General features: G+C 43.5%; 5 protein-coding genes and 1 non-coding gene across 14 annotated transcripts in view; all 6 read right to left on the bottom strand.

The window, feature by feature from the left end:
* dlc (deltaC) overlaps positions 1-4,537 on the bottom strand; it is a 6,022-nt gene extending 1,485 nt beyond the window's left edge. Inside the window, exons 1-8 of the mRNA XM_014214088.2 lie at positions 4,229-4,537; positions 3,893-4,132; positions 3,260-3,320; positions 2,762-3,019; positions 1,996-2,357; positions 1,671-1,887; positions 376-1,078; positions 24-141 (exon numbers count right to left, since the gene is read on the bottom strand). Of these exons, the coding sequence (XP_014069563.2) occupies positions 24-141; positions 376-1,078; positions 1,671-1,887; positions 1,996-2,357; positions 2,762-3,019; positions 3,260-3,320; positions 3,893-4,132; positions 4,229-4,279 (2,010 nt within the window). The 5' untranslated portion in view covers positions 4,280-4,537. The remainder of the gene's footprint in view (positions 1-23; positions 142-375; positions 1,079-1,670; positions 1,888-1,995; positions 2,358-2,761; positions 3,020-3,259; positions 3,321-3,892; positions 4,133-4,228) is intronic.
* A 10,498-nt stretch (positions 4,538-15,035) lies between these two features.
* Positions 15,036-41,564, bottom strand: LOC106612684 (mitochondrial import inner membrane translocase subunit TIM50). 2 transcript variants are annotated; one of them, XM_014214089.2, is made up of 11 exons: positions 41,278-41,564; positions 40,058-40,217; positions 39,689-39,720; positions 31,718-31,739; positions 26,797-26,855; positions 25,664-25,783; positions 24,662-24,766; positions 23,399-23,497; positions 16,375-16,531; positions 16,191-16,297; positions 15,036-15,957 (listed from the first exon to the last, which is right to left on the bottom strand). In XM_014214089.2, the coding sequence occupies exons 1-11, from the start codon at positions 41,512-41,514 to the stop codon at positions 15,859-15,861; spliced, it is 1,197 nt and encodes a 398-aa protein (XP_014069564.1). In that variant the 5' UTR covers positions 41,515-41,564; the 3' UTR covers positions 15,036-15,858. The 2 variants fall into 2 exon arrangements, with proteins under 2 accessions (XP_014069564.1, XP_045580352.1); XM_045724396.1 differs by lacking the exon at positions 31,718-31,739.
* Positions 41,565-42,197: 633 nt separating this feature from the next.
* Positions 42,198-44,683, bottom strand: LOC106612530 (ras-related protein Rab-1A-like). Its single transcript, XM_045724399.1, has 6 exons — positions 44,597-44,683; positions 44,069-44,141; positions 43,694-43,789; positions 43,483-43,578; positions 43,236-43,367; positions 42,198-43,049 (listed from the first exon to the last, which is right to left on the bottom strand). Exons 1-6 carry the CDS (start codon positions 44,608-44,610, stop codon positions 42,825-42,827), a joined length of 636 nt encoding a protein of 211 aa, XP_045580355.1. The 5' UTR covers positions 44,611-44,683; the 3' UTR covers positions 42,198-42,824.
* A 204-nt stretch (positions 44,684-44,887) lies between these two features.
* Positions 44,888-48,552, bottom strand: LOC100194580 (zgc:113149-like). Of its 7 annotated transcripts, XM_045723241.1 has the most exons (6): positions 48,416-48,501; positions 47,970-48,098; positions 47,263-47,476; positions 46,585-47,079; positions 46,410-46,463; positions 44,888-46,318 (listed from the first exon to the last, which is right to left on the bottom strand). In XM_045723241.1, exons 3-6 carry the CDS (start codon positions 47,399-47,401, stop codon positions 45,843-45,845), a joined length of 1,164 nt encoding a protein of 387 aa, XP_045579197.1. In that variant the 5' UTR covers positions 47,402-47,476; positions 47,970-48,098; positions 48,416-48,501; the 3' UTR covers positions 44,888-45,842.
* Positions 48,553-48,915: 363 nt separating this feature from the next.
* trnar-ucg (transfer RNA arginine (anticodon UCG)) lies at positions 48,916-48,988 on the bottom strand. Its single transcript has one exon. It is a non-coding gene; the product is annotated as a tRNA-Arg (tRNA).
* A 65-nt stretch (positions 48,989-49,053) lies between these two features.
* Positions 49,054-59,628, bottom strand: LOC123723669 (synaptosomal-associated protein 25). Of its 2 annotated transcripts, XM_045724398.1 has the most exons (9): positions 59,399-59,561; positions 56,310-56,384; positions 55,346-55,525; positions 54,469-54,510; positions 54,181-54,229; positions 51,629-51,740; positions 51,193-51,330; positions 50,104-50,248; positions 49,054-50,008 (listed from the first exon to the last, which is right to left on the bottom strand). In XM_045724398.1, exons 3-9 carry the CDS (start codon positions 55,427-55,429, stop codon positions 49,943-49,945), a joined length of 636 nt encoding a protein of 211 aa, XP_045580354.1. In that variant the 5' UTR covers positions 55,430-55,525; positions 56,310-56,384; positions 59,399-59,561; the 3' UTR covers positions 49,054-49,942. The 2 variants fall into 2 exon arrangements, with proteins under 2 accessions (XP_045580354.1, XP_045580353.1); XM_045724397.1 differs by lacking the exon at positions 56,310-56,384 and having other exon boundaries at positions 59,399-59,628.
* Positions 59,629-70,477: the final 10,849 nt, after the last annotated feature.

Below are 70,477 nucleotides of genomic sequence, written 5' to 3'. Positions count from 1 at the left end.
TTTGAATGGGAGGAGCTGCTTACCTCAGTAGCAAAGACACACTGTTCAGCTTGCTGTTCAGTCTGGATGATGAAGACTGGGTGGTACAAGCCTTCTTTAGGGAAGCTCATTGGTGGAACCATTATGCTGCCTTCTGATTTCCTGTTGAAAGAGATAGAGGGAGGGAAAGGAGGTCAGGTTTGGTTCCATAGGCGCCATGGAATCATACATGAGGGTTTCAAAAATCTGATAAAGCCTGAGCGTCACATAGTGAGAGATCAAGTTGTAACATGTTGCTGGGTTCAATACAAGCACTCCAAACTCTAGGGCACTGGTGATCACGTACTCTCTGCTTCATTGGCACAATGCCGTTTGAGTTTGACGAGGCATACTTACTGGTCAAATTTGTTCTTGGCATGACGGTCCTCCTCCTTGGCCAAGTTGTAGTCAACCATCTTCTGCTTGTAGGCCGCCTTGTCTCCGTTTTTGTCTGCGGGGCCCGAAGTCAGCGCTGCGTCCTTATTGGACACCTTGTAATGGCCGCCGGGGATGAGGAAGGCTTCCTTCTCTCGGAGGCTGGACAAGGGGTTGGAACCACCTATGGGCCGGTTGTTGACCGTCTCCAGGTCGTTACGGACGGAAGACGCCATGGCCTTCCGCCCGCGCCTTATCTGGCTTAGGACCACGATGGCAGCACACACCACAAGGGTGAGGGTGACCAGGCCCAGGGCGAAGGAGACAACCAGGACTGCGGGCAAGCCGTCTGCCTTGGGCTTGGCGGTGGGTTTGAGGCTAAACTCGCATCGGGAGCCCATGAAGCTGGCCGGGCACTGGCACACCGGTCCGGTGAAGTGGGTGTAGCAGGTGCCTCCATTCTGGCAGGCGAAGACGGAGCATGCATCGGCGCGGACGCTGCAGTCCTTCCTGGTGAAGCCCAGGGTGCAGGTGCAGGTAAAGTCGTTGACGCCGTCCACGCAGGTCCCAGCGTTGTGGCAGGGGTTGCGGGCGCAGTCATCGATGTTGGTCTCGCAGCGCGGCCCAGTGAAGCCAGGACGACAACGACACATCAGGCTGTGGCCCAGATCCAGGCACTGGCCACCTATCACAGAGACAGACAGACAGACAGGGGGGGGGTTCTAATCACTGCACACTCAACATGTTTATCAAAACTTGAAGTGCAGGTATGAGTGGCAAAGCTTCTTATGGAAGGCAAATATATACTGTGCATATTTGCTTCCTACACCAACAGGAATTTAGCCAATTACAGATAAGCTTGTGCTCATTCCCACATGAAGTACAGTACAGTGTAGCTAATGAGGACCTAGAGGGGACAAAACAGCCCACAACATTCTAAGACTAGTTTTTTCCACCTCATAATGACAGCTTTATCTCACCCCTTATATCAGTCTGAGCCAAGAGCCAAGTGTCTTTGGTATCATGCCTATGCTGCATTTTTTACATTTTAGGCTCGGACTGGATGCATGTCAAAACAAAACTGAGTTTACGTGCAAAAAAGAAAACATTTCTAAAAACCCATGATGGTAACTGCCAAAGAATGTGTCACGGCACAGGTTGAGTTTTGTCGTCAGGCGTACAGATAAGAGTTTGTGAGCAGTTCCAACATAACAATCAGAAGTCCTGGTAGGTTTCCCTCACCAAGACAGTGGTTGTGCTGTTAGGGGGATGCTTACCGTTAGCACAGGGGTTGTTGCTGCAGCGGTCAATCTTCTTCTCGCAGTTGGAGCCCATGTAGCCGGCAGGACAGCGGCAGGAGTAACCACCGGTCACCTGCTCCATGCAGGTGCCACCGTTGAAGCAGGGCCCGTCGGCACAGGTCATCGCACTGATCTCACAGTTCTTCCCGTAGAAGCCTTGGGGGCAGGTACAGGTGTAGTCATTCTCCCGATCCTGGTAATATAAAAAGGGATAGGTTTGCGTTTCATAGTGGACAATTAAAGACTTGGACTGTGAGTAGGCGCTTTTAATCCTGAGAGATAAATGCAACACAGAACTTACATTGCAGCTGCCTCCGTTCTTGCAGGGGTTGCTGTCACACTCGTTGGTTTCGATCTCACAATTGTTGCCACTGAAGCCCGGCCTGCAGGTACAGGTGTAGCTGCCCTGGCCTGTGTTGGTGCAGGGAGCATCGTTCATGCAGGGCTTGTGGTTGGTGCAGTAATTGAGGTCCTGGTTGCAGAACAGTCCTCCCCAGCCCTCTTTACAGTCGCACTGCCACGGCTGGCCGCAGGTGCCATGCAAGCAGCCTGGATAGCGGACGCACTCGTCACAGAGGGGTCCCTGCCACCCAAGGCGGCACTTGCACTCGCCAGGGGCCTCACAATAACCGTGCTTCTCACTACAGCCAGACCAGCAGATGGCTTTAGAGATAGGGGGAAATTTTTTTGAATGAGTGTTTCCCTTTCTAATCACAAAACAACCACCCCTTCACTGAGCTCAGACACATCAAGTATTTGTTAAGTACTAAACTAAGCAGCTGGTACGCACACAAAAGGAACACATGCCATATTTGTTCAAGCAAGGGAGCGCACATTAAGTTCCAACGCGTGTCGCTGTTAAACCATACACTCAGCTTCCATGGTTGGCCCGAACAAAAGATGCAAACTCTATATTTGAATAGACAGAAGCATATTTTTTTTTTTTACCAGAATATGTCGTTGAAATGTCTGAATTAACTATTTCAAGAATTCTGAACAACCTTAAAAAAAATTCAAAGACTTGGCTTTATCGTTTAAAAAACTTTGTAGTCCTTCTGTACACTTACGTTCTGAACAATATTCTCCTTTCCAACCCGACAGGCACATTCTGGTGCCCGCGGCATCACAAGTATAGTGTCCGAATGGGTCGTCACGGGGACGGCAGTAGTCTGAGCAGCTGTCACCGTGGTAGTTTTCATCGCAGACAACGTGGTAAGAATAACGAAGTTCACTTTGCTCTTCAAAATGTACATCCTGTGACCAATCCTCGCCAATGTCTAGTCTTCTACGGGTGGCCAAGCGGCTGATCAAGTTATTCTGGTTTTCTATTAAAGAGAGAGACATTGAGCAGACGAAAAAGAAAATACATTCCTAAAATACAATCTTGTGAGTTAATAGCTTTAAAAAAAATCTATATATATTGTCTAATCAAATATGACCGTATTTTTGCAAATACGTAAAACGTGTTTATACTCAAACGCTTGTGCTGGGATTGACTGTTAGAGGAATATCAAAGCCACTTTCACTCCGTCCTCTAGAGGGAGTGTGCACTGAAGGCTACCTACCTGTGGACTGGCCGTCCGAGGACTCTGCGTTCCAGGCTTCAACAATGAGCGAGAATGTACCCTACAATCCACACAGGAAAAATATATACTTTGTCAAAAAGCTGTAAAAGGCGAGATTATTTAAAGTGTAAACTCATCATGAAAAGCTTCATGCCATTACCCAATCTATGAAATGTACCACAGACATTAACCATTAAAGGCACAGTGCTGTAAAAAAACGTGATTTCCCTTTGTTTTAAATATATTTCCATAATACAGTAACATTGTGAAAATGATGATAATGCCATTTTAGTGTAAGAGGTGTTTGTAAAGACTGCCTGAAATTTCAGCCTGTTTTGATGAGATGGAGTTTTGGCCTGCCGGATGACATCACCCGGTGGTACATTAGTTAATAGACAAATAAGAGAATTCCCCACTCCCAGTCAGTCCTAGCAAAATTCTCACATGCGAAATTGCTCTTTACTAAGAAGACATTTTTGTTTCTTCTTTACCATTTATTTGAAAACAATCACAGTAAGGCACTTAATTGTTACCCAGAAAGGATTTGATATTGAGATAAAAACTGCTGCATTGGACCTTTAATTTCCCATCAGCTCTATGGTATATTGAGTATGTGTACAGTAGGCTACTCACCGGCCACTTGAAATGGAAAGGCACTCTGATGGGTACGCTACTGGAGATGGAGCTCGGGTCGGCACTGAAGATTTCGGTCAGTCCCATGCCATAGGTGCAGGGGGGCTCAGGTGAGATCACATCTTGGGAATGTTTAAGGCAGACTCGGAAGAATATCTGGCAGTCCCTAGACCGTTTACAGACACTACGGGTACTACTGAAGGAGTGTACTTTCAACTCAAACACACCGGACGACTCGACCTACAGGAAAGAATAAGTACATATCAGTGCGTAAAAGGCGCGACTGCACAGGTTACCAACTCATAACATAACTATCAATCTTGTACGGGTACTCACCAGTTGCGTTGATATCAACGCCAAAAAACACGTTAATAACAAATGAGCCATTCTGGGAAGTGTTTCTTCGTCTGCTATGAAAGTTTAGCAGACAGCGCCAGATATCCAATATAGAGGGGAAATGTATTGTATCCCAAAACAAGAAAAAAAATATCACGTGCGAAATGTAACAATAGAGCGCACTTCTTGTCAGATTTTTTTAGTCTTCAGACAATTCTTAATAGAAATGGAGCTCACAACGAAAATAAAATCCCTTTGCTCTGCGGAGCAGTTGCACTCTGGACTTCTACCTTTAGTTACGTGAAGTGGAACGTGCACCAGGGATTTTATACCTCCTTCCAGCATGAGGGGGGAGGAAGTGGGCGCGAATGAAGGGGTGTGTGTCAAAGGCTGTGCAGACTTGGATGCAATTTGGGGACTGTTTACGATGTGCTTTGATTCTGTGTCACCAAATTGGATAGGGTAATATAACGAAATGCAAACCCATTTAAGTTTAAGGCTCTATGGACACTTCAGCCACATACCTGAACGGAAATGTGAAGAAATAGGCTATATATATATATATATATACGTTGAAAGAACTGCGAAGAGACCTAACCTAAACTCGTGTGATTTAAAAAACAAACATATTTTGATCTATGATTAGACATTCATTTCAAGACGTAGTAAATTAAAGGACTGGATACATGCAATGTTGAATACACTTTGTCGATGGGGAAATGTAGGTTTGCTGTGTAAGCGTGATAGGGTCATAATGTGATTGGCCATGAAAAAATCCCCAGTGACTTTACTTCTATTAAGCTGTGGTTAGTTTTCTCCTCTTTTTGTTTTCTTCGGCGTGCCGCGTGCCACCCTATTCTTCATGGATGTTTTCGTCCTTTTCTCCTGGGAGGGAGGACAATGGCCGTGTACGTTGGAGGAGGAGGGGGCTTCGCGCACACCACTTTAATTCAGCCCCAGAATTGTAATTGTTCTGACGCGTGTGAGGCCTCAAACCGGCAGACATCGGAGCGAGATGTTTTATTGTGTCGTCGAAAGATTCGGAGGGGTAGCACTGGAAATGTCAGATAATTGCTTTTGTATGAAGGGGGGGGGGGGTCATGACTACAGCTGTATGATAATCAACGGCACCTGACTATGCAACCCACCTTCTCCTTCCATAGGCTGGGCTACACAACATCTTCGCTGCGTAATAAGCACCCAATGTCAGAGAAGGGAAAAGTGAATCATTTCCATGGGTAAATAGCATTGTTTTTGACTGGACAGATTAGGGGGTAGCCTATCCTACACCACAGCATAGCTAATGATGTAGGATAGGCTACCATATCTCATGCTGCTCGGGTCCAGGCAGAGTAAGTAGCACGCAATCCATTCCACTTTTGTATAATTAAAATGTAGGCCCATAAAGATCGCTACAATTAGGTCTACGCGCGAGCGTGCAGGCAGGAGATGAGCATGACATCAGTCAATATGAATAAATCCAGACCCTCATTAGGTCAGTACAGGTGCATCAAAGCTGGGACCGAGAGACTGAAAAACAGCGTCTATCTCAAGGCCATCAGAGAGTTAAATAGACGACACTAGCCGGCCCCTGCCCAGTACCCTGTCTTGAACTTTAGTCACTGTCACTAGACGACTACCACCCGGCACCGTTGAGGCTGCCGGGTGGATATATTCTATCCATATTGTCTATATATACACAGTATCAGTCAAAAGTTTGGACACACCTACTCATTCAAGGGTTTTTCTTTATTTTTACTATTTTCTACGTTGTAGAATAATAGTGAAGACATCGAAACAATGAAATAACACCTATGGAATCATGTAGTAATCAAAAAAGTGTTAAACAAATCAAAATATATTTTATATTTTTCAAACTAGTCACCCTTTGCCGTGATGGCACCTTTGCACACTTTTGGAAAGAATTCAGACCCTTTGACTTTTTCCACATTTTGTTACTTTACAGCCTTATTCTAAAATTGATTAAAAACAATCTACACACAATACCCCATAATGACAAAGCAAAAACGTTTTTTTCAAAATGTTTGCACATTAAAAATAAAACACTTAAATTTCACATTTACATAATTATTCAGACCCTTTACTCAGTACTTTGTTGAAGCACCTTTGACAGCGATTACAGCCTCATGGATATGACACTACAAGCTTGGCACACCTGTATTTGTGGAGTTTCTCCCATTCCCCTCTGCAGATCCTCTCAATCTCTGTCAGGTTGGATGGGGAGCATTGCTGCAGAGCTATTTTCTCCAGAGATGTTGGATCAGGTTCAAGTCCGGGCTCTGGCTGGGCCACTCAAGGACATTCAGAGACTTTTCCCAAAGCCACTTCTGCATTGCCTTGGCTGTGTGCTTAGGGTCATTGTCCTGTTGGAAGTTGAACCTTCACCCCAGTCTTATGTCCTGAGTGCTATGGAGCAGGTTTTCATCAACGGTCTCTATGTACTTGCTCCGTTTATCCTTCCCTCAATCCTGATTAGTCTCCCAGTCCCTGCCGCTGAAAAACATCCCCACAGCTTGCTGCCACCACCATGCTTCACCGTAGGGATGGTGCTATGTTTCCTCCAGACGTGACGCTTGGCATTCAGGCCAAAGAGTTCAATCTTGATTTCATCAGACCAGAGACTCTTGTTTCTCATGGTCTGAGAGTCCTTTAGGTGCCTTTTGGCAAACTCATTCTGGAAGGTTCTCCCTTCTCCACAGAGGAACTCTGGAGCTCTGTCAGAGTGACCATTGGGTTCTTGGTCACCTCCCTGACCAAGTCCCTTCAGTTTGGCTGGGCAGCCAGCTCTAGGAAGAGTCTTGGTGGTTCCAGACTTCTTCCATTTAAGAATGATGGAGGCCACTGTCTTCTTGGCGACCTTCAGTGCTGCAGATATTTTTTGGTGCCCTTCCCCAGATCTGTGCCTTGACACAATTCTGTCTAGGAGCGCTACGGACAATTCCTTCGACCTCATGCCTTGGTTTTTGCTCTGACATGCACTGTCAACTGTGGGACCTTATATAGACAGGTGTGTGCCTTTCCAAATCATGTCCAATCAATTGAATTTACCACAGGTGGACTCCAATCAAGTTGTAAAACATCTCAAGGATGATGAATGTAAACAGGATGCACCTGAGCTCAATTTAGAGTATCATAGCAAAATTTAGATTATCTCCAAAATACTTATGTGGATAAGGTATTTCTGTTTTTTATTTTGACTAAATTTGCAAACATTCCTAAAAATAAAGGTGTCCAAACTTTTGACTGGTACTGTATACACTGTATATACACCGGTCTACTGTCCATTGCTCTTGTTTCCTGGCCCAAGCAAGTCTCTTCTTATTATTGGTGTCCTTTAGTAGTGGTTTCTTTGCCGCAATTCAACCATTAAGGCCTGATTCACACAGTCTCCTCTGAACAGTTGATGTTGAGATGTGTCTGTTACTTGAACTCTGTAGCATTTATTTGGGCTGCAATCTAAGGTGCAGTTAACTCTAATTAACTTATCCTCTACAGCAGAGGTTTCCTGTGGTGGTCTTCATGAGAGCCAGTTTCATCATAGCGCTTGATGGTTTTTGCGATTGCACTTGAAGAAACTTTCCAAGTTCTTGACATTTTCTGGATTGACTGACCTTCATGTCTTAAAGTAATGATGGACTGTCATTTCTCTTTGCTTATTTGAGCTGTTCTTGCCGTAATATGGACCTGGTCTTTTACCAAATAGGGCTATCTTCTGTATACCACCCTTACCTTGTCACAACACAACTGATTGGCTCAAACACATTAAGGAAAGAAATTCCACAAAATTACCTTTTAACAAGGCACACCTGTTAATTTAAATTAATTTCAGGTGACTACCTCATGAAGCTGGTTGACAGAATGCCAAGAGTGTGCAAAGCTTTCATCAAGGTAAAGGGTGACTATTTTGAAGAATCTCAAATCTCAAATATATTTTTTATTTGTTTAACACTTTTTTGGTTACTACATGATTCCATGTGTGTAATTTCATAGTTTTGATGTCTTCACTATTATTCTACAATGTAGAAAATTGTAAAAAATAAAGAAAAACCCTTGAATGAGTATGGGGGCCAAACTTTTGACTGGTACTGTATATATTGTATTTGACCAATAAAATGTGATTATTTGATTGTAACTGTTCCAGCTTCAACTACACATAGCAGGTAGGCATATAGAATCTGTGATATACCGTTTTGGGTACGGCTATCTGTTTATGTATCTCTGTAATGGTGCCGATGGCCCTCGAGTGGCTTCCAGTCAAGTGGATTGTGTCCGCCTATTCTCTCTGTGAAAACATGAACAGTTGCCCGGTCGTTCGTTCTATCCAAACCTCTGAAGGAAGGCTATTGCAATGGAATAACTACTAAATAATCAGATGAAGGGAGTGTAGTCTAATAGCTTCAGCCTAGAACATTTCCTTGTTGACGCTGTACTGCCTAGTTAAATAAAGGTTAAATAAAGAAATAAAAAATGACAATGAACATTTAAAGGCGTAATTAAAAACGTAAAGGAATAACAAAAAGAACCATAAATCTGAAGTCCACACGACAGCGACATTATCTGCAGCCTACAATCTAATGTGTGTCAGTAGACTGCGTGTGCTTGCTGTTGCGGGGATCTACAGAGACAATGGGCAGCTTTGCAAACTGTTGCTCATCTTCGGCGCTCGTCTATTGTAATGCTAATGAGGGCCGCGCGTGCCTCGGCTGGCCCTGACTACCCCAGGCACGCTTCGGCTGAACCGCGTCACAAAAAAATTATAAAAAAAGAGGGTACAGATGAACCTCTATTGTGATTATTTTGTTGGATAATTATCCAGATTGGGTGCTTTCGCGGCTTGAGTTCCAACTCGGGACAAAAGACCGGATAAATAAATATGAACTGTTCTCTGTAAACAATAAAAGTTGCCATCATGCGTGTCCACAACCGGACGTTCCGTCCGCATCCTTTGTATGAGATTGCTTTAACCAAAACAACAATGTAAGTTGTGTGGTTTTAATACGACAGCATGTTGTGTTATGACACTTTTGATAGGATATGAATGTCAACAATGACCTTTTTATTAGGTCCATGGCACTAAGCCTTCTATCCAATACACATTTGAGTCAGTGAAAGCAGATAATTGCCTGAAACAATGACAGCATACGTAACATCCAATGCACATTTTGTTTTGCGTATTTACGCTCTCATGGGAGCTATAGTCAAATGCTTCAAACACTATAGTCGGAAAAATTGCGCCCAATTCTTGACACTCGTTGATTTTGTTACAGAGAAGGCGGTGTGCGTGCGTAGAAGCATGGTATTATGCAGTGCTTGACTTGGGCGGAAGCTGTCCGGAACGCCGTACCGGCACTTCCATTTTTGGTGGAATTGCGTACTGGCTCTTCTATAAAAACAAAGTAGCCTATTTCTGGCAGATTCACACACCGAGGCAAAAAAGGTTGATCAATGCAGAATGAAGGCGGGATCTTCATTGAATAGCAATGAAGGATGGATATTCATTTCCTGATTCCGCTTTGTTTCAAGTTTATTTGCCGCTAGTCTGTGCATGTGTGAGTGACTGAGTATAGGCTATTCAAGATTGCGCAGATTGAAAATGTGCCAGCATGAATGGCATGATGCGCTGTTACAAATTGACAACTGAGGGTTTGTAAGGTCATGAAAAGTCATGGAAATTAGTTTTATAATTGTCATTAATGTAATTCATAAAAGCACACTTTTAAATATGATCAATCAAATAAAAAAATAATAAAATCAAAACATAACTTGTAGCAGTTCTCGGTAGTTAACTATAGCTAATTAAAGTGTTCATTTTGTTGTTACCTTTCCACCAGCACTGTTGAGCCTAAATACATCTGCACCGTTGAAAAGCTGGGATTCCCAAGATGAAACAGTAGCCATGCAATTGCGGAAACGTTAAACATATTCTAAGAATAGCCTAATGGACAAATAACTTGCTGTGCATAGATCTCCTCTGCAACATGAGTATTTGAGCCTTATACATAAACATGTCTAGATAGATACCTTGATTCCCAATAGCCTACATTAATGTTGAAAAATCCTGCACACCCAGGAGCTCTCCAGATGGCGGGTTGACCACAGGTTAACAACATGTGCAGTTCTATGTGGGGGACTAAGTGCCTTGATCAAGGACACAACGGCAGGAGGTGATAGGTCTACATGGGATCAGACACAGCAGCTTTCCAGTGTCAAAAATGCTTACTTTTTCATGTAGGCTATAATAATAGTCATGGAAATTTGGTTGAAAGCCATGGAGGTCATGGAACATGTGTATAAACCGTTAACAGTGAATAATTTGTAAGTCGCTCTGGATAAGAGCGTCTGCTAAATGACTAAAATGTAAATGTAAATAATCAGAGGATTCTATACCATAATGTCGTTAGTGAATTTCGGTGAACAAATGGACCGACTTGGAAAAAGACAGCTCCTGCACTTCTTCCATCCCAAGTCAAGCACTAGTATTATGCAAATGAATATCAGATACAATTGTTAGGGAAAGGCCTACGCAGGTGTCGCGCGTGACTTGTCATGAGAGGAATTCGACGAAGGGAGAAAGAATGGTAAAATAAGTCGATGGCCAGATGGCACGATCGAATATGTGCATAATTGTAATTTGCCTATGTTTGCAGAGGCAGATATTCGACAGGACATGACAGCACGCATTTAACAAGTATTTAGCATGCATAATGTCCATGGAACGAGCTTGTCAGAAATGTTAATGTTATGAAATAAAAATATTTGGTCGATTTGCATCTAAATGTTGTGCTATTTCTTCAACCATATAGGAACAGCTTTTGGGCAAATGTTCTAGCACTTGCCACTCAACTCGCCACACGTGCCCAAAGTCCAAATGGTGTAGGACTCGTCGCTTTTGCCATAGTGTGGCGTGTGTCTGACCTGTGGTGCTAAAACTGGGAGGAGTAAAAGAGGGAACAACCTGGAGGAGCGGAAAGACGCACTGCGAGAACATTTGGAGAGGTGTTACTCGGTGGCAGAAGGCATAGGGCGCCTATAAATGTGAATTTGCTCATTCTGTAGAGGTGTCAAGTGTAACACCACAGGCCGATTCCCAGGCTTTCTGCCGCGTGCATGTTCATTAAATAGCAGTTTAAGGTGGCACTTTATGTTCGTAGAGTTTGGTCGCACCTTTCCACGAGCAGATTTTGCTTGGTCTAAATGAAATGGCACATTTCCCTTTGCATGCCACATGGACAGGCCTATTCATTTCTTACCCCCAACTTATCCCAGCCTACTCAAATAAGGTCAAACTCTGCTGGTAATAAAAAGTACCTCACTAAAGCAGACAGAAAAAAAACGACTTTTGTCCAGATCTATGTAAATGACATCCCTAGTGCATTACGTAATTGTCACTTCAAATGAAAATGTATTTGTCACATGCTTAGTAAACAACAAAACAATATGTCACTATAGTCATTTGATTGGTAGTACTAGTTCTTTATTACTTGAACTATAACGCATGGGAAAGTGTAATTCAATTTAAAATGTGACACATTCAATCGAATTTCGTTATCTTCCAACCCAGTAGCCTACTTCTGATAATTCTAATTATTAAGATATTATTCTATTAAAATATGCACACTAAATCAATATTTCGTTAAGTATATAAGTAAATAACCATGAAATTAAAATAAAGATTAACTCTCACTCATTTTCACAAGAAAGCCTGTGCCCATTTGTATTTTGGCACGTGTTCGTCTGTCTAGGGGGGAACCAAAAAGCCCCGACACCTCACAATTTGCAGGCATTTGTGAATTGAGCCATCACATGCTGCTCCCTTCACACCTTACTCTCAAACGGTGGCATTATCATCTAGCTGTATTCCAATTGGCGTCACACAAAGTCATGTGTTTCTGTAAAGTCTATTCAAACGAATTTTTTTCCCTCTTGATGAATGTTCTATTAAATTGCCCACACTATGGGCAATGCTATGTTACAGCAACAGGTTACAGCAAATATGTTTTGATAATACAATAAAACAATACATTTTGTCAAACGAACACATTTTCTCCTAGTTTGTGCATAATCCAAGAACAGGGACTTCAGGCTTAGTGATTTCACAAATGACGTCCAATCCCTAAAACAAATATATTTTAAATCCTCGCTAAAATAAGTATTATTCTCAAATAGAGAAATAAAGAAGGATTTTAGACACCTTAAAACCCAACATAAATATCCACCAGAGGACGAGGCGCATTGATCGGCCCTAATCTAGTATTGCAAATATTTGTGCCGAGATCAGCTGCGCTTAAACTGCAAATACCCTAGTGCCAAATACTGAAGAGGCTCATAGTGTTTGTCAGGAGTTAATCGTCACAATACTCAATTACGACCTTATTTGTCATTTACTAAAGTACTACTTGAGATGCTCTGGCACATGGCCATTGACTACCTCCAGCCCATTGTCTGACCCACAACTGTAAATAGGAGTTGGTAGAGGCACACTCACTCAATCCGGCCTATGGTTGAAAAACGTTCGATGTTGTGGAGTTTTCTTCCAATTTACCAGAGCCATATACAGTACCAGTGAAACGTTTGGACACACCTACTCATTCAAGGGTTTTTCTTTATTTTAATATTTTCTACACTGTAGAATAATAGTTAAGACATAACTATGAAATAACACATATGGAATCGTGTAGTAACCAAAAAAAAGTGTTAAATCAAAATATATTTTATTTTTCAGATTCTTCAAAGTAGCCACCCTTTGCACCCTCTTGGCATTCTCTCAACCAGCTCCAAGAGGTAGTTACCTGGAATGCTCTTCCAACAGTCTTGAAGGACTTCCCACATATGCTTAGCACTTGTTGGCTGCTTTATCTTCACTCTGCAGTCAAACTCATCCCAAACCATCTCAACTGTGTTGAGGTTGGGTGATTGTGGAGGCCAGGTTATCTGATGCAGCACTCCATCACTCTCCTTTTTGGTCAAAATGCCATTACACAGCCTGGAGGTGTGCTTTGGGTCATTTTTGCGACTGCACTTGAAGTTCTTGAAATTTTCCAGATTGACTGACCTACATGTTTTAAAGTAATGATGGACTGTCATTTGTCTTTGCTTAATTGAGCAGTTCTTGCCATAATATGGACTTGGTCTTTTACCAAATAGGGCCATCTTCTGGATACCAACAGTACCTTGTCACAACACAACGGATAGGCTCCAACGCATTAAGGAAAGAAATTCCACAAATTAACAAGGCACACCTTTTAATTGAAATGCATTCCAGGTGACTACCTCATGAAGTTGGATGAGAGAATGCCAAGAGTGTGCAAAGCTGCCATCTTGGCAAAGGGTGGCTACTTTGAATCTCAAATATATTTCTATTTGTTTAACCCTTTTTTGGTTACTACATGATTCCATATGTGTTATTTCATAGTTTTGATGTCTTCACTATTTTTCTACAATGTAGAAAATAGTAAAAATAAAAACCCTGGAATGAGGTGTGTCCAAACTTTTGACTGGTACTGCAGCTATATCGGGCTCCCGAGTGGCGCAGCGGTCTAAGGCACTGCATCTCAGTGCTAAAGGTGTCACTACAGACCCTGGTTCGCTCCCGGGTTGTATCACAATTGGCTATGATCGGGAGTCCCATAGGGCGGCACACAATTGGCCCAGTGTCATCCGGGTTTGGCCATCATTGTAAAAAAAAAATATTTGTTCTTAACTGACTTGCCTAGTTAAAGGTTAAAAAAAATATTGAAATGTGGTTTAAACATTTCCATGACCTCTTCCACAAACAAGAGTGAGATTGGAAATGTCTTCTACCAGTTGTAAATGCATTAAATATCTCAGATTTTATTTGGCTTATATCATCCAATGTAAGTGTGCTGCTAACAGTTTAGCTTCCTCCACTGTCCAACTGCCCCATACTGGGCTCAAACCAGTGATCCTCTGGTTCGAAAGACACTCGACTGCCCTCCTTGACAACATACAAACCGATTGGGCCATACAAAAAGGTACATTATGGATGGCTCCATCAGTGACATTTCAAGCTAGCTTTGGAGTGTGTCTATGGTAATGTTCTTTATACTGAACAAAAATATAAATGTAACAATTTCAAAGATTTTACTGAGTTACAGTTCATAGGAGGCTTTATTACAGACAGAAATCCTCCTCAGCACCCCCCATCCCCCTCCTCGGACAAACCTGCAGGTGAAAAAGCCGAATGGGGAGGTCCTGGGCCGGCGTGGTTACACATGGCCTGCATTTGGTTGGACGTACTGCCAAATTCTCAATGTTGGAGGCGGCTTATAACAGAGAAATTACCATTCAATTATCTGGCGACAGTTTTGTTGGACATTGCTGCAGTCAGCATGCTATTTTAACGCTCCCTCAAAACATGAGACATCTGCGGCATTGTGTTTTGTGACAAAACATTTGTGTCCTTTTATTGTCCCCAGCACAAGGTGCACCTATGTAATGATCATGCCGTTTAATCAGCTTCTTGATATGCCACACCTGTCACGTGGATGGATTATCTTGGCAAAGGATAAATGCTCACCAACAGGGATGTAAACAAATTTGTGCACAAAATTTGAGAGAAAAGCTTTTTGTGCGTACGGAACATTTATTGGATCTTTTATTTCAGCTCATGAAACATGGGACCAACACTTTACATGTTGCGTTTATATTTTTGTTCAGTATAGATTCCAGGGTATTTAGAGGAGATTCAACATATTGCCATGAAAACACCTGACTGACGTAGTTCACATGACATGTTTGTTTGTGCCAAATCACACAAGATGCTAGATTTCATATTTTTTTCTTTATTTGGGACGTTGTGAATGGTTCACAAAATGAATCTAATAGAACATTCAACAAGCATATATTCAGACATGTCGATCCATTTTCACTTAGTATGAGTGGCATCAGCCCAATTTCACATGGCTTGATTTGCTGAAAATGTCTCTCCCACTCATTCCTACAGCGCAAGCTCCAGCCTCTGTTGCACAAAGTCCCGTTGGCATCGGCAGTACCTGTCCAAGGCATGACTTCTCATTGGTGGAGATAAGCTTAGAGCGTCTCAGAGTGCAACATGTTTAATATTAATATCCTTTACCCTGACCAGCTCACTCTTAGATATGCACTAAGCAAAACAAATAATTCACTGTTGTTCAAAGCTGATCAAACTCCATTCCAGAGCACCAAATCCAAGTGCATGGGAGTTGCAGATAAGAGCACTGTTCTCTGGTCAGTTCCCTGTATGACCGGCTGGTGGGTAGAAGTGGATGAACTAATGTGGACTGAAACGGTTCAATCAGTAATGTCTAACCACTCAGCACCATTTTGTATACGTCAGTGCCAACACCAGAGCATCTGACATCCAGGAAGTGATGATGTCGCTGGCGACAGAGGTACGAGAATGTTATTTTGGAGCCTTGCTCCTTTCCAGCTCATCCCCCCCAAAGACATGCTTGCGACAGTCAAAAGTCCAGCTGACTGGATGGTCTCTCCTCCCCCACTCCAGAGACACCCGCCGCCCACCCTGCCGAGTGACTGTGGCCTGCCATCCTTTTGGCCTGACACTGTTGGAGGGGTGGGCTGCGATTGGTGGGTGCGAGTGAGAGGGCCACTCACTCTTGTTTGGAACGCCAGAACCTTCCGGCGATTGAGCCCAAGGACATGCCCTGCTTCTTCTGCTTGGTCAGCTCTGCCAACCTCTGTTCTTCTTCCTGTCCCCACACAAACAAAATCTACAGTTAGATCAGTACAATGGACTATTGCTCCAAAGCTCTCGCAAAACAGAAAGGGCATCAAGCTATCAACAGTGAAAAGGTTTTTCCCTACAGAAAATGTCATGTTTGAGGATGAGGACACTCCTCTTATGTTAATAATATTGGTAATGTTAGTGTATTTGTTAGTTGTCATCCATTGCTCCTATACATTGGGTTTGTTTAGACTGTACCTGTGCTAACTGCGCTTGTCTGCGTTTGAAGGCCTCTACGGGGTCATCTTCCAGTGCATAGTTCTCCAGGACGGAGCGGACGTCATCCACTCCACTGAGAGCAATGGCTGCCAAAGAGAAACACGAATGAATAGCGTGTCTGGGATGGAACAGGTTGGTCAACACACACTGACCATACACTTACTCTTGAGAAAATGAGCTAGGTCATAGAGTGTTCGGTCCTCTGAGTTGCCGTCCCATTTCGTCAGAGCCATGCCATTGAAAGGCTGCAGGCTGAAGGCTTCCCTCTTACAGTCTACCACTATCACCTTGGAAGTGTCCCGGTTCAGACACGACACGTCCTACAGGGGGTGGAAGAGTTGAGTTACAAGACACTCTCTGAAGGAATTTATCTAAAGTTTCGATTAAAAAAAAAATCTATGGTAATTGTGACAATTGGAAGAAATACACAAATGGCTTGCAATCATCTTTTTTCATCAATAAATGTAATGTTTGCATATACAAACATTACATTCATTGATGAAAAAAGGTGATTGCAAGCCATTTGGAAAGTATTCAGGCGCCTTGAGTTTATCCCCCCCCAAAATCTGTGTTACGTTACAGCCTTATTCTAAAATTTACTAAAACATTTTTCCCCCTATCAATCTATCTACACACAATAACGACAAAGCGAAACAGGTTTAGACATATTTGCAAATATATTAAAAATAAACAAATACCTTATTTACATAAGCATTCAGACCCTTGATACTCGAAATTGAGCTCAGGTGCATCCTGTTTGCATTGATCGTCTCGAAATGTTTCTACAAATTGGTGTCCACTGGTGATAAATTCAATTGATTGGACAGGATTTGGAAAGGCCGACACACCTGTGTATATAAAAAAAAAGGTCCCACAGTTGACAGTGCATGTCAGAGCAAAAACCAAGCCACGAGGTCGAAGGAACTGTTCGTAGAGCTCCGAGACAGGATTGTCTCGAGGCACAGATCTGGGAAAGCGTACCAAAAACATTTCTGCAACATTGAAGGTCCCCAAGAACACAGAGGCCTCCATTCTAAAATGGAAGAAGTTTGGAACCACCAAGACTTCCTAGAACTGGCTGCCCGGCCAAACTGAGCAATCAGGGGTAGAAGGGCCTTGGTCAGGGAGGTGACCAAGAACCTGATGGTCACTCTGACAGAGCTCCTCTGTGGAGATGGGAGAACCTTCCAGAAGGACAACCATCTTTCAATACTCTACCAAATCAGACAGAAACCACTCCTCAGTAAAAGTCATGACAGCCCGTTAGAGTTTGCCAAAAGGCAGCTAAAGGACTGACCATAAACAAGATTCTCTTGTCTGATGAAACCAAGATTTAACTCTTTGGCCTGAATGCCAAGCATCACGTCTGGAGGAAACCTGGCACTATCCCTACGATGAAGCATGGTGGTGGCAGCATTTGCTGTGGGGATGTTATTTAGCAGCAGGGACTGGGAGACTAGTCAGGATCGAGGGAAAGATGAACGGAGCAAAGTACAGAGAGATCCTTGATGAAGAGCGTTCAGGACCTCGGATTTGGGCGAAGGCTCAACTTCCAACAGCACAACGACCATAAGTACACAGCCAAGACAATGCAGCAGTGGCTTCGCGACAAGTCTCCGAAAGTCCATGAGTCACCCAGCCAAAGCTCGGACTTGAACATCTCTGGAGAACTGAAAATAACTGTGCAGCAACGCTTCTCATTCAAACTGACAGAGATTGAGAGGATCTGCAGAGAAGAATGGGATAAACTCCCCAAATAGACTCGAGGCTGTAATCGGGGGTGCTTCAACAAAGCACTGAGTAAAGGATCTGAATACTTATGTAAATGTCAGTTTTTATACTTTTGCAAAAATTTCTAAAAACCTGTTTTCGCTTTGTCATTATGGGGGTAGTGTGTGTAGTCTGATGAGGGAAATAAACAATTTAATCCATTTTAGAATGAGGCTGTAACAACAAAAATGTGGAATAAGTCAAGGGGTCTGAATACTTTCCGAATGCACTGTACACACATTTGTAGAGGGGAGAACAAACCCACTTCCACTGGCCTGCCCTGTGCAGTCAGTTTCAGTGGTAGACCTGGGGAGCAGATGGAGAGGGACGCTCTCCACCTCACTGAGGTTATCTGGATCCCCCGGAGGTGCCCGCAGTGTGTGTGTGTGTGTGTGTGTGTGTGTCTAGAGGTATAGGAAAGAACCAGCACTCTCAATAAATAATCGGCATCTGCCTTCCTTCTGAAACAGGGCCTAATCCCCAAGAGAATGTGTGTGGATGTGTGTATATTGACTTGTGTGCGTTTCTACATTAGCCCTTGTGTGAGGTGCAGTAACAAGTTTGTGAGTGATGTATTGATGTCTGTGCTTACAGTTGGTCAACCTTTATGATAACTTACTATTTCAGTCAGATAAATATAGTGTGTGTTTGGCACATGTGTAGTTGAGAGTTGGGCTGGTGGGCCGTGTGATGCATACAGTGCTTCAGAAAGTATTCATAACCCTTGACTTATTCCACGTGAGTTACAGCCTAAATTCAAAATGTGTATTTCTCACCCATCAACACAAAATTCCCCATAATGATAAAGTGAAAACATGTTTAGACATTTTTGCAAATGTATTGAAAATGAAATCCAGAAACCCCTTTGCTATGACACTCCAAATTGAGCTCAGGTGTATCCAATTTCCTTTGATCACACTTGATATGTAGCTAACATTTGGGAGTCCACCTGTGGCCAATTCAATTGTTTGGACATGATTTAGAATGAAACACACCTGTCTATATAAGGTCCCACAGTTGACAATGTTAGAGCAGAAACTAGACCATGAAGTCTGAGGAACTGTATGTGGATCTCAGAGAAAGAATGATGACGAGGCATATATTTGGGGAAGGGTAAAAATAAAAGAGACAACAAAAAAAAAAAATCTAGAGTGTTGAAAGTTTCCAAGAGCGCAGTGTTCTCCATCATTGGGAAATAAAAAATAAATAAAATGGAACTACCCAGACTCTGCCTAGAGCTGGCCGTCTGACTAAATTGAGCAACTGGGCAAGAATGACCTTGGTCAGGGAGGTGACCAAGAACCAATGACCACTCTGACAGAACTACAGAGTTCCTTGGCTGAGATGAGAGAACCTGCCAGAAGGACAAATCTCTACAGCACTTCATCTGGGAGAGTGACCAGATGGAAGTCACTCCTGAGAAAAAGGCACGACAACACACCTGGAGTTTGCAAAAAGGAACGTGAAAGACAGATCACAAGCCAAAAGAGTGTGATCTGAGGACACAAAAAATGGTCTGAATGCAAAGCGCTATGTCTGGAGAAAACCAGACACAGCTCATCTTCCCTACCGTGAAGCATGGTTGTGGCATCATCATGCTATGGGGATGCTTTTCAGCGGCAGGTACGGGGCGACTGATAAGGATAGAGGGAACAATAGATGGAGACAAATACAGGAAAATCCTTGATGAGGACCAGCTTCGGATTGCAAACGACCATAGACTGGGGCAAAGATTTATGTTCCAACAGGACAATGACCCCAAGCATACAGCCAAAGTAACACTGGAATGGCTTCAGAACAAGAATGTGATTGTTTAGGCCAGGTCATCTGATGCATCACTCCATCTTTCTCCTTGGTCAAATAGCCCTTACACAGCCTGGAGGATTGTTGGGTCATTGTCCTGTTGAAAAACAAATGAAAGTCCCACTAAGCCCAAACCAGATGGGACGGCGTATCGCTGCAGAATGCTGTGGTAGCCATGCTGGTTAAGTGTGCCTTGAATTCGAAATAAATCAGACAGTGTGGGGGCACTTTGCTGCTCACACTATAACACCACCACCTCCATGCTTTACGGTGGGAAATGCACATGCGCAGATCATCCGTTCACCCACACCACATCTGACAAAGACACAGCGGTTGGAACCAAAAATCTCAAATTTGGACCAGACCAAAGGACAAATTTCCACCCGTCTAATGTCCAAGGCTCATGTTTCTTGGCCCAAGCAAGTCTCTTCTTATTGGTGTCCTTTAGTAGTGGTTTCTTTGCAGCAATTCGACCACGAAGGCCTGATTCACAAAGTCTCCTCTGAACAGTTGATGTTGAGATGTGTCTGTTACTTGAACTCTGTGAAGCATTTCTGAGGCTGGTAACTGTAATGAACTTATACTCTGCAGCAGAGGTAACTGGGTCTTGCATTCCTGTGACAGTCCTCATGAGAGCCAGTTTCATCATAGCGCTTGGTTTTTGTGACTGCACTTGAAGAAACTTTCAAAGTTCTTGAAATGTTCCATATTGACTGACCTTCATGTCTTAAAGTAATGATTGACTGTTTTTTCTCTTTGCTTATTTGAGCTGTTCTTGCCATAATTTGGACTTGGTCTTTTACCAAATAGGGCTAATTTCTGTATACCCCCCTACCTTGTCACAACACAACTGATAGGCTGAAACACAACTTCTTCGGGATCATTGTCCCCTCCACGGGACGGTTGAGCTAACGTAGGCTAATGTGATTAGCATGAGGTTGTAAGTAACAAGAACATTTCCCAGGACATAGATATGTCTGATATTGGCAGAAAGCTTAAATTCTTGTTAATCTAACTGCACTGTCCAATTTAGTGTAGCTATTACAGTGAAAGAATACCATGCTATTGCTTGAGGAGAGTGCACAATTTTGAACATGAAAAGTTATTAATAAACAAATTAGGCACATTTGGGCAGTCTTGACAATTTTTTTAACAGAAATGCAATGGTTCATTGGATCAGTCTAAAACTTTGCACATACACTGATGCCATCTAGTGGCCAAAAAAATACATTATGGCCTCTCTTGCATTTCAAAGATGGTACAAAAATGTTTACAAAAGAACGGTTGTTTTTTTCCTTGAAATGCATTCCAGGTGAGTACCTCATAACGCTGGTTGAGAGAATGCCAAGCTGTCGTCAAGGAAAAGAGTGGCTATTTGAAGAATGTCAAAAAATATTTGTTACTACATGATTCCATATGTGTTTTTATAGTTTTGATGTCTACACTATTATTCTACAATGTAGAAAATAGTAAAAATAAAATAAAAACCCTTGAATGAGTAGATGGACCAAAACTTTTGACCGGTAATATACATTTCTGTATTCCATTTTTCAATAAATAAAAAAAAACATGTTTGTTTTCACTTTATCCCCATAATGACAGTGTGTGTAAATGAGTGCTCTTTTTTAAAATTGAAACCATTTTGAATTCAGGCTGTAAAACATTTGGAATAAGTCAAGGGGTATGAATACTTTCTAAAGGCATTGTAGGGCTCCAGTTTCACAGCCAGCCGTGCTCTGTGATCCCCTAACAAAGCAACAGGCTGTAAGCCAGAGTAGGCATGTGTCCTACCCCCACACTCTCTCACAGGGTGACACACCCCTACCCACATGTTTGGTGTGCAGATAAACACACTGCACTAGTATGACAACTTAAATCTGACTCTCCCGTGGAGAACAGAATGACAATTTGAACTAAAATAAAAAAATAAAAACTGAAACGCTAATTTGGTGTGGCAGTCGAGCACTCAGTCTTTCAACTCCATCCAGTTGGTCCACCTGTGACAGAAGGTCGTGCCCTCCACTAACTGCCCTCTGTCTTCAAGGGTTCCCTCAAAGTTGGACTTGTCATCAACATCAATGGCTGATTCTACCACAGCCTGGTTCTATCACAGTTAATTAGACAGACCGGCCGATAATGTGAGTCGTCAGATAGGCCCGCTGATTTTATTGGCACCTTGCATCTGTGACTCCACATTGTTTGAAAACTTTTTTGGGGAAAAAAAAAATAAAACACCATCGAAATTCACCATTGGACAGACGCCTGGGGCCTCGGGGGACTCGGCTCTCTATTCAGACCTCCCTTTCTCTCGCTCCCTCACTCTCTTTCTGCCTCCCTGTTGCGCTTCAGAGGGCCAGATGGAAGGCGAAGAAGGGGAGAGGAAGGGGGAGGAGAGAGGGGGTGAAGAGAGACAGATATGGGCAGAAGGTCACCAAAGGAAGGGGATGAGGACAGGACACACGTGAATTCAGGTGAGTACACAGGAGGAGATCCTCTATGTAACGTTAGAATCAGGATGACTAAAATCACCAAATAAATACATTCAAGTTCTGTATAGCAGGGGGTAGCAGGTTACCCTCATCAACTCATGTTTCCCGATGAATACGAGTTTTAGTAGTGAGTGATTAACATGGAAAGAACTGACCCCGATGAATAACCCATATCCATGCATCATCACATAGAAAAGGTATACCTATAAAACCTACCCACCACGTCAGCCATACACATCACAACAGCTAGGCCAACGTAGGGACCATAACCACTTTCACTACCAGGCCAAGTTTCCCCATGCATTACAAAAGCACTCCACTGAAACATGGTGATGTAGGCTATCCATGTTACGGTCTGATACAGCCAGTAATATACAAGAATTTAATAGATGCTGGATAGGAGTAAAGCAACAGCAGCCATCTTAGAAAGCATTGCGTTAGAAGTTCCCTCAGATGACAAATTAGGTTAACTTAGTTTAGCAAAGTCATTAACACTGCTGTACTTCAGCCATGCATGGAGACAGACTCTGGCTGTTGGAGAGAGGCAGGCATAAGGTTAATGAGGCCCAGAAGGGGGGGTGGGGGGGGGGAGAGAACCCCCCCTATTGTCAGGGGGCGAGAACGAGAGAAAGAAAGAGGGATGGAGTCGGAGCATAGGAGAATCAATGCTGGAGCAGAAGGCGGCTATGCAGTGGAGACACGGGGGGGTATGGCGCCATTGTGTCGACTGGGTCACAGTGGAAAGGGGAGCACCGGGGGATCTGGGCTGGGGGCTTGGCCCAAGAGGAGCGGGGTTGAAAAGGAGCACACCAACGTCTCAGAGTCTTAAACTCAACGAAAAGTCTTAGATAACAAAGAAACGGAGACAGTGAAAGAGTGAGAGAAAGCGCATACACTGGTCTAGCCAAACTAAAGCAAATCAAACAAACAGGGCATTTGTCTGAACAATGATGGATTTTATACACTAACATGACATTTCTGTTTTAAATTCAGAAATATGGAAAACATTAAATTCACAGAATGCTGTGTTATTGGAGGCTTATGCAGTGTACATTAAACTGTGTGTACACACACACACACACACACGGTGGCCATGGTGGAATGTCAGCCTGATGATTTGTTTACCTTGACGTGATGTCCCTCCACGTAACGCGTGGCGTCCCTGAAGAGGCGGTACATGACAAAGCCCTGGGGATCGATGCTGTCAATCAGAGGGTACGCCGTCTGGTGAGAGAGAAACCGCATCACATCACAACCTCACAGCATTGACATGCTAGATGCTTCTGCATATGCATGATGGCCATCGGTTACATGGCTAGAGTTGGGCTGAGGATTGGGTCAGACCTTTGATTGTTTTGCATGGGGTCTAGCTTCCTGGTTACGACTCATAAAAGCCCACTTAAAATCTCTTCGCATTAGAAAATCTGAAGTAACAGCTTCTCATAGTACTATATGGTTTAGTCAGCACTAATGCAGTGGGTAGGTGGAGAATACGTGTGCCAATGTGAAGCACAGGAAACTTTGATGGGTTAATGATCTGCAGCGTTACAGACAGACTTCAGTTTGACTTGGCAGTCACTGCTGCAGGTCAACACAACACTGACCTTCACCGAGAGAAAACAAAACAGTCCACATCTAAACAAGGGGCCAATTAGACCTTGAGCGGAGCATGGCTCATTTGCATATACATGTCGGCATGAATAAAAGGGGCCTTTGGAGCCCAAAAGGAAACCCATTCTGAATTCGCCTGTCGGCCAAGACGTAGGTTATTAGGACAAACAATAGGGGCGAGGCGTATTGGTGCCAAAACAACAAAAAGTCAAAACGCAACAACACTAGGGATGTTGTTTGAGATCAAGAATCAGTGAGAGTTTGGAGTGGCATAACACATTCAAACGTCATGGATTTGTTTTGAGGTGACCATTAGAACAAATGTCTACAGGGGAATCGAGGTGGTGACAGGTGCAGTCACAACAAACGCTCTAAGCTACACCCAGCGGTAAGAGCGGCCCTGATTGGCTGTGGTGGAGGGAGGCTGTGGCAGGTGGCTGTTAGGTGAGGCAGGCAGGTCTACGCCTTAACCAATCCAAAATGCTTCTTCACTGAAATGTGACATATGGTAGCAGTTAATGATTTGTCCGTTGCGACACCTATAGAATTGCAGTGTTGATTGGCACGAGACAAGTTCAGAAAAAGGTACAAAAGGGTGAGTTGGGGATTTAAGGGAAATTCTGTCTCAAAGAAGACTATGCGTCAACATAGGACTTGCAAAGTTTTACTTGAAACAATGACGGTACAATAACACTGTGACAAGATCTTGTAAAAGTCGTCATTGGCCCGTGCCAGAACAGCGTTCAAACCCTCGTGTTGCAGAGTGATGTCACTCACCATGCCTGTTTCTGCAGTAAAGATCACTATCTCGTAGAGAGGAGCTAGCTGCTGGAACAGGTAGTCGATGCCTGGCCTCTTCTTGAAGCGCCAGCCTGTAGCCAGCTGTGGGGAGAACAAACCAGTCCACTTCACATGCTTAAAGATATACTAACTACTCCCAACTACAATGGGATACGTGTATTATGGCTGGAATACTCACTGAAAGCTATCCACAAAAATAGTCAGTGAATAATCCATTTAAAAATCAGTTTATTATGTTATAGAGCATCTTTTGACAGCCACTATCCAATCCACAAATACCCAGTGAATGATTGACTCAGTTTGTCGTCACGTTATCAAGTGGTATATTCACAGGTACACATTTTTTGCTTTTTCCACGGCCTAAACGGAGCAGCTTATGGCAGATAAGCGTTTGGATGACCTCCTGGGCCACTTGTAGTCTTTTCTTCAGAAATCAAAGCCTGTGCAGGGCCGCCAGGTGGCTGACTGCTGAGGGCTGGTGTCGGGTTACGTCCACACCTCACCTGTCTATGCACGCGCCACTCGTGGGGGGAGTCATAGGGGGAGGGAGCATGATACCACTCAGGTAAGGACGAGTAGGTAGTGTCTCAGGTAGGAGGGTCTCAGCTAGGAGGGGCAGGTGGTGTTAGAGTAGGGGTTGGGACAGGCTTTGAGGGGGCCAGGTGGAAGCCACAGGTAATGGGATGGTCTTTACAGATAGTGGAGGTAAACAGGTGGTGGGCCCCCAGCAACCCACAGGCCAGATGGCCGCCCGCCACACACAGAGGGACGGGGGAGGCCGAGGTAAAATCCTAAGTAAACAAATAAAAAAAACGATTCTATTTATGAATGATTAATGTACAATCAAACCCAAGGAATGAGACGATACATGTTTTATCTTGTTGTGTTCTTGGCTATACTGAGAGAAGGCATCCAGGTCACCCAGCCAGTCACTGGTAGCAGGAGGCCAGGGTGAGGTGCTCGGTGAGAGGTACGTACCGACCACTCGGGGTGCAGCAGGACGTCTGTGAGCTCCAGGACCAGAGTGTAGGGAGGCTGGTAGTAGGGCTCCCTCAGGGGGTCAGGAAGCAGCTTGGGGCTTGTGGGCTCAATGATCATCTGGGAACGCACAGATATGACGTCGTCACACAACTATACAAAAACACGATTCTGCAGTGGGAGGAACAAGTGGCACATCAGAACTATGTGGGTCAATTGACAACAGCCAAGCTCCAATAAAAAAAATAAGTATGCAATTTGTATTTTGTGGTGAACGAGGCCTATCCCTTTAATACTTGAGGTCCTTCATAAGGGTGTTTTTCCTAAGAGTTGAAGTCTAGTCTAATGTCAACATGGTCACAAGCAAGTTGCAGTAAAACACACGGAGGCCATCACTCCCGGCTCGCAGGAGGAGTAAAATTGGAGGGGATTGTATTTGGCTGCTTATGTGGGAATGCAGGCGCGTTAAAAGATGGTCTACTTCCTTATTTAGTTTGTTGGCTCTTAGCTGGCCTCATCACTGCAAACCCCAGAAAACCAGAATCCTATAAGAACCAGCTGCAAGAGGGAGATGGGACGCGTGGAAGAGAGAACTGACATGTTCAAGAGACCAGGGAGGAGAGGGTGTGTGTGTTGTCAATATGCAGGGTGGAAAAAGGGTGGGCGTTCGTGTGTACACACACACACACACGGAGACAGGGGGCTGTTCACGCTCCATTGAAGAGATCAAAGCGCTACGAGGGAGATGGATTTTGGTGGGTGGGTGTGTGGGTGTGTGTGTGTGTGTGTGGGGGGGGGTTTAACTGAACGGCAGCTGCAGGCCCATGCAGAGAGGCCTTCCTGCTCTAAGCAGTCTGGCTGCACCTGCCTCTGCTTCAGTAAAGACAGACAAGCAGCCTAACATGGCTCCCAGTGTAAATATCCCAATCCAGCGGTTAACCCAGGGGTTTAGTGGACAAGGACCTTCTATTCTACCACCCTGAACCAGCCACAGGAGGAAAAGGCTGACTAGATCAGCCACATAGCACATACTACCAACTGTAGAGTGGAGCAATCCACTGATCAGGTTACATTGAACAGCGGGAGTGGCAAAGACCGTTTTAACCGTCTTGTGTTCGTTTATCATCACCCACCTGTCTGTAGTCTTGGAAATACTTCAACGTCCTTCTCAACTGCTGGATAACCGGTGCGTCTGTAAGAGAGATCAGCTATAAACAGTGTGGAGTGAGCATCGTTTCTCAACACGCTATACTCAAGACTGAACACTGAGCCTAAGGGGAGTTGTGGTGCATGCATGTATAGGACATAGGAGTTATTGAGCATCTCAAGCCAACTCCGGTGTTGGTAGACTGTACATAGCTGTAGTCCTAATGAATTACATTTTTAAAAAGGGGGCAATCAGCAGTTTCTACATACACGGAACCAAAATATAAAATATGTAAAGTGTTGGTCCCATGTACTGACATTTTTTTTTTTAATCAAAGAAATGTTCCATACACACAAAAAGCTTATTTCTCTGAAATTTGGTGCACAAATTTGTTTACATCCCTGTTAGTGAGCATTTCTCCTTTGCCAAGATAATCCACCCAACTGACAGATGTGGCATATCAAGAAGCTGACTAGACAGCATGATCATTACACAAGTGCACCTTGAACTGGGGACAATAAAAGGCCACTAAAATGTGCATTTGTCACACAACACAATGCCACAGATGTCTCAAGTTGAGGGAGCGTGCAGTTGGCATGCTGATTGCAGGAATGTCCACCAGAGCTGTTTCTAGAGAATTGAAAGTTAATTTCTCTGCCATAAGCCACCTCCAACTTCGTTTTAGAGAATTTGGCAGTATGTCCAACCGGCCTCACAACTGCAGACCACATGTGGACGAGCGGTTTGCTGATGTCAATGTTGTGAACAGAGTGTCCCATGATGGCAAGTGGGGTTATGGTATTGGCATGCATAAGCTATGGACAAGAACACAATAGCATTTGATCAATGGCAATTTGAATGCACAAAAATACAGTGACGAGATCCTGGGGCCCATTTCTTTAAAGTATCTGTTACCAACAGATGTTTATTTATTTATTTAACTAGGCAAGTCAGTTAAGAACAAATTCTTATTTACAATGACGACCTACACTGGCCAAACCCAGACAACGCTGGGCCAGTTCTGCGCCACCCTATGGGACTTCCAATCACAGCCGGTTGTGATACAGCCTGGATTCGAACCAGGGTGTCTGTAGTGACGCGTCTAGCATGGAGATGCAGTGCCTTAGACCGCTGCACCACTCGGGAGCCCAGGGGGTGTTACCCAGTCATGTGAAATCCAAACATTAGGGCATAATGAATTTATTTAAAATTGACTGATTTCCTCATATGAACTGAAACTCAGTAAAAGTCTGAAATCGTTGCGTTTATATTTGTTCAGTATACATTTAGACAAATTAATATATACCCATTGATTATTGAAGAATATAACAAATACGTCATGAGCTTAGTTCAGTCATTTCCCATCAGCATCTAAAATAAGCTTGTTTTACTCCAATGTTTGTAAACAAAATCTAAAACATGGTTAAAACTATGTTTTGAGGCTATCATTTTAATATCATGGATGGTTAGTCCTCGCATCCATAGCTGAATTTGAGAGTGGTTCAATTTCTCCAGCTTTTTAAACGAACCAGGGAGACCGCTTTATTGTTTCTACAGCTGATTGCCGCTTTAAGAAAGGCATCTCTGTAGGGGACCACAGCATTGGTCCCAACAGATAACATCTCAGCAATTTGATGGCAGATGCTCCTAGGCTAGTTCTCCACTCAGCTAAAGCATGCAGCCAGGGGCCTCTGGGATGTGTAGTCCTTTGGGACAGAGACGGAGTGAGAGAGATGGAGTGGCTCTCTATGGGCCTATAGCATCCGGACAGTGTGTATAACCAGGCAGGCCCCTCTGGGTCCCCCAGCCGAGTAATAGCAGGCCTGGGAGTGGGTGAGCTGGTGAAACACCCCCTACCCCTCCGGCCTGCCTGCGTATGTGTGTTTTATAAGGCCTGGGCGGAACATACTCTTCCAGAGAGCGTGGGACTGTGACCGGCCCTGTTGACAAACCTCTCCCCTGGGAAAGCAGAGCCAAGCCAGGCTGGGGGTGGGTGGTGATCGTTACAACCCCCTGGAGAGGGACGGGGGTTGCCGAGGAGTGTGTATGCATGCGAGTATGTGTGCACAAAATGTGTAATACGTTCGTGTCTGTGCGCGTGCCCCTGTGTTTGTGCCTCAGAGTCACTGTGAGGATAGGACGGATCAAGGCACGCTTTTATGGTAATAAAAGGGGCTGGGGGTTGGTAGTGGTGGGATGAGATTGAAAGGAGGATGACAGGTAAAGGATGGTGACGAGATTAATGTGTCAGCCAGGCCACAGTGGGTCCTCCAATGATGTGAGAGGTGGGGAAGCTACCTCTAAGGGGCAAAGGATCTAGCCATATAGTCAGGGACATAGGCATTCCATTTTCTCCATTGGTAACTGTTGGATGTCACTATGACTGTGATCACATTAACTCCCATTATGGCAAAAACAGTTGGGACTGACATCGACTCTGAAAGGAAGACCGTTACAAACTAAAAAAACAAAGGCTCCCAGAAAAGAAGGCTTTGACAAGCAGCACTCTGGTCAGGCAGCCTCTTGTCCTAACCTTGTTTGCCAGTGTAAGAGAGGGAGGCCATTGCGGCCAGTGGAAAGGCTACGTTGCTCTCGGAAGGGATGTCCATTTAAACAGGCAAGAAGTAGGGAGGGAACAAGGGAGGAAAGGAGGAAGGGCGAGAAAGATCGATGGCCGTGCCTCCGGACACAACAAAGGCCTCCTTTAATCCACGACCGGGGGGGCATATGCTCCGCTAGTTTGCTTAAGGCCATTATTACTCAATTGCCTTTCTTCTCCCTGTTCTGTTTTATTTTTTGGGGGGGGGGGGCTCTTGCTTTTCTTTTATGGCCCGCGCTGTCAATCGCTTCTTTCTTGGGCCGTGACAAACAGTCGGCCGACCTCGCTCTTTGCGGTGGGGCTCTATTAGAGTATCTGTTCAGGGACATAGGCTATTGGTTGGGCCGGTAGGTGTAGGAGGCAGGCTGGATTGGTTAGTTTGTTTGTTTCTCTTTGCGGTGGGGCTCTATTAGAGTATCTGTTCAGGGACATAGGCTATTGGTTGGGCGTCGGATTGTTTTCTTGTGGGGCTCTATTAGAGTATCTGTTCAGGGACATAGGCTATTGGTTGGGCCGGTAGGTGTTTGTTTGGAGCACTGGTGGTCTCTATCCTCCTAGGGGCTGTAAGTCTGTCAGAGTGAGCAAACATGGAGGTCGTACAGAACGGCCCCTCATCAACTCAAAGCCAAATACCGGCTCTGAGGATCCTAGCTGCAGGATACTAACTGGGACACATGGGACGATGAATGATGTGATAAAATGGACCGAAAGAGATGTCTTCCAAATCTTGATACGCCTCCAAAAATTACAAGTCAGTTATTTAAGCCTAATAATAGTGCTTGAAGAGAAATGCATTTTCTCTCCCTCTAAAACATCTGGTGTGTGTGTACTGATTGATTCCATACTGCATCAAGACCGTTTAATAGACCCACAGTACACACTAGAAAGCAACAACTTCCAACCTCAGTGAGTACTTTAAAAGCAGTCCTGCACTTGTTACACCCCAGTGTGACCTCAACAGCATGGTCTTTGGGGAGGTCATCACCACCACAGCGTCCAACGCTCCTCCTCAGCATAACGCCCCTGGCTCTGAATACCATCACTTGGCATGGCGACACAGATCTGGCGAGCACGCCTGACCTCGTCGCCCCAGGTCCCTGAGGACCCATCCAGCAGAGGCGTCCAGGCTGCCCCCCACCCCAATCCCCTCCACTAGCCTTCTGCCACTTGGGGTGGAGGGGCGCGTGGGCAGGGGGCTCAAATGCTCCCTCTACGCTCCCCCGTGGGCCCCTTAGACCATCAATGGCCTTCATTAGGGGTATTGAACACTGTGGGTGCATCAGGGCTGGCCAATAACAGCAGCAGCCGAAGCAGCACTCTGGACACTGACGGAAATAAAGGGATGGAGCAGCAGTGCCAGATAGAGACAGGACTTTGGGGAGCGTGACAGCGTGAAGAATTAATGAAGCAATTATTGGTATAACAGGGTGATTGTTATGCGTTTATAAAATCAACACTTCTGGAAAGGGCCACAGCTGTCCCCGGCATTAGCATAGCTTTGAAGCAGGGAGGGGAGGCACCTCGCGACTCAGTCCCCCTGCTCTGTCATTTCAACAGCAGAGCCAGTCCTAGGAGAACACTACACATTCCCTCTGAGCTCCACACTGGCCAAACGTGCACTCAGAGGGGAGAGAGAGGATGTCAATCAAAATACCAATGAAACACACACAGCTAGGACTACAAATCTATTGGGGAAACCAATGGGTTTTAATACTATTAAATTAAAAATGGAGAGAAACAATCAAATGGCCAATTTCCTGTGTCGGTCTGATCATGAGGCCCTTTTCACCAGGTTGTCAGCCTGGCAGTTTATAGGGATGACTGAGAGGCATATGGGGCTGACGGCAGAACAGGCAAGCCGGGGCTCATCTGGACCACTGTCAGTGAATGGGTGGTCAAGTTGTAAAAGTGGTATGGATATGTTAGGTATTAGAATGCTAGAGGTCTGCCTGAGGGTGCAAACAAACAGCACCTCAACATCACTCCTTTTTATTGAGAAATCTAAGGTGAACCTAAATGAGGCGAAGACTTCACAAGTTAACCACCAACAGCTGTCTGAACCTTGTTATTCCATGTTTACGTAGCCTTTGCATCAGCTATAAAAGATTACATCAGTTATGTGAATCGAGATCCATTTACAGCCCAGGACCAGATTTATGGGAAGGCAGAGGTGTGCCAAAAGCCTCGGAGACCAAGGGGGCATTAATAAAACACTTCTCTAAGCTAACTCAACTTTGAGAAAAGAAAACCTCTCCAAAATACCATAGGGACTCAGTCGTTGAGGAAACAAAAAAGGAAAACAACTCACCGTTATCAAACTCATCTGGAATCTGTAAAAGACAGAAGGAAGGTGAGAAATAGTCCACTTCACAGGCTTGTGTATGCCAGGTCAGTGTCAGATGGTACTGTTGACAGAACTTGACATGAATTACACTATGGCCTAATGCACAAGGTAAATAACGTGACATTTTGTGGTTGTGTTGACGTTCAAATGTCAGTGTCAGCCAATTCAGCTGTTGGTGTTTAGGTCCAAATAGCCACGATACCTCTCAAATACTACAGAATATTCCTTTATTGAAGTCGATAGCCTTCCAGGTTAGTTAGCATTTCATCTCTCTATGCATCAACACCAGGGCTAGGCAAATAGATTCAGACGCAGGTTGATTTCTCAGCGCAAATGGTCGAGGGAGCCACTCACGTTCTACTCTCCACACAGATGCTGGGCTGTCCAGGCATTGTGCACTGTGTCGTAGTGTCCAGTATATATTTTTTTATTTAACTAGGCAAGTCCGTTAAGAACAAATTCTTATTTACAATGGACGGCCTAACCCGGACGACGCTGGGCCAACTGTGTGCCGCCCGATCATGGCCGGTTGTGATACAGCCTGGAATCAAACCAGGGTCTGTAGTGACACCTCTAGCACTGAGATTCAGTGCCTTAGACCGCTGCCCCACTCAGGAACCCTGTTGCTTGTCTCTGTGCATTACGTGCTGTCATGCCTACGTGTTAGACCTGGCCCCTCCCTCGCGGTGACACTCTCACCAGCCCACCAATTCATCTCTCAGCTGATGAATATTCAGCTGCATCTGCCAGCAGGTCCCTGGCCCGGCCCACCTGGGGGTCTGCCTGCCCAAGACAGGCAGGAAGGCAGACAGAGAGAGCCAGCCGGGGGCCGAGTGGGACACCACATGCTGCACGCTTGGGCCACTACATGGGAACCGAGGGGGTAGGCTGGAGCTGTTTCATCCCCCTCAACACCCCTCCCTCCCTATCAAGGCTGTCCTGAGTGTGTTGCAGTGGTTGAAGAGACACTGCTCAACTACGCTCTCTGCTGCCTGTGCATGGTTATGAACTTTCCTTATATAACGTAGATCATTTGATCAGTGACAGTTCACTGTGATGGTCATTACTGCGTTGGGGTAGGCCGACACATCTAGCACAGATTCAGTGCTAGAGCTGTCACTACAGACCCTGGTTCGATTCCAGTCTATCACAACTGGCCGTGATCGGGCTGCGCACAATTGGCCCAGCGTCATCTGGGTTAGGGTTTGGCCTGGCTAGGACCCCATGTCCCTTAATGTTGATGTGGTTGATACTGACAAGAAGCACATGGCTGAGCTCTTTAAATCAGCACTTTATTAAGTCAGGATTCCTATTGGTCTCAGCCATGCCTCCTTGCCCATCCAACATTTCCTCATCTCCCACCCCTTCTAATGCGACTATCCCCGATGCTTCTCCCTCTTTTCCCCTGCCCCGCTACAAAGTTCCTCCTTGCAGGAAGTCACTGAGTCTGAGGTGCTAAAGGAGCTCCTTAAACTTGACCCCAAAAAAACATCTGGGTCAGATGGTTTAGACCCTTTCTTTAAGGTTGCTGCCCCTACCATCGCCAAGCCCCTCTCCTTTCTGGGGAGGTTCCCATTGCTTGGAAGGCAGCCACAGTTCGTCCTTTATTTAAAGGGGAGATCAAGCCTATCCTAACTGTTATAGGCCAATTTCTATTCTGCCCCGTTTATCAAAAGTGTTGGAAAAACATGTCAATAATCATCTGACTGGCTTTCTTATGTCTATAGTAATCTCTGGTATGCAATCTGGTTTCCTCTCAGGTTATGGACGCTTCACTGCAACCTTAAAGGTCCTCAATGATGTCACCATTGCCCTTGATTCTAAGCAATGTCGTGCTGCTATTTGTATTGACTTGGCAAAGCTTTTGATACGGTAGACTATTCCATTCTTGTGGGCCGGCTAAGGAGTATTGGTGTCTGAGGGGTCTTCGCCCTGGTTTGCTAACTACACCTCAGAGTGCAGTGTATAAAGTCAGAAAATCTGCCGTCTCAGCCACAGCCTGTCACCAAGGGAGTATCCCAAGGCTCAATCCTAGGCCCCCCGATCTTCTCAATTTACATCACCAACATAGCTTAGGCAGTAGGAATTTCTCTCATCCATTTATATGCAGATGATACAGTCTTATACTCAGCTGGCCCCTCCCAGGATTTTGTGTTAAATGCTCTACAACAAGGCTTTCTAAGTGTCGAACAAGCTTTCTCTGCCCTTTACCTTGTTTTGAACACCTCCAAAACAAAGGTCATGTGGTTTTGTAAGAAGAATGCCCCTCTCCCACAGGTGTCATTACTACCTCTGAGGGTTTAGACCTTGAGGACCTCATAGAAGTACTTGGGAGTATGGCTAGACGGTGCACTGTCCTCTCAGCACATATCAAAGCTGCAGAATAAAGTTAAATCTAGACTTGGTTTCCTCTATCGTAATCGCTCCTCTTTCACCCCAGCTGCCAAACTAACCCTGATTCAGATGACCATCCTACCCATGCTAGATTACGGAGAAGTAATTTATAGATCGGCAGGTAAGGGTGCTCTCGAGCGGCTAGATGTTCTTTACCATTCGGCCATCAGATTTGCCACCAACGCTCCTTATAGGACACATCACAGCGCTCTATTCTCCTCTGTAAACTGGTATCTCTTTATTCCCGTTGCAAGACCCACTGGTTGATACTTGTTTAGAAAACCCTCTTAGACCTCACTCCCCCTTATCTGAGATATCTACTACAACCCTCATCTACTGCAGCCCTCATCCTCCACATACAACATCCGTTCTGCCAGTCACATTCTGTTAAATGTCCCCAAAGCACACACATCCCTGGGTCGCTCTTCTCAGTTCGCTGCAGCTAGCGACTGGAACGAGCTGCAACAAAAACACTCAAACTGGACAGTTTCTCTCTTCTTCCAAAGACTCAATCACAGACAGACAGTTGTGGCTGCTTTGTGTGATGTATTGTTGTCTCTACCTTCTTGACCTTTGTGCTGTTGACTGTGCCCAATAATGTTTGTACCATGTTGTTGTGTTGTGACCAAGCTGTGTTGTCATGTGTTGCTGCCTTGCTATGTTGTCTTAGGTCTCGTGTGTTGTGTTGTCTCTCTTGTTGTGATGTGTTTTGTCCTATATTTATATTGTATTTAGTTATTTATTTTAATCCCAGGCCCCCGTCCTCGCAGGAGGCCTTTTGGTAAATAAGAATGTGTTCTTAAGTGACTCGCCTAGTTAAATAAAGGTTAAATTAACAAAAGATAACAGCTGATAAAGCACACTGCCTATCAGATTAGTTTCATAATGTGCCAGATAAACCTGTATATTAGGGCAAAGGTAAGGGGATGGGCCAGTGTGGCTCTTTAAGGAGAATGAAATAGGCCTAGAGTTGTTTTAAGAGGCTCGCCCCCAGATTCCAAGGTTGGCTGCTGACAGAATTTTTGGAATGCGACGGAAACGGATCTCCTTCAGCGCCGTTTGCGTAGACTATGTAGAGCCCTTAAGATGTACTTTGCTGGCAGACAACCTTGGAATCGGGTGCTATCCTCTTAGAAAACACTAGACATCTCAGTCGGAGATAAGCTTATCCTTAGAAAAGGCAGGCAGGTAAATGACTGAGTCGTATCAACCCCTATGTCGGTATTGTCTAGTACAGTGTCCAGCATCTCCGGTCTCCTTTCCTAAACCAATAGTGTCACGTAAGCTAGTCAGGGTTCAGGAAATGTGTTGAAATTGATGAAAAAAATAATGAATTAATTGATCTTATTTCAGTGCCCTGTCTCATATAATTTTCCTAATTAATTTAATTGCATGATAGTCATGGTTAATCTCAAAAAGCTAAATATGGAACTATAAAACACAATCTTGCTAGAACAGATTGGTTTAATGGGCAAAACATCGCTCTCAAGAACCACTTCTTATAACACAGAGCAGTGAATTAACTTATAACAAGACTTGGGTCTTCCAAATTGGACTTTCAGAGGAAGTTGACAGGGTACGAGGTGTGCGAATGCTCATTTAGGGGTAATTCACACCTCGACACAACAATGGGGCAGAGGCCCGGGAGATCAGGGGCAGGCCCTGTTCCCAAACCAGCTACAGGATGGCCATGGGAACTCTCACCAAACAGAGGTGGCCACTCATTGCTCTGAGAGATGAAAATAGTTCCCACACTGATAGCCGTGTACAATATGGATGCATGAGAACATAGACCCTCACAGCAACACACTGGTGAGGGGCAAATCCCATTATAAGAGATGTTGCTCTAGCTAGTGAAATGAATGAGAATTGGTTGTCACTACCAAGTTCCAAAATGCACTCATCTGTTATGGAAATGCAGCACAACCTAGTCCAACCTCTAGAGCTGTGGTCACCAAGTCATGATCACTTTTGCAATCAAAAAGCAAGCAGAGATCTACTGCTCAGAATTATATATATATATATATATTTTTTTTTTTTTAAACATGACTTAACATGAACCTAATAAAAACAGTTCTGTAGGCATGAGATTTGTGCAGTAGGCCTAATACATTGCAGCATAGTGGCTATATGCCTGGCCTACCAATATTGTTCATTTTAGACCATATTATATTTCAAAACTCAAGCTTTGATAAAGTAGATTAGTTGGTGTAGCACTTGCGAGGCACAGCTGAGGATAAATTGAAATCAGCAAATAATTTGCTGGACTGATGGTACCTGCAGCTGATGGTCATGGTGCTTTCAAGACAACTGGGAACTCTTAAAAATAAAAAAATCCTAGGTCAAATCAGGACGTCTGTGATCTTCAGGTCGGAAAGTCAGAGCTCTAGAAAGACGTGAGTTTCAAACTTGAAATTCCAAGGTTGATGACCGTTCCAAAAGATTTTCCCCCAGTCGGATCTTGTTTTTTCCCCGGAGTACCCAGTTGTCTTGAATGCACTGAAGTGGGAGATTTGCGACTTCCCAGTTGTTTTGAACATGGCATTAGTCTAAGCAGAGGTAGACTGACCAGAGAGAGGGGACACCGTCTTCCACCTGATGGCGAAACTCGAATCGCACCACATCAGCCTCATGCACAAATTCACGTTCCTATGACCGGAGAAAGTGAAATATTCCTCGATATTAAAAGACACGACGAGCTACCCTTGTAGTAGGGTCAAACACTTTTATGTTTTGTAATAGTGTTGAACAAAAACAGTGTTGACAGTGCTGAATAAAAACTTAGACATGAACTCGCTCATTAAAACAGCAGCTCTTTGCTGTATTTGACACTCTGGTCATTGGCCTCGACTAACAGGGATCCTAATCATTTTTACTTATTTATTTTATACAAGGAATGCCTTGAAGAACGTGAATGACCGGTTGGTGACCACTGCCCTGGAATGACAAAATTGTTCTCATATTCCAGGATAATAGTTTAATCTAATTTGAACAGGGGAAAAAGGGAGCCAAACAGAACCCAATCGAAATTCTACTTGACCGACGAGAAGGCTTTAGAGATACTGATGTCACTCAGTGCAAAAATGAGTACCTCCTTATTTTATCCCCCCAGAAACTCAGTGTAGATGACTAGTCATGCTTTTACTAGCATGTTCAGCCTTAGAACCTTGAGGCAACTGCATTAATTGAAAGACAAAAATATGCTGTTGTACAAGTCTGGCCTTGAAATGTAGCTGCATTAATCTAGCCTTTGCACTCTAACATCGGACAGGTGTTCCAGACATTAGGCTCCTCTGGTACCTGACAGGAAGCCATAGAGATGAGAACAGGATCTAGCTCCTTTTCTCACAGTGACACCCAAACACCTCAAATGAACACAGCTTCTCCAGTCTGAGGGGAACAAGTGTGGGATCCAGCACGCAGAGGCCTGGCACACTCCACTCACAGCAGCCTAACAAGTGTGCCCACAAGTGCCCTTTGAAGTGGGTGATGGGTGAGAAGTGTACTCTTTTAAGTGCCCACCTACCCAAAGTTCCAAACCCAGAGCTCTAACCACTGGCAGAGGGCCACAACTCACAGCAGCCTAACAAGTGTGCCTTTTAAGTGGGAACAAGCTTCAACTGTAAAGTGAACAGCAGGGCATCAGAAGTGAAATAAGTGTGCTCTTTGAAGTGCCCTATTCCCACTGACACAGACCACAATCTCCTGAGAAGTGTGCCCTTTGGTGACTTAGTCTCACTTAAGGCAGGACATGATGGGCAACACTTCATGAGGAAGTGTGCCAGAGCTGTAGAACCAAAGACCAGGATATCATCTGGCCAAACAGGACCAAATCCAAAGCGACCACAACCTAAGACTTGGCTGTAGAGCTACTGATGTCACACAGGCAGAATGAACACCCCATTTCCTCCCCACAGAAACTCAAGGGTAGATGACTAGTCAAGTTCACTACCATGATCAGCCTTAGAACCTACTGATGAATGCAACGCCCAAATATGCTGATGTACAAGATTGCCTTGGTATGCAACTGTCTTAATCTACCTTAGGACTATTCCATTGGACAGGTAGGCCAGACGTTCACGTTAGGCTCTTCTGGTTCCTGAGAGGAAGCCATAGAGATGAGAACAGGGTCCAGCTCCTTTTCTCACAGTGACACCCAAAGACCGCCAACTGACACAGCTCCTCCAGTCTGAGGGGAACAAGTGTGGGATCCAGCACGCAGAGGCCTGGCACACTCCACTCACAGCAGCCTGACAAGTGTGCCCTTTGAAGTAAGATAAGTGTGCTTTTTCAAGTGCACACCTTCCCAAACCCTCACCTCTAACCTGTGGCAGAAGGCCACACATCACGTAAGGCCTACATCCCTCAAATCACAGCAGCCTGAGAAATGTGCCCTTTGATGTGGCCACAGGTATTTAACTATGAAAGACCAAACTAGGGTCTTGGTGATGTAGTGAGCCAAAAGAAGTGTCCATGTTCCCAAACCCACAGCTCTAACCCCTTGCAAATATCACAGTTACCTGAGACATGTGCCCTTCGGAGGACGTTGCCCCCAATCCTGTTCTCATTCCACACAACCTGGCTAAACAAATGCCACTGAAAAATACACAGTGACCACAAGAATCATCTCAGCCAACTACAGCATGTTCACCTTGCGACAGGCTCCTTTGGTGGCTTTTGGATTATATTTTACCCTCTTATTATGGGTGTAACTTATAGTAAAATTGTGATACATTGCTGTAAGCACAAAAAAACCTTAATATTAGGTAAGTAGCCAGTCATCTCATGTACTATAATAAGGTTTTCATTCAAAAAGTGTTGAGTAAATGGACATCATTCACTCAGAGATCGACAATTCACATCATGAAGGCTGAGCCTTGGAAAGGTGTTCCAGACATTAGGCTCCTCTGGTACCTGACAGGAAGCCATTGAGATGAGAACAGGATCTAGCTCCTTTTCTCACAGTGACAACCAATCACCTCAAATGAACACAGCTTCTCCAGTCTGAGGGGAACAAGTGTGGGATCCAGCACGCAGAGGCCTGGCACACTCCACTCACAGCAGCCTAACAAGTGTGCCCTTTGAAGTGAGAGAAGTGTGCTTTTTCAAATGCCCACCTTCCCAACCCCATACCTTCAACCCATGGCAGTTAGCAGACTATTTACAGTAAGCTGACAAGTGTGCCCTTTGAAGTGGACAACAGGACCACACCTGAAAGTTTAAAGAAGTGTGCTCTTTGAAGCAGCCACCTTCCCAGACTCACACCTCTCGTCCCTGATGTGCCTTGTGGGAAACAATTCACACCGCAAGCACTAGCTTGAACCAATTAACGAGCTACATGGGATCTACCAGAGAAGTGTGATGAGTGTCACTTGAAGTAACCACCTTTCATTTTGCACACTTTAAAACCCACTGGCACAAGCCAGTCTGCTTAGAAGTTTTACAGAAATTCATCTGGCAATCTTTCACCTCTACTTTCAATAATTGGTCCTACAAGGCAATAAACCACAAGCACCGAAACATGTTTTCATTAAAACATACCGTGTTTCCTTGTTCATCCACTGAATTGCTACCTGTAGACAGGGAGAAAAACATTACTTATGATAATATTACACATCTATTTTCTTTGAAAAAACATGCACATTTATTGCATTACATGCATCAGATGCCATGCATTCACAATTCAAATGACTTCTGAAAAGCATATGGCACCGCAGTGTCAAGCGTTTCAGAAAAGAGAGACTCGTGAAACATTCAACCATTCCTTTTGACAAATATTCCACCGAGCAAGGAGAGGGGGTCCCAAATCACTCCACTATCTTCAGCATGACCTTCACTATGGCTGCTGGTTCAGTGTCAGCCCTTGACACGCTGCTGCTCTGACAGAGTGGAGGGAACAGGCGGACTCACCAAATACGTACACCATGCCGACCGCACCACCTATCCCCATCAGGCCTGCTAACCGCATCACCATCTTCTTGGCATAGGCTGTGTTCTCCTTCTGTTTCTTGTCCTCTCCCTGGTCCCGCTTCTGCTCCGAGTCCCCATCCCCTTCTGGAGGGGGCTGGCCCTGTCAAAGCAAATAGCCAGATCTGATTCCTTTTTACTTCCTCACACAAGTCAGCTTGACATTATATTGGGAATACATAGCTATAATACAGAATAGCTTGGAAAATAAGGAATTTAAGTATTTTAAAGGGAAATGAGATCAGGTGCACACACACACAGATAGGTAGTGCCAAATCAATAAAAAACTAACTCAGTGATGTAAGACAGGGGTCATAGATTCAAAAGATTGGGATTCAATTTAAAGTAAAATATCCTGCACTGTTATTAAACTGTGACAATAAGATTAATGAGCGTCTGCAGGAAATGCATTGGGGGCGGAGGGTCTACCTGACCTTCAAAAATCTCGAAAAACCTTGACAGATAATGTTACCATATATATAATGTAATGTTAGCCTTGACGTGTAAATAAATAAATAAGACGGTGGGAGTATAAGTGCTAGCTAGCTGGATATCTAGGTAAAGCTAGTTATCTACTTGGCTAGGGGATGAATCCACTACCTCCTTGGTAGCTGGCTGGCTAGTACATCTCCTGGAATATGCCTCGGTGTGTGACATGTGAAAGTAAGCTAACAAGTTACGTAACACTAACTCACTGGCAATTGATAAAAGATATGCAGCTAGCTAACTAGCGAATTATTCCGGCGAGTAGCAAAGACACTAGGCTAGCTAGCTGACTGACTGACAGGGTCCGTGCTATCTGGGATCCTCCAGACGTCACTACCCAATTGAAGGTGAAATGCAAATGGATTAGCTAAGGGTTAGGGTATGGTCAAGGAACCTGGATTGCACTGACCTGGATGACAGACTAGCCTAGCTCAACGTGCTAATCGGACGAGTTCATATATTCAGCCACATAATAGGGTGTAAATGGAAAAATGTCGTGAGAGACCCGGAGGTTCAACAAACTGGAAATGACAACATGAAAACCAAACCAGCTGATTTATTGAATGTCTCTTTGGTTTTTCTGTAGCCTTGGATGATAAAATTGTGGCTGTCTAGCTAACATTACCCAACCAGGCAGGGGGAATGTCAGTTAACGTCACCTAGCCTGCTTGACTCACCTGACTCTTCTGTTGCTGCTTAAGCCTCTCTTGCAAGATTGCTTGAGCGAGTCCACCTGTAGCACTGCCCTCTCCTGTTGGCTTCTCCGTGGAAAGTGCCCGAATCAAGTCCACCACTGCAGGGGTTGAACCACGTCTGCTCCAGTTCCTGAGCGTGAGGAGGCCCCTACTCGCCCGGACACACATGGGGAACATCGACGTCGCCGACATCTTGAATGGGAAAGAGCCGGTGACCATAGCGCGAGTGAAAAGGACAAAGGCGCCTGATTGGCTTATGTTGCTCTGAGCAACATCCATAAGGTGCAATAAAAATCGTTAAAGGTCATGTGGAACAAAATAGGGCGGTACTTACAGCTTTTCTCCAATCGAAACAAAGATTTCATTGACCTTCGAATGCACCCCAAAATGTCCATCATTACTGATGGCAATGCCCAAAGTATGTTAAAAATATATCACCTGCCCTGTAGGTTTTTACTGTAGCCTAATACACACAACTTCGACCAGTCTAAATTGTATAAAATTCATTTGGTATTTTATAAGACATGGCAAACTTAGTTTGCACTGATTTGTCTTTCAAATGTTAAACTTTTAGGCCCCTATGATGTAATAAATTATGATTTTCATAGAGCATAGCAACAATCATTATCATAATTTCATCCTTTCATGTTGGTTATTTTGCTTTTCTATATCTAATATTAATGACCACTAGAGGGTAGCCATAACAACACACAGCATCTGCTTCAAATTGTGTGTGTTGCACCCGCAGGACGAGAATTATTCTATTTCTACGGTTGCACCGACGGTACCAGAGTGACCTGCCACAGTTGTACCTGTGCACCACTCTATTTGTGGACATTACACATTACTCATCATATTATTTTATTAAGTGTTCAGTTGATCAAATTGTTCATATACATTAACAAGTTTCAAGTTTCATGCAACAACAGTGCATTCATTATGGAACAACAGTGCATTATGCATAAAAGCAATCAGGAAAACAAATTAAGACACAAATATATAATTTACTGTCATCATTAAACAACAAACATTAATCCAAAAGTGTTTAACATAAGAAAAAAAAACTTCTTGACCACCGATGGTAACCAAAACAATCAGTTCTTCACAAATGTTACAGATAAAATTACACCCTAAATTCACCTTACAATTTCAAAACATCAAGCAAACATTCACCTATCCTGGATCCCCACATGGGTAAATCAACTGTTGTTTTTTTGTCACATGTCCGATACCCAGGCCATTCAAAGATAGCATGGTTGCTGTCGCTGTTCAGCTATTACATTCCACTCCTTGCCAACACTCTTTGGAAAATAACACAAGGAGTGGAATGTTACATAGACTGGTACCCAGACTAATTCAAAGGGTGCCTTTCAGCAGGTCACATTCTCTGCACTGTTGGAACAGGCTACCGCATAACTATTGCATAGCTGTTCACACAAGGATCAATTACCATCTCTGAACAAAACAAAAGGAAATGCATATAGTGTCCAAACTCATTGATTCTCATATGCTGTAGTTTGTGTATGGCACTAGCAACAAGAATTCCCTTCCTCTGTAGCAGCCTCGTCTTTCCCCCCGGGCCAAAGTGGTGCACTGTTTATCTTGTTACCCACTTTAGCAGCCTCACTTTGAACACCATCACTTCCAACACGCTTCTGTATTTCAGAGGCCATGGTTAAAAATGATTTCTCTACATTATCAGCATTCTTCGCACTGGTCTCCAGGAATGGAATCTTTAGGGATGAAGCAAATTTCTGAAGCAATTGTACCAAGAAAGAGAGAGAGCAGAATTGTATGACATTTATCACGACACACCAGAACAAAAGCACAATAACGTGTGATTAGCATGTCTATCTATCATTAACAGTGATTTGTAGTTAATGAAGAATCGATTGTCTATTGGTGGCACAAGCATTTTATGAGTGAGAACAGACACTTACTTGACCAGTGGCAGAGTCCACTACCTTTTTAGAGACCAAGTCACACTTGTTTCCCACAAGCAATTTGGAGACATTTTCACACGCATAGCGGTCAATCTCCTCCAACCACTGCTTCACGTTGTTAAAGGACTCCTGGCAAAATAGTTGAAATCTCGTACATATAGTTTTATCTCTAACTCCAGTATATTTTGATGCAATATGGTCAATCCAACCCATAGAGAGGGGGAGTTCAAATACACTGCATTACCTGATCAGTGACATCATACACAATGATGATCCCATGTGCTCCTCTGTAGTAGCTGGATGTGATGGTCCGGAACCTCTCTTGTCCGGCTGTGTCCCACTAGCAGAGAGATCAAACAGAAATTATAAACAAGCCTTACCACATCCCCATTACCAAAATGTACAACTATACATTTTACAGAGCTATACAGTTTGTCTTATAAACATGTACTTACAATTTGTAGTTTGACAGTCTTCCCATCCATTTCAATGGTTCTGATCTTAAAGTCGACCCCAATTGTGCTGATGTAGCTCTCTGTGTAGGTGTCATCCTGAGGTGTAGAGACAACTGAGCAGTGTTATTATTTACAATGGGAGAATGGCTGAACAAACCTTTCAAAATTGATTAATTACTGGGTTGGATGACGTTTTGCAGTGTCCTTTCCACAAAGGAAATGGCCTTCGTTTTCTGTTTACTCTAGACTCCTTGACATATGGGACAACACAAAGGATTGTGTGTATTCTGTTTTAACACAATCAAATACAATTATTATTGGTCACATACACGTTTGGCAGATGTTATTGCGAGTGTAGTGAAAAGCTTTGCCTACCGCAAACCGCAAGAGCAGGCAAGACTTGCCGACACCAGAGTCTCCAATAAGAAGAAGTTTGAACAGGTAGTCGCTGAGGAATACATTACATTATTATTTAGGTTGATTATATATCATCAAGTAGGATTAAGAAACACACCATTGATAAATGGAAGATGCACTATTGTTATTACATACACGCTCTGCAGAAACACACACACACACACAGCTGCCGGCCTCCCATCTTTTTAGTATTGGTTGGTTCGGCCAAGTTATCGAGGGCCGAAGAGTTTCTTTGTGCTTTTCCAAAGCAACAAAATAAAACATTTGTTTGGGTTGACTCCCATTGCACCACATCCATTGCCCTAAGTGGGAAAAAGTGTCCCAAATTCAGAGAGCTTTTATTGTCCCACAAACCTAAAGGGGCCTTTAAATGTAGCTACAATGTTATCCAAGACAATAGCCTACTTGAACATGTCACATCATGCTTCGACAACCGTACAAATAATACTACAACACCATTGTCACTCACAACTCATCACTACTTACTATTCAGGAATCATGGCCAGATAGCTGGATCCAGAGGGCAGAATGTAAAAGAAAAGAAATACAACTGTGAACAGAATGCCTGTGTTATCTTGGGCCTTTCACAGATGCGTTGTGTTGACGTTCTTCAGACAGCACCTTGTATGATGAGCCGAGAGTCCTATCATTTATTAAAACCTAAGATCATGTTTCAATGCTGTCATTACCTGAGTCTTAAAGCTGTAGCCTGGTTTAGCTTGGGAACTGACTGATCACAACCCATACATTCATTCACTGCCTCCAGGAACAAATAAGTTCAAAACAGGTTGTTTTATTCTCAAGATTTGGTTGAAGGAGTCACATATTACATGTTACAGTACAGTTGTCTAGAGAATGTTTTAAAAAATCATTCAGTCTGGAAGAACAAAAGTTAATTGAAGTTCAGTGAAAAGGTTAGTTTTTCATAAAAACATTTATTCAGCATTGACAAAATATATCTAAAACATTCTCAAAACGTTCCTAAAAAGTTGGACACTCAATATAATTTAAACTCAATATAAAATGAAAATACATTAAATTGAAGTGCAAATGCTACAAATATGGCCAGTTTCTATTTAGTCGTCTCGTAGTTGTAGTGGGATTTATTACCAGTTTAAAAACCAAACCACCTAACCTTCGGATAGTAATATGAGAGGTTGGCAGACGAAAACTCATTCATACTTTCCACATATGCTGCTTTTTTTTGTAATCTAATCGATTTGACCCAAATTAATCTAGAAATGTGGCTGGTTATGCTTGAAGTGTGTGGATGACCAGTCTTTGCATACTTGTTAGAGGAAACCTACAAATGAGGCCATGTAAAACAAAACCGGCTCAGATAAACAGTTCGCTTACCCTTGAAAATATTTTTTAGAGTATTGCACAAGTTTTTCTTTGACAGACATCCTTGCAATGTCCACTCTTGTTCCATTCAGGAAAAAAAAATTGTATTTACCATAGTTCTGGAACCATGACACGTGGATGCATTGCTCTTTATCATCAAAAGTATCACAAAACAGTCACTAGTTAGAAAGCTCATCTCCAGTATATAAAGATATTCATAATTTTATTTTGGCTTCCTGCTATTCAGTACTCTATACTAGTGGCAGCATACTCATTCTCAAGGTGAATCCGCAAACAGTATTAATGACATGATCTCAGTCCACGGGCAAGCACTTCACAGGTTGGGTCCGTGTGTATGTTGTGTTGGGTTCTGTATGTGAACTGGGAGTTAAGAAGGCGGGTGGCCGTTGACCTTGTCCCGCAGGAGAGCCAGGGCATTGGTAGAGAAGTCTCGCAGGACGCTCACAGTCTCTCGCTGCATCTCCAGGGAGTCGCGTACAAACTCCTGCTGCGACTCCACCAGCTGCTGCACAGACTGGGCCAGGGCCCCCAGAGACCCCGACACGGCCCCTAGCAGGGCAGTAGTGGCCTGCTGCTCCTTGAGACTGAGGGAAGCACTGTGGGCTAGCTGCTTCCGGATTGCGCGCTGCCCCATGACTGACCCTGGAGAGGTAGAAGAGGAGGGAGGAGCAGGGAGAAAGGAAGAGGGAGCTGGGAGGGAGGACGAGGAAGTAGCCATGGAGGAAGACACAGCGGTGGAAGAGGTGGCGAATCTGGAGTAGGTGCGACGAGGCTCAGCAGGGGGGCGGAAGGAGCCCATGTGCCGCGGCTCCTCTTCTAGGTCCTCAAATCCCAGACTGTTGTCTATGGGTAATACACAAACAATGTGATACACACAGAAACATGGGTGCAAACACATTTACCAACAATAAAGCGAGATAGAAAAGAGTTTTACCTTCATCGACTGGTGTCATGAATGAAAAATCATGAGACGACTGAGAAGGATCCCCTAAAAGGACAAAAAATAAATAAAAAATATGACAAGGGAGATGATAAAAATCAATACAACATATTGTGTTGAGTGCGAAGAGAAGAGGAGAAATGTTGTTCTGAATACAGGAAAGACTCACGGCCAAATGGCATCCGAGAAAACATGCCAATATCTTTATCTTGAGTTGAGAAAGGTGACATAGACGAGCCCATGGCATGGGGGCTGGTGCCAGGCATACCCATATGATGAAGGCCAGCCATACCATTAGAAGTGCCAGAGGAGCGAGTCAACATCTCTGACATGTCACCAAAGTCATTCTCCTCAGGTTCATGATTCATACTGCCCATGGTGGCCTTGTTCGGAGGGGACGTGGCTAGTATTTCGTGGACCATTTTCTCCACCGGCGACATGTTCTGGGAGATACGGACACCATTAGGCCCTCGCATGGCCACCATCCTGCGCTTGGCGTCGCACTTTAGGTCCGCCCACTTCTTGACGATCTCCATGACCTCCCTTTGGCACTCGCTGATTTTGTTGATGCAAATCGCGATGTCCGCCCATGTTCGCTTCCTCAGGTCTGACGAGGCGCCTTGGTTGAACTTGCCTGTGGCGGTGACAAATGCAGATAATTGCACTCCAAGGAATAAAAGGCAAGCAGAGAATAAAAGAGACAAACAAATGCAAAGTGAACATATGTCTATTGAGTGCTTCATGCTGATCATGACCAAAGGCCTCACATAATACCATGCATAAACTTCGTAAATGATCAAATCCATGTAATTTGTGCACACAGTACACACTGAGTGGAGGTACTTACTTACGAGGATGTGCCTGTTTCTTTTGACCTCAGACAGCAGCAGATGGACTTCATCGAAGGTGAAGCGTGACTTCCTTTTCTTCATGGGCAAGTTGCCCCCAAGTTCCTCTATTTCGCTATAGGTGAATTTGAAATTCATGTTGCACCCCTAGGCCTGTTTACACACCCAAGAGATAGCCACCTATACCTGTGAGGGCACCCTGGCACTGCCAGCCTGCAGAACAAAATGTAAACCTCAGTGCACTCCACTGATAGGAATCCCTGTGTAAAGACATTATGGTTATAAGAGACTGTGTAGCTCAGTTGGTAGAGCAAGGTGCTTGCAACGCCAGGGTTGTGGGTTTGACTCCCAGGGCCATGCCTTTGTAAAATGTATGCACACATGACTAAGTTTCTATGGATAAAAGCATCTGCTAAATGGCATATAGAATGTTTTGGGGGAGATTTTATTCTGTGGGAAAATAATATGCAGTAATCAATGGGTATTCCAGGGATCCATCCCTAAGTGTGCCTAAAACAATACTTCTGTTATGGATCAATCACTTTATATAAAAAAAAAATGTAGTGAGGACACCATGATTTACTATTGACGAGAATACCTGACAACAGTTCATTGTAAAAAATAAAAATCCAACTCTGCATGGGAATTAAATGTGGGTATTTGTCTTTAAATTAACCATTTGTATAATTAGTAGCTTCAATCTCACACTCTCTTGCTAGGCCAATGAGCATTATGCTTCCTGGTTCTTTGTTGAGCCCCCTCCTAACCAACTACAGTAGCTATTTTGCGGAACAACGTCGAAGGCCAGTGTTTTCAACCACGGTAAACGTGCATCCTGCCATGCAACGAAGGGGACAAAATACAAATTAGAAAACGAACGCAGATTTTTACCAATGTGTTAGAGATAAACTGATAAGACAATTGCGAGCGTTCTATGCATTCTGCCTAACTATAGTAGCTAACATTTTGAAGGAACGTTGGCTAATGTCGGTCGCTAGCTAGCTAACGTTAGCTGGTTGGATGGCTAGCTAGGTCGTCCGCGTTTGTTTGCAGATTGTTTATATATATATATATAAACAAACACTTTAACTAACTTAGCAATTAACAATAACAAATGTGAAGTTGTGTTACATTGGATATAGTAGGCATTACCAATATTGACGAATGTTTTTCTTTTCTCTTGCAGTGTCGCTTCATAAACTTCGCACAGACGAGAAGAACGCTGAGTTGCGCAGACTCTGATCGCGCTTTTTCCATGACCCACGGCGGCCACGAGCGCAACATGTACGAAATCTTACCAGAATAGGAATTTGGTACGATGCCAGGAATGGCCACGTTACAGTTCAACGTGCATCAATCACTGCTACTATTGTTACAGAATAACGTACATTGGTTGAACGAGTACACAACCTGTGGTGACATTTCTCAACCAAGTCATGTTGCTACTAAAACACACGAAGGATTTAAATAGTAGGCTACTTAATTATAAGAAAATAGCGTACAGGAGCGTAAATCGTACACTAGTCAATCTAAAACAAACTATGCGTTACATGTCAGAGATGCTACATTTTCTTGGCTACAAGAAACATGACACGTTAACTATGTAATCACAGTGGGAACCTGTTTCAATAAGTAAGACCTGCGAAATTAACCGACCACGAAGGGACTCGAACCCTCAATCTTCTGATTCGAAGTCAGACGCCTTATCCATTAGGCCACGCGGTCTATGACCTCCGTTTCTTTACTCTCAAATTAACCGTAGCTAGCTATGTAACAAAAACATACATGCGTTAACATAAATAATTATGCATTTTAATATTTTATATACAGAATTACAATATAAGTCCATATTTATCTTGTATACAAAATTGTATGAATTATATAGTTGAACACCACAACGTCAGAGGAATGTAATAGGGGGAAGGGGATGTGAGTCTACTTGATGTTATGACAATTAGGAAATTGTGTGATGGAAACCAAGTTCGACATCAGCTATTTTGAAGCGCTAATATAGTCTAACCAAAACTAAAACATATCAATTGCTAGACACATGTAGATGTTAAGTCCAGTTCACAATCTCAACACAGCCTACATGGGAGAATGTGTTGACCATCATGCAACTGTTGAGTTAAATAAAAATGAAAACTGAGCTATAAAGTGCCTTTTAAAAACTATAGTCATCATTGACAGGCAAACTTCATTCAAGTGTTAAAAGCAAAGCAGACACAGAATATTGATTCCTTCCTATTTACTTTAGTCTTCCTGTTGACAATAGGCATAGCAACCCAATTCCACTGGTGCTCCATTCTGCATCGACGGAGGAAGGATAAGGGAGGATGGTGAAAGAGCAGAGAGGATGTGCATCTAGTTTTTAGAAAACAATCTAGCCAACAGATGGCAGCAGTGTGGTCTCCAGGCTATCTGGGTACAAGTCTCGGTAGCATTCCACTCCTTGTACTCTTCTTCGTCATGTGGCACAGACTGGAAAACAGGCTAGGATAAATCTAGAGCCAGGTATGAATAATGATGTGTACCCTGCTGCTCCGGCTTTATGATACGGCATACACAATCATTTGGCAGGTTTTCTATGTGGGTGGATGGTCACTGGATGCATATTGGCACAGAAAGACAGACAGGGAGTAGATAAGATCACACAGCAGAGAAGGACAATCTTCCTCTTTATCTTTTCATTAGATTGTTAGCTTTCTGATTGGCAGCATCAATGCGGTATACATTGTGAATGGCCTGTAGAAACAACACATTAGATTAATGTTCAATACAGAATTGGTCATCTATCGTTATTGAATAAATGGCTGCATGGCAGGTACTATAGGACTGACCTTGCCCTGAATGCGGTCAATCTGGACATTCTGCGTGTCGATCTCATTGCCCATGTCCAGTGCCATGCTCTTCAGGTTGCCTATGATGCTGCCTACATGTCCCAGATTCTCCTCCATCTCATCTTCGCGTGCATCATTTGTCACCCTGATAGACAGACAGACAGACAGACAGACAGATATTTATAAAGAGAAAACACATCAACAGAAAGTATAATTTGCAGTCGTCAGTTTGTACATTTAACAGAAGTTTACGGTACATTGTTGTTTTTGCAAGGAGTATTCTCCCTGCATCCAGGGAGGTGCGCTGGGTTTTTATAAATGTCCTCTGTTTGGCCAGGTACTCCTGCAGAACATGACCGGTGACTGGTTCTACATGTCAATGTGTTATAGACAAGAGTAAATATCCCCTGGCTGCCACGACACAGCCTCTGTTATGTACATAGTCATTGAAGCTATACAGTAAATGAGAAAGTAGTAGTTGTAGGGATTCAAACCTGTTTTGGGCATAGCTGGATTATCTCAAATCAATGCAATGGCCAGATTCATCAGAAAATATTTGTCAACCAAAAAAATATGTGCAGACTGCAGGCAGACAGTTCAGAGTTTTTTCTGCATCAAAAAGTAGCTTTGGTCAGCCTATCGGTCAAGGCCCTGGTCAAGAATTGTTATTAGGCTATCTTGGTGGCGGAAAGGATTTTGGGTTTTTAAAGCCACTTTCCAGCAATTATACACATTTTTCCATGGAGCTGAGAGAAATTTAGCAGATTTAAAGCACATTTTTGTGTTCTTATGCTCAAACATTACAACAAAATCAATACTCCTGAATTCATTGTTTTTGTCTTTACACTGTTTGGAATTAGCGTCCCAAAAAAAGGCTTAGGCAGCCCGCCCAAGACTTTTCTATGCAAAGAAACCCAGGAATTATTAGCCCATATCCATAATGGTGTGATATATACTGTGTGTGTACAACAATAATAAGCTGTCGTTCTCTTGGGAATTGTGAGGGCACGTGCACGTCTTTGAGTATATTCCATTGGTTGGGATTGGTTGCCTTGCTATTGGGTTTGTCATGCCTTTGACCATTATTACTTGCATATGTAGCCTCCGCTCATGATCATCTGCTCTCTCTCATCCATGACGCGTGAGGACGGCTGGCCAGACACCACCCCATCCTGGTTGTTCCCCCACACCTTCTTATAGGCCCCACTCTCCTCAAAGTCCTTCAGCCTATGCAGAGGCAGAGTCAGACAGGATAGAGCACATCACACAGCCATACACACAGAGCTTCATATCACAGTACATTGTTTTAACTCAGAGTACAACAAAGGGTCACCTGCATGAAATAAACAAAATTCCTGATCTAAGCCCTGGCATGTGAAGGAAGGAAAGCGAGTAGGAGTCTGATGCGTGGCAACTGGCAAACAAAGTGTAAAGACTGGCACACCAACATGCGCATTAATACTTGAGGAAGGAACAATGTATTCCCAATCTGCTCCTGACGCTCATGACCCCTCCCACCACCTACTTATCACAGGAACACAGACCGCAGCATTGGCCCAGGTCTGTGAGGTTCTTCTCAGCCTCCTTCATATCCGAGTTGATCTGGTCCAGGCCCTCCTCAATCCGTTCCAGTTGCTCTGGACAATGCAAAACGTGAGGGAAGGGTAGGAATGGGAGAGGTGGAGGAAAGTGGGGAGAATGAGGGAGAACGTAATATTACACAAAACTGTTCTATCACCAAAGCCCCCAACTGACAAAAGCCGGCGGTCAAATATACTGCTCAAACAAATAAAGGGAACACTAAAATAACACATCCTAGATCTGAATGAATGAAATAATCTTATTAAATACTTTTTTCTTTACATAGTTGAATGTGCTGACAACAAAATCACACAAAAATAATCAATGGAAATCCAATTTATCAACCCATGGAGGTCTGGATTTGGAGTCACACTCAAAATTAAAGTGGAAAACCACACTACAGGCTGATCCAACTTTGATGTAATGTCCTTAAAACAAGTCAAAATGAGGCTCAGTAGTGTGTGTGACCTCCACGTGCCTGTATGACCTCCCTACAACGCCTGGGCATGCTCCTGATGAGGTGGCGGATGGTCTCCTGAGGGATCTCCTCCCAGACCTGGACTAAAGCATCCGCCAACTCCTGGACAGTCTGTGGTGCAACGTGGCGTTGGTGGATGGAGCGAGACATGATATCCCAGATGTACTCAATTGGATTCAGGTCTGGGGAACGGGCGGGCCAGTCCATAGCATCAATGCCTTCCTCTTGCAGGAACTGCTGACACACTCCAGCCACATGAGGTCTATAATTGTCTTGCATTAGGAGGAACCCAGGGCCAACCGCACCAGCATATGGTCTCACAAGGGGTCTGAGGATCTCATCTCGGTACCTAATGGCAGTCAGGCTACCTCTGGCGAGCACATCGAGGGCTGTGCGGCCCCCCAAAGAAATGCCACCCCACACCATGACTGACCCACCGCCAAACCGGTCATGCTGGAGGATGTTGCAGGCAGCAGAATGTTCTCCACGGCGTCTCTAGACTCTGTCACGTCTGTCACATGCTCAGTGTGAACCTGCTTTCATCTGTGAAGAGCACAGGGCGCCAGTGGCGAATTTCCCAATCTTGGTGTTCTCTGGCAAATGCCAAACGTCCTGCACGGTGTTGGGCTGTAAGCACAACCCCCACCTGTGGACGTCGGGCCATCATACCACCCTCATGGAGTCTGTTTTTGACCGTTTGAGCAGACACATGCATATTTGTGGCCTGCTGGTGGTCATTGTGCAGGGCTCTGGCAGTGCTCCTCCTTGCACAAAGGCGGAGGTAGCGGTCCTGCTGCTGGGTTGTTGCCCTCCTACGGCCTCCTCCACGTCTCCTGATGTACTGGCCTGTCTCCTGGTAGCGCCTCCATGCTCTGGACACTACGCTGACAGACACAGCAAACCTTCTTGCCACAGCTTGCATTGATGTGCCATCCTGGATGAGCTGCACTACCTGAGCCACTTGTGTGGGTTGTAGACTCCGTCTCATGCTACCACTAGAGTGAAAGCACCGCCAGCATTCAAAAGTGACCAAAACATCAGCCAGGAAGCATAGGAACTGAGAAGTGGTTTGTGGTCCCCACCTGCAGAACCACTCCTTTATTGGGGGTGTCTTGCTAATTGCCTATAATTTCCACCTGTTGTCTATTCCATTTGCACAACAGCATGTGAAATTTATTGTCAATCAGTGTTGCTTCCTAAGTGGACAGTTTGATTTCACAGAAGTGTGATTGACTTGGAGTTACATTGTGTTGTTTAAGTGTTCCCTTTATTTTTTTGAGCAGTGTATAATGCAATTGCGCAAATATGGTGCAAACTCCAAAACTGAGAACAGGACACAAATTATTTAATAATGGTCCGCACAAGTCCATAAAATGCCTGGTATTGTGTGGGTAGAAGATGTACCGTTTGTAAAACACACATATTTTGGGACATGACCATCATTTTCCTGTGGTTAACGTTGGTGCAGACTTCTAGTCACCCAATCTCACAATGGAGCAAAACACAAAACAAAATAAATCATGACCTGGAGCAGAGGATGGATGGACAGACAGACGGTCTAGTTGCCAGTTGGCCTGGCGGGCACTCAGGTGACACACAGATGACAGATGTCCTCAGAGCAGGCCAGACCTACTTGATGCAGGGCCAGACGCACAGGCCACAACATTTGGCCATGTCAGTTAGGTTTTTCTCAGCCTCTTTCATATCCTTGTTGATTTGATCCATCCCCTCATCGATGCGGTCCAGTTGCTCTGCCCATATGGGGAAGGTGGGGAGCATGGGCAGGGTGGATAGGAGAGACACAGGAGGGAACACACACATACAGTACATGCACACAAAAGCAAACACACACACATAGCTTACACACATCTAGTATACTGACAAAAACACGAGCACTCACATATGGATAAATATACAAGAACAAGGACCATCGAAGGTTGCGGTTGTACGATTGACATTGATGTTATGTCCACATCTTCCAATGAGAGAAAACGATTAAATAACATCCATTCCATTACCTCCTTGTTCGTCCAGCATGACCAGGGCCCGGATTCCTGAATCTTTGCTCTGTTGAGATCAGAAATGGCATTAGATTCACCATAATGTTGCTGTTCATGATTTTGCATTTCAACTTAATCAAATGAAGACTCTTCAGTTAAAATGTAGTTCATTATCAATAGGCAGCCCCCCCAAAAAAAAAAATCAACCAGAGATGATGTGATTATAATGACGACGACGACGACGTGTCATTATTAGGGCTTGGTCAACAGAGGCAGAGTGAGTGACAGGTGCAGAGACTCACATACCTCCTCTACTAGCTGCATCATACGACGGGTACTCTCCAGGGACTGGATGATGAGGGACAGAGAGACAGGACACCATTCGAGGATTTAGTTACCTTAGATACAGGACTAAAAACATTTCAAATCCTGAGGGCGAGGCTGAAAAACTGTCCACTTCCACAGATGAAAGGCACTAATCAAGGTCACTCAGTGCGAGTCATCTTTAATACTATACATGTTGCACTGTCTTAGGGCTCTGTCTTTATAGCTACACCAGTATTTGTATTGCCCAAATATGGAACAGTAAACAAATTACAACACTATTCTCTCAGTGAAAGTATTTCCATCTATAATCAATCTTAGAAGACACACTGTGACATCATCTCATTGACTTCTGCCCCTTCCCCTGTTTTTCATAGAACTGCTATGGAGATTGAAACATCCTGTACTGATCTAATGACCTGTTATATTTCCACACAACAAGGCTTAGGCTATAAAACAAACAGACTCATTTCAGTGGTCTGTGTGCCAAGAATGTGTTTGTATAGATAGCTGGGGACTTTCTCCAAGGTATTTCCTGATGCTGAGGTAATGGGACTGGGAAATGGCTGTGATGTGCAGTAAGTAACCTTTACCCAAGGGGAAACCCTCTGGGAGAGAGGCTTAGGGTGATGTCACTGTGTAATCTCTGAATGTTCCAACTCAAAACAATGCCCGGGTATGGCATGTAACCTTTTCTATAGCTCCTGGCATGATTTACCCTTTATTGTGGGGGCCAATGGTCAACAGCCAACGGCTATGGGGACATTGTGTATTGATCTTAAAAGTTCAACTGAATCTTCTGTTGTTGATATTTCAAAGTTAAATAAGTTTGTGCTCTTTAGACAATATGTGACATTACCTCATCTGTCACCTGGTTGGCCCTCCTCTGCAGCTCCTCATGCTCTGTCCTCACGGGTGTGTCGGCAGCCATCCTTCCTGACATCTACAGCAGCCGCGGGAGGACAGCACAGTCTGGTTTGCTCAGTAGCCTCTTTCCCAAGACGCAAGGCTAGTGCATCAGGTGGCTTTGACAACAGTCCTGGTTAAGACAATGAAAACAGTGCAACAGTACAGAGTGCAGTAAATAGAAAATCTAGGCAGTATCATCCAGAAATTCTGACATGGTAACCTTACACCCAGTGATGTGGTTTAACATTGACTCAGGAAGGGAATGCCATTAACTGAATGAAATTTGCCCTCTAAATTACCCATTGCTCTTTGAGTGAGCTTGAGGACATGGAACAATACTATTAAGGACAGATGGGATCAATCATGATTTCAACATGGCCTGTTGGTTCAACTCTGTGGCTACACAGTCTTTCTGTCGTGCGCAATTGGAGCCCCATAGTTCTGAAAACCTGAACATTTTCACCTGGCATGTCAGTTTGATTAGTGAATTTTCTACCCTGCTTGTTTTCTCCTCACCCCTCTCATCCCCACTCGACTCTGTGCCTCTACTGCCTATCCTTTCAGATCATATTCCATTCATTGCTTAACATAATTACTGCTCATTTCACAAAACCTCTCTTGTTCCTCAGACCCTCACACCTACATGCATCCCACCTACACTCCTTCCATTCTGTTGTGAGGGAGTTGACAGTGCGCCATGGAGCAGCATCCTTATAATTATCATTAATCACCACCTGCCTCACCCAGGCAACACGCTGAAAGGCAAGTGGAGAGGGAGAGAAAGAAATGGAGGGAGAAAAAGAGTGAGAGAGGTGGGGGAGGAAGAAAGACCGAAGGAAAGAAAAGAGACAACCAGAAGTAACAACAGTATGTTTTGTCTGGGAATGAAGGGCTGCAAAGATTGCAACACGTACTGTATATATGATGACGGCTAGAAGTTGTAGTATAAGGAGACCCACAGGAAAAGCTGGTTTTCTGGGGAGTCACACCTGGAATGAGACTTTGAGAACTTAATTGCCAAAGAAAAACCAGAGCTCTTTTATCTCAATGCAGAGTCCCCGTCTCCTGCCATGATTCAATGAGAACGGTATCTGCTGTACCAGATAGACAGATGAGAATGAGAGCAACATCTTAACCAAAGGCTTCCTGTTGCACTCCTACTGCACCACCTACGCATCACGTCATTGATGGTAATGACAGCCATTTCCACAACTCATGAAGGAGACATAACAGGGTTGCCTATTTTTCAGACACAGAACTTACTCTATTAAATAAGCTGTGAAGTATTGTGTGTAACGTGCCTGTTTTTGTATGCTTAAATAGAAGAAATTAACGAATATAAAAGAAAAAAGTCACAGTCGCAAGCAGCACAGTTATATGACAAGCAGAGGTAGTTATTTTTTTATTTAACCTTTATTTAACTAGGCAAGTCAGTTAAGATCAAATTCTTATTTACAATGATGGCTTACCAAAGGGCAAAAAGCCTCCTGCGGGACGGGGGCTGGGATTAAAAATTGAAATATATGACAAAACACACATCACAACAAGAGAGCCACCACAACACTACATAAAGAGAGACCTAAGACAACAACATAGCATGGCAGCAAAACATGACAACAACATGGTAGCAACACAACATGGCAGCAGCACAACATGGTAGCGGTGAAGACCATGGTACAAACATTCTTGGGACAGACAACAGCACAATGTGTAAAGTTAGCGTGTCCTCATTACACTTTCAACGAATGAATAAAAGAGAAGGATTGAAATGAGACAAGCACACTGATTCATAGCTTAGCCATGGGGAAATTGGTACCATGGGGAGGGCACGCTTTTGATGCCTTTTAAAAAGCTGATTCATTGGTAGTGTATCAAATCAAATGTATTTATATAGCCCTTCTTACATCAGCTGATATCTCAAAGTACTGTACAGAAACCCAGCCTAAAACCCCAAACAGCAAGTAATGCAGGTTTAGAAGCACGGTGGCTAGGAAAAACTCCCTAGAAAGGCCAAAACCTAGGAAGAAACCTAGAGAGGAACCAGGCTATGAGGGGTGGCTAGTCCTCTTCTGGCTGTGCCGGGTGGAGATTATAACAGAACATGGCCAAGATGTTCAAATGTTCATAATTGACCAGTGTAGCGTGTATTATTATCTTCCATGAGTGCACAGTTGCTTGATGAAGTGCAAGTTGTCATACCACCCACCATCCCCACCCACCATTCGCCTGTAACCAACACCAAAGGAGACTCCTAGCCATGCTCTATAAACTGAGTGTCACGCCCTGACCTTAGAGAGCCTTTTCATTTCTCTATTTGGTTAGGTCAGGGTGTGATTTGGGTGGGCATTCTAGTTTTTCTATTTCTTTGTTGGCCCAGGTATGGTTCCCAATCATAGGCAAATAGTCTATCATTGTCTCTGATTGGGGATCATACTTAGGCAGCCTTTTTTCAACCTTTAGTTTGTGGGATTTTGTTTTTGGTACTGTGCTGTGTAGCCCTACTGAACGTAGGGGACAGACTGATATTCTGCAAAAGGTACATGGATTGGACTGCTGAGGACTGGGGTAAAGTAATTTTCTCTGACGAATCCCCTTTCCGATTGTTGGGGGCATCCGGAAAAAAGCTTGTCCGGAGAAGACAAGGTGAGCGCTACCATCAGTCCTGTGTCATGCCAACAGTAAAGCATCCTGAGACCATTCATGTGTGGGGTTGCTTCTCAGCCAAGGGAGTGGGCTCACTCACAATTTTGCCTAAGAACACAGCCATGAATAAAGAATGGTACCAACACATCCTCCGAGAGCAACTTCTCCCAACCATCCAGGAACAGTTTGGTGACGAACAATCCCATTGAGTACTTGTGATCAATCCTTAAGAGGCGGGTGGACAAAGAAAAACCCACAAATTCTGACAAACTCCAAGCATTGATTATGCAAGAATGGGCTGCCATCAGTCAGGATGTGGCCCAGAAGTTAATTGACAGCATGCCAGGGTGGATTGCAGAGGTCTTGAAAAAGAAGGGTCAACGCTGCAACTATTGACTATTTGCATCAACTTCATGTAATTGTCAATAAAAGCCTTTGACACTTATGAAATGCGTGTAATTATACTTCAGTATTCCATAGTAACATCTGACAAAAATATCTAAAGACACTGAAGCAGCAAACTTTGTGGAAATTAATGTGTCATTTAAAACTTTTGGCCACGACTGTACATTACATAACCAATGCTTAACCTATCAGAAGGGACATCTGAATATTTGATTTCCCTCAAATTCAACAGCTGACAAACTTGTGAAAGTATCATACAGTGTCTGATTCTGATCACAAAGTGTATGTTTGTTTGCCAACATGCTCAGAGCAATATATTCATCTAACGTTAACCTGCTGTAAATGTCAACCTGCATGGCCCCTGAAAAGGGCAGAGATGATTGGTCACGTCAGAAAACAGGTCATGCTATCATGGATCATGGTTACCCACTGAAGAGGACTGCCGGGTGGAGGGCGCATTGAAAATGCTATGCCACAGTAATTACCACTGATGAGTAAATACCATTCATTGTACATCCCCACTAGAAAAATAATCTACCTCCTACACTAAAACACTAATAAGAGAATATTATGTTTTCAAAACCAGTTTTTTTCAGGAAGAGCATTGATAACAGGAAGGGGTTCAGCTACAAGGCATGGGAGGATTCAGCACATTGTCTTGTGCAAGACCTATAACTGTAATGTTTCCATAATATCAAGTAACCTGCATGTTTGTTTACATCAATACTAGATACTGATATTTTAGATTTTCAATATAACTTAACCTTTATCAAACAATAGATTTTGCCATACATTTTTGTAACTATTTTAGGCTATAAATAAATAGCTAAACAGTGTCAATGCGATGGGTCAATATTAGCCTCCACATAGCCTATATTATAATATAGAAATCACGCAAAACTTAGGCCTACGTCTATAAAGTGATAAACACAGTTAAACAAACCTGTAACTTTACCTTTAACTTAAATGAGAGGTCGTGTTGGCCTCGAATTTGCCCAACAATCCACTGGAACATCCGTCACCTGTTTATTCATTGATCTACAAGGTCCCTCAGCATCATCTCGGAGGTTTTTGTTCCTTCCTTCCAAGTCGGCTCTGCCCGGAGGTAAGTCCGATGACACGCCCTGATTACCATCCGCTCATCCAATTGGTGGCTCTGTCTACGACTTTACACCCCGACAAGGGACTCTCTTATTCTCTTGGCTCTGTTCCAAATCCTTCTTCTTCGATAACGCCCTTTTGAACAGTTGCTCTGGAAACGGCCCTGGTACCTGTGCAAATCATCAGCCGCGGTTCTTCAGTCTCATTCTCCTTTTTTCCCATGCAGTGTGTAAATTAAGTTAACAGGCAGCCAAGATTTGGCAATTAGTCGGCCGAGGTGGAAGTCAAGAGTGGTACTGATGAATAATAACAATCAGCTTTATTATTGACTTGGTTTGTAAAAGTCAATCAAATAGGTACAATAAAACAGAAATATTAAAGTTATTTACAAACATATGAGAGAACATTTCTTTAATTAAATTATAATAAATGACAGCTTTAAGTATTAGGTAATATTACACCAATATTGAGCACTATCATTTATATATTACATTACATAGCAGTATGGAATGTTTGACCAAAAGTGTGTTGCCGGAGAAAAAGGAAAACACAAAACTTTAAAGTATTTGAAATCTAAAAAGGGAGTTGAGGTTGGCCAGTTGGAGAGAAAGTAGATTTGTGTTTTCCTTGTGTTGCTGCAATTCTGCCATCTAGTGACGAATTTAATTAACATTCAAATCAAATCAAATCTTATTGGTCACATACACATGGTTAGCAGATGTTACTGCGAGTGTAGCGAAATACTTATGCTTCTAGATCTGACAGTGTAGCAGTATCTAACAGGTAATATCTAACAATTCCACAAAACCTAATACACACAATCTAGTAAAGGAATGGGATGAGGATATATTCGTGCAAAATATATGGATGAGCAGTGACAGAGCGGCGAAGATGCAATAGATAGTAAAGAATAGATAGTGAAGGATACAGTATATAGATATGAGATGAGTAATGCGAGATATTTAAACATTCTGGGGCCCCAGTGTTGAGGATCAGCGGACTGGAGATGTTGTTTCCTACCTTTACCACCTGGGGGCGGCCCGTCAGGAAGTCCAGGACCCAGTTGCACAGGGCGGGGTCGAGACCCAGGGTCTCAAGCTTAATGATGAGTTTGGAGGGTACTATGGTGTTGAATGCTGAGCTGTAGTCAATGAACAGCATTCTTACATAGGTATTCCTCTCGTCCAGATGGGATAGGGCAGTGTGCAGTGTGATGGCGATTGCATTGTCTGTGGATCTATTGGGGCGGTAAGCAAATTGGAGTGGGTCTAGCGTGACAGGTAGGGTGGAGGTGATATCACTTCATGAAGAAGTGATTGCTACGGGGTGATAGTCATTTAGTTCAGTTCCCTTTGCTTTCTTGGGAACAGAAACAATGGTGACCATCTTGAAGCATGTGGGGACAGCAAACTGGGATAGGGAGAGATTGGCTGGTAAACACACCAGCCAGCTGGTCTCCGCATGCTCTGAGGACGCGGCAAGGGACGCCATCTGGGCCCGGCAGCCTTGCGATGGTTAACACGTTTAAATGCTTTACTCACGTCAGCCACTGAGGAGAGCCCACAGTCTTTGGTAGCGGGCCGTGTCGGTGGCACTGTATTGTCCTCAAAGCGTGCAAAGAAGTTGTTTAATTTGTCTGGGAGCAAGATGTTGATGTCCGCGACGGGGCTGGTTTTCTTTTTGTAATCCGTGATTGTCTGTAGACCCTGCCACATATGTCTCGTGTTTGAGCCGTTGAATTGCGACTCCACTTTGTATCTATACTGATGCTTTGCTTGTTTGATTGCCTTACAGAGGGAATAACTACACTGTTTGTATTCTGCCATTTTTCCAGTTGCCTTGCCATAATTAAATGCGGTGGTACGTGCTTTCAATTTTGCGCGAATGCTGCCATCAATCCACGGTTTCTGGTTAGGGAAGGTTTTAATAGTCACAGTGGGTACAACATCTCCTATACACTTCCTTATAAACTCGCTCACCGAATCAGCATATACGTCAAAGTTATTGTCTGAGGCTACTGTCGTGGATGAATCAGAATTAGTTGGGTAACATAGATAATTAAGATGTTTTATTAGTATAATATGCTTATTTGAGGTACTTGTCATTAGAAAGTGTCCATTGGACTCTGGTGTCTTTTCAGTTGCATGTCTACCTTAGCTGGGGCTCAGACACTTGGGGCCCAGAGAGGGGAGAGGTCAGACTTGTCGTCATGGGAATGTGTCTTTACCTATTTCTTAAACCATGTGAAGGGATGCGTGATTAATGGGGAACCAATGACTTGTCTCCACAATGTCTGTGAGCAAGTCACTCCCTCCTTTTCTTTATTGTGGGGAGGATTATGGCAGTAAATGGACCCTTGTATGTCCTCTCTTAGATCTCACACTTATCCTGTGATAATATATGGCCTAGAGGAACACTCCCCCCAGTGAGCCTGTCCAGGAGTGGGGTAAAGAGGGGGTTTGCTTGAGATGGGAGTATCTAGAGTTGACAATTGATATATGCCATTGGATGAAATAGTTCTGTTCAATACTGTACCAGGGAGGGACGGTTCTAAGGAGACCAGATACTGGGCTATACCATTAATCCTGTTGACATAGCAGTTACTGTCTGATGTGTTTTATTGATATCTGTCATACAAAACTTAACCTTTGTGAACTGTTACTAAGTATCTGTGGTTTGTCAATGTACGTTGAAGGGGGTATCGTTGCTATAAAAGATCCCTGTAGCAATTCTGTAATCACCTTCCTGGTTAATTCGAGAGAATGCATTAGTGGGGTCAAGAACTTTTGCAAAAGTAGCTTAATTAAGTATTAAAGATGTAGTTTAACTCGGACTGGTGTGTTTGTAACTCCTCATTTGGTAATGCGGAAATTAGCCACCACACTACCCGGAACATATCCCAGTCCACGTGATCGAAGCAATCTTCAAGCGTGGAATACGATTGGTCAAACCAGCGTTGGCTAGACCTAAGCACGGGCGATTCCTGTTTTAGTTTCTGCCTATAGGAGGGGAGCAACAAGATGGAGTCATGGACAGATTTTCCAAAAGGAGGGCAGGGGAGGGCCTTGTATGCATCACGGAAGTTAGAGTAGCAGTGGTCGAGTGTGTTACTCGCCCGTGTACTGCAATCGATATGCTGGTAGAATTTAGGTAACCTTGTTCTCAGATTAGCTTTGTTACAAATGAATGACGTATGAACATCTGTTAACAATAATAATATGAAATACACATTTTAAATGAGAGAGAGAGAGAGATGAAAAAAAGGAAAACACAAAACCTTTCTATATTTTTTTCATTTGGCCTAATGGAGAGAAAGTAGATTTGTGCTTTCCTGGTGTTGCTGCAAATGCTGCCATCTAGTGATAAATGTAATTAACATTCATGACTGAACGACGTATGAATGTCTGCAAACAATAATAACAATGGTACTTTGAAATAAAAATCTTAATGAGAGAGAGAGATGAATGAATGAACAAATGAATGCAGACTTTTTGTAGGCTTTCCCTGATGCTTTATGAGTGCATGGTCAACTGAAGCCACTGGGGAGAAAGCAAAACACAATAAGAGGTGTGGTTATTTAGGTTTAATTTCAGTGCATATATCCAGTCATTAATCTTAAAAATGGTCCCTAAACCTAAACACACCATTTAAATGCAGAGGAAATAGTGAAAAATAATTTACGTCCTGAATGTTGACTTTGATCCTTCCATTATCATCTTTGTCCAGAGTCTTGAAGGCTCCTGGAAATGCACAAAACACTATTACTGAAGGGTAATGAAAACTTAAATAGTCTGAAAACAAGAACATAATCGGACTGAGCAGGGGAGTATTGAGGATTCACTTACGACACATGGCGTCCAGTCTGACCAAGCACCCAATGAAGTTGTCAAAGTCCATGTTGCCCTGTTCGTCACTGTACCTGCGAATGATCAACTGGAAGAGCTGGTCGTTGAGAGGGAAGCCTGCACACGGACATAACAGGAGAGAAAAGCCAATGAGACCAAACACATACAGTACCAGTCAAAAGTTTGGACACACGTACTCATTCAAGGGTTTTTCTTTCTTTTTGTTTTTTTTAAACCATTTTCTACATTGTAGAATAACAGTGAAGACATCAAAACTATGAAATAACACATATGGAATCATGTAGTAACCAAAAAAACTGTTTTTAGAAGTCAAAATATATTTTATATTTGAGATTCTTCTAAGTAGCCACCCTTTGCCTTGATGACAGCTTTGCACACTTTTGCCATTCTCTAAACCAGCTTCATGAGGTAGTCACCTGGAATGCATTTAAATTAACAGGTGTTAAAAGTAAATTTATGGAATTTCTTTCCTTCTGAATGCATTTGAGCCAATCAGTTGTATTGTGACAGGGTAGGGATGATATACAGAAGATAGCCCTATTTGGTAAAATACCATATTATGGCAAGAACAGCTCAAATAAGCAAAGAGAAATGACAATCCATCATTACTTTAAGACATGAACGTCAGTCAATCCGGAAAATTTCAAGAACTTGGAAAGTTTCTTCAAGTGCAGTCACAAAAACCATCAAGGGCTATGATGAAACTGACTCTCATGAGGACCGCCACAGGAAAGAAAGACCCAGAGTTACCTCTGCTGCAGAGGATAAGTTCATTAGAGTTACCAGCCTCAGAAACTGCAGCCTAAATAAATGCTTCACAGAGTTCAAGTAACAGACACATCTTAACCTCTACTATGGGATTGGTGTCCCACCCCACGGGACGGTTGAGCTAACGAGCGCTATTGTGATTAGGATAAAGTTGTAAGTAACAAGAAAAATTCTCATCACATAGACATGTCTGATATGGGCAGAAAGCTTACATTCTTGTTAATCTCACTACACTGTCCAATTTACAGTAGCTATTACAGTGAAAAAATACCATGCTTGAGGAGAGTGCACAACAACAAAACACTTTTAATCAGTACAACAGTTTTCAGCTGTGCTAACATAATTGCAAAAGGGTTTTCTAATGATCAATTAGCCTTTTAAAATGATAAACTTGGATTAGCTAACACAACGTGCCATTGGAACACAGGAGTGATGGTTGCTGATAATTGGTCTCTGTACTCCTATGTAGATATTCCATTAAAAATCAGGCGTTTCCAGCTTCATTAGTCATTTACAACATTAACAATGTCTACACTGTATTTCTGATCAATTTTATGTTATTTTAATGGACAAAAAATGTGAATTTTTTATTTCATTTTTTTAAACAAGGACATTTCTAAGTGACCCCAAACTTTTGAATGGTAGTGTACATTATTTACCTTCAGAGGTGAATGTATCAAACCAGTTGCCGTGTTAAAGAAGCAATAAAACTGTCCTTCTTTAGACGAGTTGAGTATCTGGAGAATCAGCATTTCTGGGTTCAATTACAGGCTCAAAATGGCCAGAAACAAAGAACTTTCTTCTGAAACTCGTCAGTCTATTCTTGTTCTGAGAAATGAAGGCTATTCCATGCGAGAAATTGCCAAGAAACTGAAGATCTTGTACAACGCTGTGTACTACTCCCTTCACAGAACAGCATAAACGGGCTCTAACCATAATACAAAGAGGAGTGGGAGGCCCCAGTGCACAACTGAGCAAGAGGACAAGTACATTAGAGTGTCTAGTTTGAGAAACAGACGCCTCACAAGTCCTCAACTGGCAGCTTCATTAAATAGTAACCGCAAAACACCAGTCTCAACGTCAACAGTGAAGAGGTGACTCCGGGATGCTGGCCTTCTAGGCAGAGTTCCTCTGTCCAGTGTCTGTGTTCTTTTGCCCATCTTAATATTTTATTTTGATTGGCTAGTCTAAGATATGGCTTTTCTTTGCAACTCTGCCTATCTCTGGAAGTATGTTAACGAAGGCTTTTCAGCTGTTGAACTATGGCAAGGTTGAACTAATTTCTAAATCTACATTTATTTTAGTCAAGAAGTGATGAGTCAGAGCAACCAATCAGCGTCATTGTAGCTGTTCTACCTATCACCCACACAGCACTCCCTCCACAAGCAACCACATCCTCTTCTCCTGTTCAATTAATTTCCCGCCACACTGAAGAGGACTGTACATACATACCTCTGTGCCCATCTCATTGCAACATTATCCATCCAGGGCCAAAGCTGAACGCCTAAAATGTGGTAAATGTAAACAAGATGCTACAGTAGTGTGTGTGTGTGTGTGTTTTTTGTGTGTGTGTGTATGGATGGAGTTCCAAGAAAAGACATTAGAAGATGGCAAATGGAGATAGTGATGAGAGTGAGGGCATATAGTATGAAAATAAAGACCCGTTGGGATCTAAAATGAGTGTGAGGTGCCCTCGTGTCTTCTTTTTGTCTGTTTGAGGAGACTACAGTCACCCCTGGTGGAGGTTCTTGGAACACTGCTATTTAAGTCTGAGCAGAAGTTAACAAAAACCTTCAAAGGTCTATTTGGTTCTATGTAGAACCCTCTGTGGAATGGAGCCCAAAAGGGTTCTACCTAGACACAGAAGGGGCTCTACCTGGAACTAAAAAGGGATCTCCTATGGGGACAGTGGAAGAATCCTTTTAGGTTGCACCTTTTTATCTGAGTGTAGGCCTATATTGCAGTGGTGGTTCTGTGGTTTTCTGTAAAAAAAAAATGTTAAAAAATTGTTCATTGGTGGTGGGGAGTTAAGATATTCTAAAAATACTATGAAACATCCCCACTTTTAGCACACATTTGCAAGCTGGCAAAGTAACCTTTGTGTGCTGAGGCATGTGTGATCACTGAACATTGACAGGACCGACAAAAGAAAGACATGCTCACATGCAAACAAAAGATAACATGTGTCTAACTGTGGTGGTATGTAAACAGCTACAAAGAATATAGACGAAAACTCTCTCGGTAGGTAATGTGGTCTGTAGCTTATCATGAGAAACTACCTCAGGTGAGCAATGGCTCAAGACTTCCTTAGATATCTGCACCAGTCGTTGTTTACAAAAATACATAGACCGCCACCCTATTCTGTGAAGCATAAGATGTTACAGTTTTTAATGTCTCGTTGTTAGTTTAATCTTCCCAATAACTCATCCATTTTATTGTCCAAAGCAGAATTGAGGGGAGTGGGGGTTTAATAGATCGCCTCCTACTCCTCAGAAGGCAGCCCGCCCTCCGGCCTCTCTTTCTCCTCTTCACGCAGATCACTGGGGTCGGGCCTGTTCCCGAGGGAGCCAGCCTTATATCCTCCGCCTAGGCCTCATCAGAGTCATGAAAGAAGAAAAAGGATTCTGCTAGTCCGTGGTGAGTAATCGCAGTCCTGATGTCTAGAAGTTATTTTCGGTTATAAGAGACGGTAGCGGCAACATTATGTACAAAAACAGTTAAAAAAAATTAAGTTATAAACATCGCAGATAAACTAACAAAAAAAACACAATCGGTTGGGGGCACGTAAAACGTCTGCTTCGGCGCCATTTTAGGTGGAGTTTCAGGGATAAAGTACGTTATGCAAAAATAGCAATAGACAAACACTAAGTCAATCACACATTTTTTATACTACAGTTCCCCACAGTGACTGTACGTACATACCCCAACCAGAAACCATGGATTACAGGCAGCATCCGCACTGAGCTAAAGGCTAGAGCTGCCGCTTTCAAGGAACGGGACTCTAACCCGGAAGAGTCAGGATCCTAGTAAGGATCCTAGTCAGGCTATTGTTTGTCAAATTCAGATTAAATATAGGTCTTCGTGTGAATCAAATCTGTAGGCGATTGTGGGCTAAATCAATTACAAAAAACTGAACTGTTCAGGCTTCATGATCTGTGATCAAAACAGGCTGGGGTGTTTTGGGTTCTGTTTAGGCTAAGGTTATGCGTAACAATGCAACTGCACTAAAATGAATAGCCTGTTTCAATCCAATTCTAAATTGCGGAGCATTTAATAAACCAACAAAATTTTCCTGTGATGTTGAGGCTAAGCAAGACCTTCGATAGGCTATTAGACTATGTGGAAATAATAGTGGAGTTAATCATTGTTATAGCCTAGATCGCTTTATATAATCTGGACCGTCGTTTTTTCTAAGGCTAAGCAAATAAGCGGTAGCATATGCTTTTTTACTGTCTCTATAACAAGGGTTAGGCCTATATCTTCACATACCCCCTCAATTCGAGCCCTGCTTTTAACCATAAGACATCACAGAAATGTATAGTCTAAGGATTGCATGGTGACAGTGATTGTCTGTTAAACTGGGAACTCTAGGGAAAAACGGGGTCAAATCATGACAGCAGTGATTTTCAGGTCAGAGAAAGATGCCAGAGTTTCTGAATTGGAATTCCGAGTTGGATGACCGTTCAAACCCCCAAAAATCCTAGTCTGAGCTCGTTTTTCCCCCCCGAGTTCCCAGTTGTCTTGAACGCACTGAAGTCAGAAGTCAGCGATTGCCGAGTTCCGAGTTGTTTTGATTGCGCCACTAGAGACCTAGGCTACCTCTTTTTTTTCTTAATAGGACTACCACCAACAAAGAAGCTCTTGTGTCTGTATTGATGTGAGAAATAGGCATATCTACACAGTAATGGTGGCTGGCTGTGATATCAACTAGCCTAATAATTTTTGTATTGGGGTGATATGCCTATTTTAGCTAAATCGACAAATGAAATTGATTAGATAACTCGGGCAATGAAAATATTTTGTACAAAATCATGTACATGGTGAGATCTTTGATAATAGACTTAACAGACACTTAAACTAACACGTAACACATGTAGACATTTTTGAGACGTTCATGGTAAGAGCTTTCATAAACTTGCAAGCAAACCGACACGTGACGTCAGTGCCACATTATGTCCACATGACGTGTCACATGACGTGAATGCGTCGGCAGTTTGACGCCTTAGAAAAAAAACTTGTCTCCTTTGACAGTCCATGTTAATTTATGGCGCTAGGAAGACGTTAGGTGACTTGGTGAGAGGTATCAGTAGCTTCATGAGACTTAATTCTGTCACTTATCACCCCCCATATGAGTGATTGGTGGGGAGGGCCGGAGGAGGGTGTGTGTGTGTGTGTGTTGAGAGAGCATTATTTCACAGCGCACTAGAACACGGTAAAACACAGCTTCCCATTCATTTTCAATGGAAGGAAAGCGGTGAGAAGCGGAGAGGCCGGGGACCTTTGGGCGGTGCGAAGGTGGCGTGGGAGGAGGACAAAAAGTTAAACATTTCCCAACTTCATGCAAATCACCAGCGGCGACCCTATGACAAATTTGACACTATGAGACTCAACACTGGAGACTTTCTTCAGCAAAGATGTCGGACAAAAATACTAGGATTGAAGAACTGTAAGTAATTAGAGGTCGACCGATTAATCGAAATAGCCGATTAATTAGGGCCGATTTCAAGTTTTCATAACAATCGGTAATCGGTATTTTTGGCCACCGATTTGGCGAAAAACATTATTATATATTTTTGGACCTTTTATTTAACTAGGCAAGTCAGTTAAGAACACATTCTTATTTTCAATGACGGCCTAGGAACGGTGGGTTAACTGCCTTGTTCAGGGGCAGAATGACAGATTTTTACCTTGTCAGCTTGGGGATGCAACCTTACGTTAACTAGTCCAACGCTCTAACCACCTGCTTTACGTTGCACTCCACGAGGAGCCTGCCTGTTACGCAAATGCAGTAAGAAGCCAAGGTAAGTTGCTAGGTAGCATTAAACTTATCTTATAAAAAACAATCAATCAATCATAATCACTAGTTAACTACACATGGTTGATATTACTAGTTTATCTAGCCTGTCCTGCGTTGCATATAATCGATGTGGTGCACATTCGCGAAAAAGGACTCTCTTTGCTCCGACGTGTACCTAACCATAAACATCAATGTCTTTCTTAAAATCAATACACAAGTATATATTTTTAAACCTGCATATTTAGTTAATATTGCCTGCTAACATGAATTTATTTTAACTAGGGAAAATGTGTCACTTCTCTTGCAAACAGAGTTAGGGTATATGCAGCAGTTTGGGCCGCCTGGCTCGTTGCGAACTGTGAAGACTATTTCCTCCTAACAAAGACAGCCGACTTCGCCAAACGGGGGAGGATTTAACAAAAGCGCATTTGCGGAAAAAAGCACAATCGTTGCACGACTGTACCTAACCATAAACATCAAAGCCTTTCTTAAAATCAATACAATATATTTTTTAACCTGCATATTTAGCTAAAAGAAATCCAGGTTAGCAGGCAATATTAACCAGGTGAAATTGTGTTAGATCTCTTGCGTTCCTTGCACGCAGAATCAGGGTATATGCAACAGTTTGGGCCGCCTGGCTCGTTGCGAACTAATTTGCCAGAATTTTACGTAACTATGAAATAACATTGTAGCTTGTGCGATGTAACAGGAATATTTAGACTTATGGATGCCACCCGTTAGATAAAATACGGAACGGTTCCGTATTCCACTCAAAGAATAAATGTGATAGTTTCCGGATTCGACCATATTAATGACCTAAGGCTCGTATTTCTGTGTGTTATTATGTTATAATTAAGTCTATAATTTGATAGAGCAGTCTGACTGAGCGATGGTAGGCAGCAGCAGGCTCGTAAGCATTCATTCAAACAGCAGTTTACTGCGTTTTGCCAGCAGCTCTTCGCAATGCATTGCGCTGTTTATGATTTCAAGCCTATCAACTCCCAAGATTAGGCTGGTGTAACCGATGTGAAATGGCTAGCTAGTTAGCGGGTGCGCGCTAATAGTGTTTCAAACGTCACTTGCTCTGAGACTTGGAGTAGTTGTTTCCCTTCCTCTACATGGGTAACGCTGCTTCGAGGGTGGCTGTTGTCGGTGTGTTCCTGGTTCAAGCCCAGGTAGGAGCGAGGAGAGGGACGGAAGCTATACTGTTACACTGGCAATAGTAAAGTGCCAATAAGAACATCCAATAGTCAAAGGTATATGAAATACAAATCGTATAGTG

This window comes from Salmo salar, chromosome ssa09 (genome assembly GCF_905237065.1).
Source record: "Salmo salar chromosome ssa09, Ssal_v3.1, whole genome shotgun sequence".
Lineage (NCBI taxonomy): Eukaryota > Metazoa > Chordata > Actinopteri > Salmoniformes > Salmonidae > Salmo > Salmo salar.
This window is presented reverse-complemented; position numbering and strand designations above follow the sequence as displayed.

What these genes read in the sequence shown, in the direction of transcription:
- LOC106612684 (XM_014214089.2), bottom strand. Translation starts at nt 41,514, where the DNA reads ATGGTCACCGGCTCTTTCCCATTCAAGATGTCGGCGACGTCGATGTTC. An exon ending in TGGAGGGACATCACGTCAAG is followed by an intron (nt 16,532 to 23,398) that starts GTAAACAAATCA and finishes CACCCCCTGTAG; the next exon opens with GACGTGTCGTGTCTGAACCG. An exon ending in CCTAGCTCATTTTCTCAAGA is followed by an intron (nt 16,298 to 16,374) that starts GTAAGTGTATGG and finishes TCTCTTTGGCAG; the next exon opens with CCATTGCTCTCAGTGGAGTG.
- LOC123723669 (XM_045724397.1), bottom strand. Translation starts at nt 55,429, where the DNA reads ATGTCAGGAAGGATGGCTGCCGACACACCCGTGAGGACAGAGCATGAG. An exon ending in CCAACCAGGTGACAGATGAG is followed by an intron (nt 54,511 to 55,345) that starts GTAATGTCACAT and finishes CTCATCATCCAG; the next exon opens with TCCCTGGAGAGTACCCGTCG. An exon ending in TTGACCGCATTCAGGGCAAG is followed by an intron (nt 50,009 to 50,103) that starts GTCAGTCCTATA and finishes TTGTTTCTACAG; the next exon opens with GCCATTCACAATGTATACCG.
- LOC106612530 (XM_045724399.1), bottom strand. An exon ending in AGACTGTCAAACTACAAATT is followed by an intron (nt 43,579 to 43,693) that starts GTAAGTACATGT and finishes TCTCTCTGCTAG; the next exon opens with TGGGACACAGCCGGACAAGA. An exon ending in TGTATGATGTCACTGATCAG is followed by an intron (nt 43,368 to 43,482) that starts GTAATGCAGTGT and finishes CTATTTTGCCAG; the next exon opens with GAGTCCTTTAACAACGTGAA.
- LOC100194580 (XM_014213697.2), bottom strand. Translation starts at nt 47,221, where the DNA reads ATGGATTTGATCATTTACGAAGTTTATGCATGGTATTATGTGAGGCCT. An exon ending in TTCTCGGATGCCATTTGGCC is followed by an intron (nt 46,464 to 46,584) that starts GTGAGTCTTTCC and finishes TTGTCCTTTTAG; the next exon opens with GGGATCCTTCTCAGTCGTCT. An exon ending in CATGACACCAGTCGATGAAG is followed by an intron (nt 46,319 to 46,409) that starts GTAAAACTCTTT and finishes TATTACCCATAG; the next exon opens with ACAACAGTCTGGGATTTGAG.